This window comes from Leptodactylus fuscus, chromosome 1, assembly GCF_031893055.1.
Source record: "Leptodactylus fuscus isolate aLepFus1 chromosome 1, aLepFus1.hap2, whole genome shotgun sequence".
NCBI lineage: Eukaryota > Metazoa > Chordata > Amphibia > Anura > Leptodactylidae > Leptodactylus > Leptodactylus fuscus.
Window position 1 is genome coordinate 98,687,673 of NC_134265.1, and position 72,089 is coordinate 98,759,761.

Below are 72,089 nucleotides of genomic sequence, written 5' to 3' on the forward strand. Positions count from 1 at the left end.
TCCCTAAGTCTACATGCAGCCACCTAGTGGTTTTATTAGTACTTTATTTGCACTAATGTAAAATTGTATGCAATTTTTACTCCTGCCACTAGTAAACTCAATTCTAGTTTTAGTTTGTAGTGTTCAGTGTAGTTTAAATAGAAATTTCCAGTGGACCCAAGAGTAAGTGCTCTATTTTATAGACCCATACTATCCTAATTTTTTTCTAATCTGTTTACAAATGACCTTGAAGTAGATATTGACAGTTTTCTAGATCACATTAAATTATGCATGAGTATAAATAATTTTTGAGGGTTTAGATAATAGGTGAGCAAAAAGAGAGGACAAATTGCTGATATGGTGGAATTGCTGGGTAATTTATGACGTATTTTGCATATTTGGAATGCTATTACAAGTAATTTATTAAGATGACAATAGTAATTAGAACATATTTAAAATATGTAGATTAATGGTGTTTTAAAGAATTTTTAAAAAAGCTCATCAAAAGCTGAGAATGCAATAAAATAAAATAAAAAATAAAAAAAGATGACTGGCACCTAGCTGACATATGACCCTCAGCCACTGCTGTTCTGGTTGTCTCCACTGGTCTTTGTTTACTTCTCTGGTGCGATGGCAAACCGTACATGCATATACTTGATGTAGTCAACTACTGGCCTTAGTATGCAGGGGCAAATTAATTAATGTGCCAGAGCAGCCCTCCCCATAGCATAATCACCCACAGTAGCTCCTCCACACAGTAAAATGTCCCAGACATTACACAGAGATGAGCGATTCTTGTTATAAATTTTCCACAAATGTCAGGTTTGCCAGATGATTTATTGTTATATTCTGGGGTCTCGATAGACCCCAAAGTAATTAGAGACCCGGGCAGGTAAGTAAACATAACTAACAGCGTTACTCATTTCCCCTGGAGTGCAGCACGTCTCTGGTCTCCTAAATGACGTCTCCTGAGACCTATGACTGGGTTTCAGCAGTCACGTGAGTAAGGAGGCGTCATGATGCTTATGACTATGTGTGTTGACGCTGGCGTGATCCATTTGACCGCTGAGGCTAAATCACTAGCCTTATGGTCCCTGGTGTCATTCAGGAGTCCAGAAGAGGACCAGAGAAGATGAGAACCCATGCCGAAGCCCACAGAGGGTGGGTAACACTGTTATCTTTACAACTTTAAATAGCTCAAAAGTCCCAACCAGAGTGGTCTGATTTTCTTTTATCATCACAACAGAACAAGAAAACTGGTAGGGACTTATGAGGTGAGTATTTTAAAAAAAATATTGTTTATTTTATGAATATTTGAGTACTTTATACCAATGAAATAGATAAAGGTAGTTTGCAAGATATACACTAAATATATTAAAACGTGAACAGTCAGCAAATGTTTTTGTGCCTGAGATGAGGACACATACAGTAGATATGCACCAATTTTTTTTATTATCGCTCTAAAAGCAGAATGAACTACATGCATTATGGAACAATGGGCATGTTAAATTTCAAGGCCTGAACCTTTCGTTCTACCAGGAGATAAGTTACCACCAAAGGTTTCAGGAAACACATGGGGCAATCGGAAAAGGTAACTGTGGGTTTAACAAGCACTCAGCTGACAGATATATCTAAGATATATGAGCACTTCTACCAACTTGTGTTGTGTATCACCTGCCATTGAGATTATTGAAGCAAATACTGGTGTCCCCCAATTTATCTAATCTCCCGATGGTTAAGTATTCCACATTTTTACACATATTAATCTTAATATAATAATAATAAATTTTATTTATATAGCGCCAACATATTGAACCAGATTTGACCCGAAGATTCCAAATTGTTCAGTTTTTTTTGTTTTCTTTTAATGTAGATTGTGAGCCTCATTTAGGGATCACAATGTACTTTTTTTCCTATCAGTATGTCTTTGTAGAATGGGAGGAAATCCACGCAAACACAGGGAGAACATACAAACTCCTTGCAGATGTTGTTCCTGGCAGGATTCGAACTCTAGGACTCCAGCGCTGCAAGGCTGCAGTGCTAACCACTGAGCCACCATGTTGCCCCCCCCCCCCCCCAAATTGTTCAGTTTTGAACAAAAAAAGAACAATTTGAGATTCATCTTGAACAAACTAAAATGGCCACTGTGAGTATACTCTTTTTTATTTTTTTACACCTCTCTTGGGCTTAAACCTATTAAACTCTTGGGTTTGAAGAGACCCCCAAAGTATAATAATTCCACTTCCAGCTCTATCCAAGTTCAGGCCGAAACAAATCAGAGGATCATTTTTCACCAAAACCTGGAACAAAACAAATCTACAGTGGTTTTCCCATCTCAAATTAGCAGTAGCATATAACGTTGTGATAACTTGTCACAAAACCATGTTCTGTTTAGAAAAACTTGTGATAAACGTATATGGGTATGTCCAGTCAAGAGGCAGCTAAAGAAAAGTTAAATCAGAGACAAAAACAAGATCAGGGTCAATAACAAGAAATGTGCCCAATAATTTATGGAACTTGGTGACCTGTTTCCTAGTGACCAGAGCTGGAGTGGGAATATGTAAATACTTTTAAACTCATATCTCGTTCTTGTTAGAGAATTAGGTAATTTAAAGCAGAGGTTGGAAATGACCTTTAATGAGGACCTTTCATGGTCCGGGGCACAGGCAGTTCTATATACTGATACAAGAAGAAAGTTGGTCCGCACTCCTTTATATTATAAAACTTCTTCTTTATTTCATTCTTTAAAATAAATGATTACAAGTACAAAAAAGTGCCAGTGAACAAACTCCCCAAAAGTGACTAATAAATAATCATGGCTTATCTCGTTCTTGTTAGAGAATTAGGTAATTTAAAGCAGAGGGTGGAAATGTCCTTTAATGAGGACCTTTCATGGTCCGGGGCACAGGCAGTTCTATATACTGCTGGAAAGCTGACATTGCACTGAATTCAGAGCACTGTCGGCTTTTCCCAATCTGTTCCCTGGTTAAAGAGCTTTCGGTGCCGGTACCGTAGCTCCTTACAGTTAGAAGGGCATTCCTGACAGTCAGGTACATCCTTCTTCAAAGCAGCGCCTTTCTCGCTGTACAGTGCGGGGAGGAATGCCCCCTCCCTCTGCTCACAGTACTCGTCCATAGACGAGTATCATCAGGAGGGGAGGGGGGAGTTCCTCCCTGCTCACACTGTACAGTGCAATAGGCGCTGCTGTGGAGAAGGACGTACCTGACTGACTGTCAGGAACACCCTTCTGACTGTAGAGAGCTACAGTACAGGGACAGATAGCTCTTTACCAGATTGGGAAAGCCGACAGTACACTGAATTCAGCGCACTGTCAGCTTTATCAGCAGTATACAGAACTGCCTGTGCCCCGGACCATGAAAGGTCCTCTTTAAGTGCTATTCTTAATAGTTATCAGTCTGTAGAGTTATTAAGGAAAATTGAGCAATATATCACATCAAATGTGGATTATAAAAACAGATCATTTATACCATGAGAACTAATTATATAACTAACGATCAAGTGCCTGCTTTAGAAATTTGCACTATTACTTCTAATAGGAGAAATTGTAAGAGAAATTATGTGTTTAATGTTGAAAATGTTAATCAAGCTTAAAGAGCCCTAAGGACTTTATGTGTATACTCTTAACTGTATGTACTGTATTTCAGAGACTTCAGAGCCCATTTTTCTGGTGGAAACTGGGCGGTCTCTGCTGGTAATCACTTTTTAAGCAGGTTAATTTTCTGCTTTTCGGGTCCCCAAGCAGACCCAAAGAATGGAAAGCCAAACACTAGTGTGAATCTAGCATAAGCTGCTATTTTGACAAGTCCAGGGAGTACCTGAAAATGCAGAAGCTTCCAGGGTTTGCATGGTAACCTTAAGGCTAAAGCCCCACATTTTGGAAATGCAGCTTTTTTTGTTGCAGATTTAGTTGCAGTTTTTTGAGCCAAAGCCAGGAGTGGATTGAGCCGAAGGTAGAAGTATAAGAACTACCTTTATATTTCCTGTTCCTTTTGTAGCCATTCTTGGCTTTGGCTCATAAAAACACAACAAAATCTGCAACAAAAAAGCAGCATTTCCACAACGTGGGGCCTCGACTTAAAGGTATAGCAGCTGAATTAAGAATCCTAAAACTAGCACAAAGATTTCATTCCATTCTAGAGAAGTCGCGTGTATTTGGATATCTCTGTCAGGGCACAAGTGAGAATACTGCTGCTACTGATATTCAAAACTAATTATATTGTGGGATATATCTCTATCCTCCCACCACTGTATGTAAATATTGCAGCTTACATAAATCTGTATATGGCCTTATTCATATGTCTTTTATATGGAAGTATAATATTTGCGGGGCATTCTGATGTCAGATTGAGTAAAGACATGCTCAATTTTTGTCCATTTGGAAACCAAGGAGCGCCCATTAAAGTCTGTATATTGAACTATATCAACGTATCAGTATCTCACTTTCACCACAAGGAGCACGAAGCGGTTTCCAATCCTGAAGGTATATCCCCCAGTAATAGTTAAGTCAGAATGGCTAGGATTGTGGGACATTTGTCAAAATGACTATCCTGCTTCTCTCAGTCCAATGTTTTACCCCTTCTCAAAGTCTGTCAGTGTGGTACAAATGTCTTCGATTGCTTAGCACACACCAGTTTCACACCAACAGGTACACTACCCAAATGTAGACACTAATAACTAGAGATGAGCGAACACTAAAATGTTCGAGGTTCGAAATTCGATTCGAACAGCCGCTCAATGTTCGTGTGTTCGAATGGGTTTCGAACCCCATTATAGTCTATGGGGAACAGATACTCGTTAAGGGGGAAACCCAAATCCGTGTCTGGAGGGTCACCAAGTCCACTATGACACCCCAGGAAATGATGCCAACACCTCTGGAATGACACTGGGACAGCAGGGGAAGCATGTCTGGGGGCATCTAACACACCAAAGACCCTCTATTACCCCAACATCACAGCCTAACAACTACACACTTTACACACTCAATACCACATCTCTGACAGTAGGAAAACACCTTGAAACATGTGTATTTGGCACTTGCAGTGAGGAGAGCTTGTCACCAGCAGTGAATTTGGCCCTTGTAGTAAGTTGAGGTTGGCACCAACATTTGTTTTGAAAATCAGGGTGGATTGAGCCTCTAACCAGCAGAGTTTGGGCAAATTCATGGTGGAGGGAGCCTCTAAACACCCCAGTTTGGGCAAATTCATGGTGGAGGGAGCCTCTAAAAACCCCAGTTTGGACCAATTCATGGTGGAGGGAGCCTCTAACCAGCCCAGTGTGGGCAAATTCATGGTGGAGGGAGCCTCTAAAAAACCCAGTTTGGACCAATTCATGGTAGAGGGAGCCTCTAACCAGCCCAGTTTGGGCAAATTCATGGTGGAGGGAGCCTCTAAAAAACCCAGTTTGGACCAATTCATGGTGGAGGGAGCCTCTAACCAGCCCAGTTTGGGCAAATTCATGGTGGAGGGAGCCTCTAAAAAACCCAGTTTGGACCAATTCATGGTGGAGGGAGCCTCTAACCAGCCCAGTTTGGGCAAATTCATGGTGGAGGGAGCCTCTAAAAAACCCAGTTTGGACCAATTCATGGTGGAGGGAGCCTCTAACCAGCCCAGTTTGGGCAAATTCATGGTGGAGGGAGCCTCTAAACAGCCCAGTTTGGGCAAATTCATGGTGGAGGGAGCCTCTAACCAGCCCAGTTTGGACCAATTAATGGTGGAGGGAGCCTCTAACCAGCCCAGTTTGGACCAATTAATGGTGGAGGGAGCCTCTAACCAGCCCAGTTTGGACCAATTAATGGTGGAGGGAGCCTCTAACCAGCCCAGTTTGGACCAATTAATGGTGGAGGGAGCCTCTAACCACCCCAGTTTGGACCAATTCATGGTGGAGGGAGCCTCTAAACAGCCAAGTTTGGACCAATTCATGGTGGAGGGAGCCTCTAAAAACCCCAGTTTGGACCAATTCATGGTGGAGGGAGCCTCTAACCAGCCCAGTTTGGGCAAATTCATGGTGGAGGGAGCCTCTAAACAGCCCAGTTTGGGCAAATTCATGGTGGAGGGAGCCTCTAACCAGCCCAGTTTGGACCAATTAATGGTGGAGGGAGCCGCTAAACAGCCCAGTTTGGACCAATTCATGGTGGAGGGAGCCTCTAAAAACCCCAGTTTGGACCAATTCATGGTGGAGGGAGCCTCTAAAAAACCCAGTTTGGACCAATTCATGGTGGAGGGAGCCTCTAACCAGCCCAGTTTGGACCAATTAATGGTGGAGGGAGCCTCTAAACAGCCAAGTTTGGACCAATTCATGGTGGAGGGAGCCTCTAAAAACCCCAGTTTGGACCAATTCATGGTGGAGGGAGCCTCTAACCAGCCCAGTTTGGGCAAATTCATGGTGGAGGGAGCCTCTAAACAGCCCAGTTTGGGCAAATTCATGGTGGAGGGAGCCTCTAAACAGCCCAGTTTGGGCAAATTCATGGTGGAGGGAGCCTCTAAAAACCCCAGTTTGGACCAATTCATGGTGGAGGGAGCCTCTAAAAACCCCAGTTTGGACCAATTCATGGTGGAGGGAGCCTCTAAAAAACCCAGTTTGGACCAATTCATGGTGGAGGGAGCCTCTAAACAGCCCAGTTTGGGCAAATTCATGGTGGAGGGAGCCTCTAAAAACCCCAGTTTGGACCAATTCATGGTGGAGGGAGCCTCTAAAAACCCCAGTTTGGACCAATTCATGGTGGAGGGAGCCTCTAAAAACCCCAGTTTGGACCAATTCATGGTGGAGGGAGCCTCTAAAAAACCCAGTTTGGACCAATTCATGGTGGAGGGAGCCTCTAACCAGCCCAGTTTGGACCAATTCATGGTGGAGGGAGCCTCTAAAAACCCCAGTTTGGACCAATTCATGGTGGAGGGAGCCTCTAAACAGCCCAGTTTGGACCAATTCATGGTGGAGGGAGCCTCTAAAAACCCCAATTTGGACCAATTAATGGTGGAGGGAGCCTCTAACCAGCCCAGTTTGGACCAATTCATGGTGGAGGGAGCCTCTAACCAGCCCAGTTTGGGCAAAATCATGGTGGAGGGAGCCTCTAAAAACCCCAATTTGGACCAATTCATGGTGGAGGGAGCCTCTAAACAGCCCAGTTTTGGCAAATTCATGGTGGAGGGAGCCTCTAAAAACCCCAGTTTGGACCAATTCATGGTGGAGGGAGCCTCTAACCAGCCCAGTTTGGGCAAATTCATGGTGGAGGGAGCCTCTAACCAGCAGAGTTGTGGGAAAGCAGGGTGGAGGGAGCCTCTAACCAGCAGAGTTGGTGGAAATCAGGGTGGAGGGAGCCTCTAACCAGCAGAGTTGGGGGAAATCATGTTGGAGGGAGCCTAGTATTAGCAGAATTGTGCAACGCTTATGGTGGATGAGTATGAGGATGCGGAGGAATTGGAGAGGTTGAGTACAGACATGGAGTTTCATGTTGGGGTGCTTTACACAGGTGGGCACAAAAATGAAGGCTCTATCCAGTGGTGGTTCATTTTTATCAAAGTGAGCCGGTCGGCACTCTCAGCTGACAGACGGGTGCGCTTGTCAGTGATGATGCCACCGGCTGCACTGAACACCCTCTCAGATAGGACGCTGGCGGCAGGACAGGACAGCACCTCCAAGGCATATAGGGCAAGTTCAAGCCACAGGTCCAACTTCGACACCCAATACGTGTAGGGCGCAGAGGGGTCGGAGAGGACAGGGCTGTGGTCGGAAAGGTATTCCCGCAACATGCGCCTATACTTCTCACGCCTGGTGACACTAGGACCCTCCGTGGCGGCACTTTGGCGAGGGGGTGCCATCAAGGTGTCCCAGACCTTAGACAGTGTGCCCCTCGTTTGTGTGGACCGGTGAGAACTTGGTTGCCTACTGGAGGAACTGCCCTCCCTGCCGCCAACGTCACATGCTGGAAACATCTCCATCATATTCTGCACCAATTGCCTGTGGCAAGCATTGATGCGATTGGCCCTCCCCTCTACCGGAATAAAAGACGAGATGTTGTTTTTATACCGGGGGTCAAGGATAGCAAAGATCCAGTACTGGTTGTCCTCCATGATTTTGACAATACGCTTGTCGGTTGTAAAGCACCCCAACATGAACTCAGCCATGTCTGCCACAGTGTTAGTTGGCATGACTCCTCTGGCCCCACCGGAAAGTTCAATCTCCATTTCCTCCTCATCCTCCATGTCTACCCATCCGCGCTGCAACAATGGGACGATTCGAAGTTGCCCGGAAGCCTCCTGTATCACCATCACATCATCGGACAACTCTTCTTCCTCCTCCTCCTCCTCCTCCATTAAACGCAGTGAAGCGGACAGATGTGTGGACCTACTCTCCAGCTGTGACGGATCGGATGCTATCCCTAACTCCTCTGTGTGATCTGAGTTATCCCTGATGTCAATCAGGGATTCTCTCAGAACACACAAGAGCGGGATTGTAAGGCTCACCATCGCATCCTCAGAGCTCACCCTCCTTGTGGACTCCTCAAAGACCCGTAGGATGTCACAAAGGTCTCTCATCCATGGCCACTCATGGATGTGAAACTGAGGCAGCTGACTTTGTGGCACCCTAGGGTTTTGTAGCTGGTATTCCATCAAAGGTCTCTGCTGCTCAACCACTCTATTCAACATCTGAAACGTTGAGTTCCAGCGTGTGGGGACGTCGCACAAAAGCCGGTGTTGTGGCACATGCAGGCGTTGCTGGAGAGATTTTAAGCTAGCAGCGGCTACTGTCGACTTGCGAAAGTGGGCGCACATGCGCCGCACTTTCACCAGTAGCTCTGGAACATTGGGGTAGCTCTTTAGGAAACGTTGCACCACTAGGTTGAAGACGTGGGCCAGGCATGGAACATGTTGGAGTCCGGCAAGCTCCAGAGCTGCTACCAGGTTCCGGCCGTTATCACAAACGACCATGCCTGGGCCCAGGTGCAGCGGCTCAAACCATATTGCCGTCTCATCGAGGAGGGCATCCCTCACCTCGGAGGCAGTGTGCTGTCTGTCCCCCAAGCTGATCAGCTTCAGCACAGCCTGCTGACGTCTACCAACGCCAGTGCTGCAACGTTTCCAACTCGTAGCTGGTGTCAATCTAACAGCGGAGGAGGAGGCGGTGGCGGAGGAGGAGGCGGTGGCGGAGGAGGAGGCGGTAGAGGAGGAGGAGGAGGGGGGTGTTCTTCTCGTGTCCCTGCCAGGAATGTTAGGCGGGGAGACGAGGTACACCGGGCCAGTTTGGGAAGCAGTCCCAGCCTCAACTACATTCACCCAGTGTGCCGTCAGTGAAATGTAGCGTCCCTGTCCGCATGCACTTGTCCACGCGTCGGTGGTCAAGTGGACCTTTGTGCAAAGTGCGGAACTAAGGGCCCGCCTGATGTTGAGTGACACGTGCTGGTGCAAGGCGGGGACGGCACACCGGGAGAAGTAGTGACGGCTAGGGACGGCATAGCGAGGTGCAGCAGTTGCCATCAGGTCCAGGAAGGCGGGAGTTTCAACAAGCCGGAACGCCAACATCTCCTGGGCCAGCAGTTTAGCGATGTTGGCGTTCAAGGCTTGCGCGTGTGGGTGGTTAGCAGTGTATTTCTGCCGCCGCTCCAATGTCTGAGAGATGGTGGGTTGTTGTAAAGAAACGCCTGATGGTGCCTTTGATGGTGCAGGAGAAGGAGATAAGACAGGACCAGGGGAGGATGAGGTAGAAGTCAACAAAGTGGCGGAGGCAGATGAAGTGGTGTCCTGGCTCGTCCTCTGGAGTGCATCGCCAGCACAGTCAGCAGTGGCAGTGGCAGAGGCAGAGGCAGTGGCAGAGGCAGTGGCAGTGGCGTGAACGGCAGGCGGCCTTTGTCCTGCCGTTGCTGCCTGCCACTGATTCCAGTGCTTGGATTCCAAATGACGGCGCATTGAAGTGGTGGACAGGTTGCTCTTCTCAGAGCCCCTAATCAATTTCGAGAGGCAAATTGTGCAGACAACACTATATCTCTCCTCGGCGCATTCCTTGAAAAAACTCCACACCTTCGAGAAACGTGCCCTCGAGGTGGGAGTTTTTCGGGGCTGGGTACGAACTGGAACATCTTGGGAGATTCCGGGTGTGGCCTGGCTTCGCCTAAGCTGCTGACCTCTGCCTCTGCCTCTAGCTACCCTTTTTGGTGCTGCACCTGCCTCAACATCCACACTACTTTCCCCGCTTGACATCCCCCCTGTCCAGGTCGGGTCAGTGTCCTCATCATCCACCACTTCCTCTTCCAACTCCTGTCTCATCTCCTCCTCCCGCACAATGCGCCGGTCAACTGGATGCCCTGACGGCAACTGCGTCACATCATCGTCGATGAGGGTGGGTTGCTGGTCATCCACCACCAAATCGAACGGAGATGGAGGAGACTCTAGTGTTTGAGCATCTGGACACAGATGCTCCTCTGTTAGGTTCGTGGAATCGTGACGTGGAGAGGCAGGTTGAGGGACAATGAAAGGAGCGGAGAACAGCTCTGGGGAGCAGGGACAGTTTGGGTTATTGTTCTGTAAAGCTTCGGAATTTTGGGAGGAAGGAAGACAAGACTGTTGGGTAATAGGAGGAGAGGAGGCAGAGTCTGACTGGCTGCTGGACAATGTGCTGTAAGCGTTCTCTGACAGCCATTGCAAGACCTGTTCCTGGTTCTCGGGCCTACTAAGGTTTGTACCCTGCAGTTTAGTTAATGTGGCAAGCAACCCTGGCACTGTGGAGTGGCGCAATGCTTGCTGCCCCACAGGAGTAGGCACGGGACGCCCTGTGGCTTCACTGCTACCTTGCTCCCCAGAACCATTCCCCCGACCTCGCCCACGGCCTCGTCCACGTCCCTTTCCGGGAACCTTGTGCATTTTGAATTCCTAGTTAGAAATTGGCACTGTATACCAGTAGTAAAAATTGTGGGTGCACGTAACCCCAATATATTCTTTGAATTACCAGTCAGACACTGGCACTATATGGCAGTAGCAAGAAATGAGGGTATTTGTATTCCCAATATATTCTTTGAATTCCCAGTCAGACAATGGCGCTGTATACCAGTAGTAAAAATTGTGGGTGCACGTAACCCCAATATATTCTTTGAATTCCCAGTCAGACACTGGCACTATATGGCAGTAGCAAGAAATGAGGGTATTTGTATTCCCAATATATTCTTTGAATTCCCAGTCAGACAATGGCACTGTATACCAGTAGTAAAAATTGTGGGTGCACGTAACCCCAATATATTCTTTGAATTACCAGTCAGAAACTGGCACTATATGGCAGTAGCAAGAAATGAGGGTATTTGTATTCCCAATATATTCTTTGAATTCCCAGTCAGACAATGGCACTGTATACCAGTAGTAAAAATTGTGGGTGCACGTAACCCCAATATATTCTTTGAATTACCAGTCAGAAACTGGCACTATATGGCAGTAGCAAGAAATGAGGGTATTTGTATTCCCAATATATTCTTTGAATTCCCAGTCAGACAATGGCACTGTATACCAGTAGTAAAAATTGTGGGTGCACGTAACCCCAATATATTCTTTGAATTACCAGTCAGAAACTGGCACTATATGGCAGTAGCAAGAAATGAGGGTATTTGTATTCCCAATATATTCTTTGAATTCCCAGTCAGACAATGGCACTGTATACCAGTAGTAAAAATTGTGGGTGCACGTAACCCCAATATATTCTTTGAATTACCAGTCAGAAACTGGCACTATATGGCAGTAGCAAGAAATGAGGGTATTTGTATTCCCAATATATTCTTTGAATTCCCAGTCAGACAATGGCACTGTATACCAGTAGTAAAAATTGTGGGTGCACGTAACCCCAATATATTCTTTGAATTACCAGTCAGACACTGGCACTATATGGCAGTAGCAAGAAATGAGGGTATTTGTATTCCCAATATATTCTTTGAATTCCCAGTCAGACAATGGCACTGTATACCAGTAGTAAAAATTGTGGGTGCACGTAACCACAATATATTCTTTGAATTACCAGTCAGAAACTGGCACTATATGGCAGTAGCAAGAAATGAGGGTATTTATAACCCCAATATATTCTTTGAATTCCCAGTCAGACAATGGCACTGTATACCAGTAGTAAAAATTGTGGGTGCACGTAACCCCAATATATTCTTTGAATTCCCAGTCAGACACTGGCACTATATGGCAGTAGCAAGAAATGAGGGTATTTGTATTCCCAATATATTCTTTGAATTCCCAGTCAGACAATGGCACTGTATACCAGTAGTAAAAATTGTGGGTGCACGTAACCCCAATATATTCTTTGAATTACCAGTCAGAAACTGGCACTATATGGCAGTAGCAAGAAATGAGGGTATTTGTATTCCCAATATATTCTTTGAATTCCCAGTCAGACAATGGCACTGTATACCAGTAGTAAAAATTGTGGGTGCACGTAACCCCAATATATTCTTTGAATTCCCAGTCAGACACTGGCACTATATGGCAGTAGCAAGAAATGAGGGTATTTGTATTCCCAATATATTCTTTGAATTCCCAGTCAGACAATGGCACTGTATACCAGTAGTAAAAATTGTGGGTGCACGTAACCACAATATATTCTTTGAATTACCAGTCAGAAACTGGCACTATATGGCAGTAGCAAGAAATGAGGGTATTTATAACCCCAATATATTCTTTGAATTCCCAGTCAGACAATGGCACTGTATACCAGTAGTAAAAATTGTGGGTGCACGTAACCCCAATATATTCTTTGAATTCCCAGTCAGACACTGGCACTATATGGCAGTAGCAAGAAATGAGGGTATTTATAACCCCAATATATTCTTTGAATTCCCAGTCAGACAATGGCACTGTATACCAGTAGTAAAAATTGTGGGTGCACGTAACCCCAATATATTCTTTGAATTACCAGTCAGAAACTGGCACTATATGACAGTAGCAAGAAATGAGGGTATTTGTATTCCCAATATATTCTTTGAATTCCCAGTCAGACAATGGCACTGTATACCAGTAGTAAAAATTGTGGGTGCACGTAACCACAATATATTCTTTGAATTACCAGTCAGAAACTGGCACTATATGGCAGTAGCAAGAAATGAGGGTATTTATAACCCCAATATATTCTTTGAATTCCCAGTCAGACAATGGCACTGTATACCAGTAGTAAAAATTGTGGGTGCACGTAACCCCAATACATTCTTTGAATTCCCAGTCAGACACTGGCACTATATGGCAGTAGCAAGAAATGAGGGTATTTGTATTCCCAATATATTCTTTGAATTCCCAGTCAGACAATGGCACTGTATACCAGTAGTAAAAATTGTGGGTGCACGTAACCCCAATATATTCTTTGAATTACCAGTCAGACACTGGCACTATATGGCAGTAGCAAGAAATGAGGGTATTTATAACCCCAATATATTCTTTGAATTTCCAGTCAGACAATGGCACTGTATACCAGTAGTAAAAATTGTGGGTGCACGTAACCCCAATATATTCTTTGAATTACTAGTCAGAAACTGGCACTATATGGCAGTAGCAAGAAATGAGGGTATTTGTATTCCCAATATATTCTTTGAATTCCCAGTCAGACAATGGCACTGTATACCAGTAGTAAAAATTGTGGGTGCACGTAACCCCAATATATTCTTTGAATTCCCAGTCAGACACTGGCACTATATGGCAGTAGCAAGAAATGAGGGTATTTGTATTCCCAATATATTCTTTGAATTCCCAGTCAGACAATGGCACTGTATACCAGTAGTAAAAATTGTGGGTGCACGTAACCCCAATATATTCTTTGAATTACCAGTCAGACACTGGCACTATATGGCAGTAGCAAGAAATGAGGGTATTTATAACCCCAATATATTCTTTGAATTCCCAGTCAGACAATGGCACTGTATACCAGTAGTAAAAATTGTGGGTGCACGTAACCCCAATATATTCTTTGAATTACCAGTCAGAAACTGGCACTATATGGCAGTAGCAAGAAATGAGGGTATTTGTATTCCCAATATATTCTTTGAATTCCCAGTCAGACAATGGCACTGTATACCAGTAGTAAAAATTGTGGGTGCACGTAACCCCAATATATTCTTTGAATTCCCAGTCAGACACTGGCACTATATGGCAGTAGCAAGAAATGAGGGTATTTATAACCCCAATATATTCTTTGAATTCCCAGTCAGACAATGGCACTGTATACCAGTAGTAAAAATTGTGGGTGCACGTAACCCCAATATATTCTTTGAATTCCCAGTCAGACACTGGCACTATATGGCAGTAGCAAGAAATGAGGGTATTTGTATTCCCAATATATTCTTTGAATTCCCAGTCAGACAATGGCACTGTATACCAGTAGTAAAAATTGTGGGTGCACGTAACCACAATATATTCTTTGAATTACCAGTCAGAAACTGGCACTATATGGCAGTAGCAAGAAATGAGGGTATTTATAACCCCAATATATTCTTTGAATTCCCAGTCAGACAATGGCACTGTATACCAGTAGTAAAAATTGTGGGTGTATATAGCCCCAATTCTATTGCTAGGGGACTTGCAGGGTATTTCTGGGGTGAAGGTGGGGGGGCACACCGTTGGAACGGGTATCGGGGTATATATCGGGTATACGGGAATACACTGACAGTGTATTCCATTCAGGATCCTGGGAAAGCTGGGTTGCGGCGATTGAGCCCGTCAGTGCCACGTTACACTGTCAAGCTTCTCCCTGGAATTTAGCTCTTACAAGAGCTGTTGTGGTTGTCTTCTCCTTCCTATCCTAGCCTGTCCCTGCCTACCCAGAATCTAAGCCCTAGCTAGCTGGACGGAAACCTCCGTCCTCGGTGAATTGCAAGCTCAGAATGACGCGAACCTGGGCGGCGCTGTTCTTTTAAATTAGAGGTCACATGTTTTCGGCAGCCAATGGGTTTTGCCTACTTTTCTCAACGTCACCGGTGTCGTAGTTCCTGTCCCACCTACCCTGCGCTGTTATTGGAGCAAAAAAGGCGCCAGGGAAGGTGGGAGGGGAATCGAGTAATGGCGCACTTTACCACGCGGTGTTCGATTCGATTCGAACATGCCGAACAGCCTAATATCCGATCGAACATGAGTTCGATAGAACACTGTTCGCTCATCTCTACTAATAACCTTTTCATAGAGCAGCAGTAGAAGCACCTTTACACCTTCTTGTGGCAAGACCAAGTGTCTAATCAGTAGTTATTTACATATCTGCATATGCAGATATGTAAACTCTCTGGCTCAGATGTTTCCTACCATATGGATAACACAGATTTGTGGCCTCCTCAGTTTTGGAGACTATTTGAAGATAAGGAAAAATATGTCTTTGTACCGTATTAGCCAGTGGATATGAAATATAAAGATTGAGAGTCTTCAGTAGTTGATACATTTTAAATGGCTGACAAAAATGATAACAGATTTTGAGCTTTCGAGACTACTAGGTCTCTTCATCAGGCATGGTATGACACCATTTCTGAAGGCATGCATATTTATACACAAAACGAGGCACAGGAATCAAGTGTTCTGTTTGGTGCAAACAATTGATGGAAAGCAGGACACACACAAATAAATAGATAAATTAAAAAACAAATGATAAGTTCAAAGGATGGCCCTCTGAGTTTTTATGGTCCCTTTGATTGGTGATGTGATGTCTAGTTGTTGTAGAAGGATATAAATCCATGCGACAGATATAACCGTGTCTGGAATGTGTCAAAGGTGGTCATGAGTTTATAATTCCATTTGCATGCCTTCAGAAATTGTTGAGGGGATATCGTCACTCCATAGGGAGAGAACCACCATTTAGGTGTGTGGAGTCTTATTAAGCCATGAGCGCTCCACTGTGCAAAGGAGTCTCAGTCAAGCAAACCAATAGAGGGTGCTTTAACATCATGCCGACCTTCTCAGAGGCCTTTGTTTGCAATGATGTTGGGATTTTACCAGGTACAGTCTCTCAGCCAAGGACAGCTGTTTCAATGTGTTATACCTCATCAGCTTGGCATAGAGAGGACTGATCTGGCAGAGGTGAGAGGCTAAGACAGGGTTGAGGGGATATCGTCACTCCATAGGGAGAGAACCACCATTTAGGTGTGTGGAGTCTTATTAAGCCATGAGCGCTCCACTGCAAAGGAACATGGGAAGAATATACAAATCTGACTTCCATGATGTAATTAGGAAGCCAGTGCCTCAAGTATGCACACCAATAGAGGGCGCTCACTGAGAATGTGCAAGTCTGTCTTCCATGATGTAATTAGGAAGACAGAGTCTCAGAAATGGTGTCATACAATGCCTGATGAAGAGACCTAGTAGTCTCAAAAGCTCAAAATCTGTCATCATTTTTGTTAGCCAATAAAAAGGTATCAACTACTGAGATTCTCAATCTTTACTGTATATTTGAAGATACTGTATGTACTTGTAGCCATTTGCATTAACTCTGCATACTGTATCTTTGATGTTAAGCTCAACTTGGGTTAGGTTTGTTAGCTACAAACATTAATTTGTTTTGCTTTTATATGTTTTGTTTGGATGTAGAATTGCATAAAATTGCAGACCCTCTGGTATAGTCATCCTGTGATAAAATCAAACTTATCAAGTAAGAGTAAATTGAAATTTCCTGAGGTATACAACACATATGATAAATATAATATTCCATGCAGACCTACCATTGAAATAACAGCACAGTGCACATTTACATAAGAACTCCACCGACCAGTCACGTTTTATTATTTAGATGGCTCTTTTTTATTCACTTCTATATGTGTTTTCTGAGCTTTGCTAAACAGGAGCTGAATGTTAATGTATTCTGCATATTTATGTATGCTGCTTTGCACTTAATTCCACCTATTAGCGGATCTGGCAGCCCACTGGGGCATTAAGATTGCATTTTGAATACTCGTTTGCATCAGCAAGATCAATAAAAGGCTTTTGGACAAATATACAGTTAGAGGATATCATCCTAAATGAATCTTTCTGCAAGTTATTTTTAGATTTTGTAACCTGAAAAGACAGTATTTTCTTTTTTTATTCACTCGACGCTGAATCGAATTTTGCTTTGTCTCAATCTAGAGAGATACGGTCATTAATATGAAGCCCTGAGGCTGTTTCTAGATATTTTCACCCGTTAATGTCCTAAAACCTATTGAAATGCGAATGCTTGGTTGGTGGGAAGCTTTTTTATCCTGCTTATGATTGTCCTTGCTGTTTCCATAGTTAAGCATATGAATGATTGGAGAGCACAAAATGCCATCCTCTTCCCTACTGTACTCTCAAGCTGAATAATGATAGTACATTTAGCTCTGTGTAACTAAAGCCTATAATCCCTTTGTCTGTCTTGAATGCAGATTGGCAACACTAATGATAAGCTATTCTTAGTATGCTCACATTGCTCGTATATCTTTCAAGGTGCTGGAGCTAAATAGCAGTATCAGCTATTAGCAGCTGGAAAGTATTTTTCATATTGATCATGGACGCTACTTAAATCTCAGTAAATCTCCTGCTACTCAAGCTGCCTGTGTGATGCCAGAGTGGCACGAGGTGTATTTCACAGCATTTAAATGTAATAGGAACCTTTGTCAAATTAGGAAAAATCTGTGCACTTATTATGTATTGATGGCATAGGAACAGAGTCATTGGCATTCCTGCCCTTTGCACTAGCAACTTTAACTGTGTTCTGATCATTGTGTTTGTTCTTTGTTTGTGCCTGTGACCTAGGATGCTTTGTCCAATTTCACATCTTTGCATGCAACTTAAAATGACCTGCCCTCTGTGCAAAATCTGTAGATGGTGCTCTCCTTTAAGAAATGACTGCAGAACCTAATGGATAACCAAATCACTTTTTCATTTTTCTTTTTCCACAACAGTGGCACACCTCTTCTACTAGGCACCAAAACCTGATATTCGCAGGGACGGCTCTAGGGATAGTGCTACCACCTCTGTCTACACTATGCGCTCCATTATCACTCATTGCACCAGCCCCTGTGGAGTGCCGGAGGACAAGGGAGTCACCTACAACGGTGAGCCAACCGTGATGTCTACTGCTCCAGTCCTCACTGTCTTCCTCCACTGGTCTATTGCACTGGACCTGAGCTTATGCTGGCACCTCCTTCAGCAAGCTGGCAGTCAGGAAACTATAGCACCTGCTTTCCAGCTACCCTCACAGGGTATGATGCTGCTACCATGCACAGTAGCCTACTAGAACATTACATCATGGGCTTAAAGGGACAGAACCATAATGTTAGAACATGGCATAGACATGACTTTCACCAAGAGTAGATGAACAAATCTTTTCTTGAAGTGGTATACACTCAGCTTCTCGTAAAAGAGTAAGTATGAGGTATACCCTCTTACAATTATGCAGTAGCTCCTGTCTGACATGTCCTTTTTACAATGCAAACACCCCGCCTACCTTCTATATTATTTACTGTACCAAAAATCTTTACCTAGATCACCGGGGTGGTTATGTGAGTTTATAACCAAATTACTGCTGACAGAGTCCCTTTAATAGACACTACTGAATTGGGTGCAGTTGGAATTTTTTTCTGTAGACCCTGCTGTCTTTATGTAATCACTGCAGTTAGTTTTGGCACCTCCATATGCTGTTTAGGTTTTCTACTATCTTGTGGATGGAACAGGCAAGGGGGCGTGATTCAGAGCTCCAATCAGAGCTGGACAGTGTCAGAGCTCTGAATCACGCCCCCTTGTCTATTCCTGCCTGAGCCCATCCACAAGATGGTAGAAAGCCTAAACAGCATATAGAGAAAGGTCTATAGAGAAAATTCTAACTGCATCTAAATCACCTATTAAAGAGGACCTTTCATCAGATTGGGCACAGGCAGTTCCATATACTGCTGGAAAGCTGACAGTGCGCTGAATTCAGCGCACTATCAGATTTCCCGATCTGTGCCCTGAGTAAAGCTCTATTGGTCCCGATACCGTAGCGCTTTACAGTCAGAAGGGCGTTCCTGACACTCTGTCAGGAACGTCCTTCTGCCCAGCAGCGCCTATAGTGCTGCACAGTGTGAGCGGAGAGGAATGCCCCCTCCTTCCTGATAATACTAGTCTATAGATGAGCACTGTGAGCAGAGGGATGGGGCGTTCCTCCCCGCTCACACTCTACAGCGCGATAGGCGCTGCTGGGCAGAAGGACGTTCTTGACAGAGTGTCAGGAACACCCTTCTGACTGTAAAGCGATACGGTACCGGGACCGATAGCACTTTACCCGGGGCACAGATCGGGAAAGCTGACAGTGCGCTGAATTCAGCTCACTGTCAGCTTTCCATGAGTATATAGAACTGCCTGTGGGCAAAATGGTGAAAGGTCCTCTTTAAAGGATACAAAGAAGTGGAGTTGATGAAAGGTCCTCTTTAAGAGGTGTCCAACGTTGAGGATATTCCATTATCCAGACTGTCTAGATTATGAAAAATCTGAAGTACATTAATAATATAAATTACCCAACAGATTTTATATTGAGTTTAATTTCCAGAGAGAAGTAATAGTTTGAAGTTACACATTTATTTGAAAGTACACCATCTAAACTCATTTTCTGCATGACACTACACCACAGAGCTGAGAAGTTATCTTTATTCAACCCAATGAACAAATATGATATTAAGTGTGTCTCACAGAATCAAAACAACACCTCTCTCCTAGGCCTTCCTAATGTAATGAAATTCATGCACGGCTGAATTGTTATAAATTAAAGATTAGTATATGTTATTTCGGTTTGAATTAAAATAAAAGGTGTAGTATGATGGATTCATTTCGCAATTGTGAAAGTAAAATTATGTAAATCAAGATTCCACGTTAACTCTTCTCACTGAGCCCGTACATGTACATACTGGTGTTGTTATTTTGCATCTACATATTCTTTATTGCCTTGTGATTTCTAGGCACATGACTGAATGGCCAGTGGTGTAGCTGCAATATAACAGTACAGATATGTCCTGTCTAGCAGGTGCAGTAGTCTTGTATTATTAGATTACTCTTATACATAGAAAAAGAGGAAACTTGCTGATCGGTGGAGGACTGACCACAGGAGGCCTCATTACTTACAAGAGTAAGAATCCCTTTCTCCTGTCCGAATGGTGCAGCATGTCAAGTACGTGAACTGAAACTCTATTTATTCTCTATATGACTGCTGGAGATAGCTGAGTACAGTGCTCGCCTCTCAGCTTTCTTCAACAGTCCCATAGAAGTGAATGAAGACAACCCTTCTTGTTATTGGAGTGTCTTTGATAGGTCACACTACTTGGCAGGAAATTCCATGTGCTGTGGATAGGGGTTTAGTTGAAATAACTATAATATTCATTTAACTTGAAAATCCATTAAAAAGAATTGCTGCAAATGTTTATTTAATATATTATGTACTAAACATATCCAGATTTGTTGACATGAGATAACTAGCTTTTTAAGGGCAATATGATTTTACATTTTAGTATCGCAAAGTGATATCCTATATGTGTTTATGTGTATTTGTCTACCTGGTTGTTGTGTGAATTGCATCCTCTCAAAGGTTTTGCTAGCATGTTACAATACTGTACTGAATTGGGTTTTTTGGTCCATCGGACACAGGAAAATGGCCAACAGACATGCACAGTCAGCGCTTTTGGATGAAGATGCGACAATGAAGCGGAAGAAGAGGTGGTCCGGAGAAGAAGACAGAGGTGTTGCTGAGGAGTTTTCGAACAACACCCGGGACACCATCTGTGCTGTTCAAGTGCAGGGGACGCTGTCTGAAAACTCATTTACATATGGAAGAAAGAAGAAATTTCTCAGGAGCGGCGGCGCAGATTAGAATAATAAAGGTAAGAGAAGAACAGCCTTAAGAAAGGCTATTCTGATGTGTACTTATCTAAAAAAGGGATTCTAATGATAGAATCTCTTTAAGTTAATAAGTGTTGAGTACAGGTCGCCATGACATGACTTGATCAGCAGACATAGTCATAAATGCAGAGCAGAAGTATTGCTGGAATATATATGTACACACATATTAAATATGTATATATTTCTCTATCAATACTGTCACAAGCAAAGGGAGTGGAAAGGAGCAAATCTGTATCCATGTAGGGAAGGCAATATAAAGATATCTCAATGATATTACTTATTGCCCTCCATAATATTAGGAAAGAAAGTTGGTATTACCATCCAGCCGTCCCTTCACCTGTTCAGTGATATTGCTGTAGATTAGGGCACGTTCACCTAGTCCTACGGAAATATGATAGGAATACCCTACTTACCCTTATAGCCATTCGGTTTATCTCGCAAAAAACATATCTTATAAAATACTTTTGATACTTATTTTCTGACTGCCCCATAAGCTGTCTTCAAGAGGCCTGTATTGATTTTTGTTTGAGTGATACAATTGCAGAGAAAGCAGCTCAGCAGCTTCTCAGGATTCCTCTCTGATGCTCCAAGGAAAATTGAGTTTGATTGTCTAAAAATTAGTCCTGCTTATATAATGTTTTTTCTTTTTACAAGAAAACAGAAAAAAAAACCCCAAAAGCAACAGAAACGATTACTGATAAAGCTAGTATTACACACATGGTGATGGCTGTTTTTCTCGCAATTTCTTATGTAGATTGGGGAATTTAAGGATGAAGCCTCACTTATTCTCTCTAAATTTCATGGTTCTGTACAAATTGCTTTTCTTTTTGTTTGTCATCCTGGTCACGTATTTCATCACAGTAATCTCAGTGGTTTACTGCTTAAGAGAAATAGTCACGTCACTATTTCCTTCTAAAGAACTCTTAAGTGATCCACATTCTTTTGTCTGATGTTTGTGTTAGGGATATCTTAAATAACTTTTCTACGTCTTAATTTACTTTCAGTCAGACTCATCATAAAATGCAATATAAGAACATAATTTTGTTTGTTAGGTCAACATCTTTTATATCTGCTTCTTAAAGTTAAACATTAAAGAAATTCATTGCTTTGCCTGTGCTAAATAAAAATATCTTGGCAGATTTTACTCCATAGAACTTTATTCACTGCCAAAGGAAAAGAAATATAACAATAATAATAACATATTTACTACGGCTAAATTTGTCTGTTTTGTGACTAGTAGAATAAATTTTAGGAACCCAAAGACCCAATGAATGGTTAGAAATTCTTGCCGATGTTTGACAAAGGTGCATCTTCGTTTAATCCATTGGTTACATCACTTTTGTGTCCAATGTCCATGATACAGAAAATTTTGCATTGAAGTATCTGTTGAGGCACTTTTAGGCCTAATGCACACCACAATGAAAAACGGCTGTGTGAAAGCTGTTTTTGTAATTGCCATCATACAACAGTTTTTAGGACACATTGATTTCAGATGGCCTATCTGTTTTTTGATGGACCATTTTAAAACTCCATCAAAAAAATAGGACATGTAGTGTTTTTGTCTATTTTCAAAGATCCACGAAACTGTCTGACAGATGGATGCATCCATTTTTCACAGCCATTTTCTACAACGAATAGAGATGAGCAAACAGTGAAATGTTCGAAGTTCGACTCGAGTAGCCGCTCCGTACTCGACTGTTCAATCGAACATCGAACCCCATTATAGTCTATGGGGAATAAAAACTCGTTGAGGGGGAAACCACTATTCGACTCAGGAGGGTCACCAAGTCCACTATGACACCCCAGGAAATGATGCCAACACCCTGGAATGCAACTGAGACAGCAGGGGAAGCATGCCTGGGGGCATCTAACATGCCCAAGTCACTGTATTACATCGGGATCCCTGTCAGCTTGCGATATGTGGGAGCTGACTTTTTCCCATAGGAATGCATTGACCAGCGTTGATTGGCCGAATGCCATACAGAGTACAGCATTCGGCCAATCAACGCTGGTTCTGCCAGAGGCTCGTCTGTGAGGAGGCGGAGTCTACTATCGCACCATGGAGATTGCTGTGGACCGATTAGACTCCGCCTCCTCCAGCAGAACCAGTGTTGATTGGTCGAATGCTGTACTCTGTATGGCATTCGGCCAATCAACGCTGGTCAATGCATTCCTATGGTGAGATATAGCAGTGCTGGCCATGTGCTCAGCTTGGCTACACTGGAGATGCAGCTGAGCTGAGTGCATAACCAGCACTGCTACACTGGAAATGTGAACCCTGCTGCACACTCAGCTCTTCTGTATCAGAGATGCGCTGAACCCTGCTGCACACTCAGCTCTGCTGCATCAGAGATGCACTGAACCCTGCTGCACACTCAGCTCTGCTGCATGAGCGATGCACTGAACCCTGATGGACACTCAGCTCTGCTGCATCAGAGATGCGCTGAACCCTGCTGCACACTCAGCTCTGCTGCATCAGAAATGTAGCAGAGCTGAGTGTGCACTGAACCCTGCTGCACACTCAGCTCTTCTGCATCAGAGATGCGCTGAACCCTGCTACACACTCAGCTCTGCCGCATCTCAGCTGAGCTGAGTGTGCAGCAGGGTTCAGCACACACTCAGCTCTGCTTTATCTCTGGTGTAGCAGTGCTGAGTGCACAGTCAGTATTGCTACATCTCGGCACAGGAATGCATTGGCCAGCATTGATTGGCCGAATTCCATACAGAGTACAGCATTTGGTCAATCAACGCTGGTTCTGCCGGAGGAGGCGGAGTCTAAGATTGGTCCACAGCAGTCTCCATTCTGGTCTGATCTTAGACTCCCCCTCCTCACAGACGAGCCTCCGGCAGAACCAGCGTTGATTGGCCGAATGTGCTGTACTCTGTATAGCATTCAGCCAATCAACGCTGGTCAATGCATTCCTATGGGAAAAAGTCAGCTCACGCATATCGGAAGCTGACAGAGATCCCGAACAGATAGAGCCCCAAAGAGCTGTGTGAGTGACATTCCCACCTAAATAAAAAAAAAAATCCCTAGCTAACCCTGCCAGTACATCTATCCTTGTCTCACAGTCACATAGTTCACAGTCTCATATGAACCGGATATTAAATCCACTGTTCATATAAATTGGAGGTCACTTGAATTAGCCAGCCAATTGCTTTTTCCAATTTTTTTCGATGCCTCCGTTGTCGTAGTTCCTGTCCCACCTCCCCTGCGCAGTGATTGGTGCAAAAAAAGCGCCAGGGAAGGTGGGAGGGGAATAAAATTTTTAGTGAGTTTGCCACCTGGTGTTCGACTCAAATCGAACATTTCAAACAGCCTGATATCTGATCAAACATGTACTCGATCGAACGCTATTCGCTCATCTCTATTCTTGAGCACGTATAGTAAAGTTGGGAGGAAGACATCCATACATAGTGAAAGCTGAAATACCCTGAGGCTAAGCACGCATGTATGCAGAAAATAAGTGCTAGAGGAAAAACTCACAGCAGCAAAGCATCTTGGTTCTTCCAGCAGCGCTTTTCACAGAAAGTCTGTAGAGGTATTCCATTATAACTATAGGGAAACCTACAGCCGGGGCGCACATAGCCCTCTAGAACAGTTTAAATTTTTCATGCAGCCCCATGGGAAAATTAATTGCCCACCCCTGTCCCTAATGGTGTGAGACTGTAACATTTTTTTCACTTTTTAGAAAGTCACAAATGATAAAGTCCAGTATGTATGAGCTTCACAGTCTAACCACTTCCACTTCACCTATGTAAGTCATGTAAAAAATTTAAATTTAAATGTTGCAAATTTTTCATACAAGTACCAGTAAGCCTTAGAATTCACAAAACTTTATTTTTGACTACAGAATTCTAGATACATTCTCTCCATCGGGTCTCAGGTCAACCACAATATATTGGAATGTTCCAGAATAATATTGTAACATCTCTGCCTGTTCAGGTCATTGCGCAACCCTCTGCTTGCATGCGGCGGTGCAGGAGGTGGGTGCAGTTTGGTTCCTTGCTTAAAGTTTTGGTTGCACTGTGTGAACACGGCTCTAGTTCTGTGATTGAATTCCCACCACACCCATCTTGTTTGCTTCTGTTCATGAAGTGGTTAATTCGTTTGATTGACAGCCTATCTACCTATTAAATTCAGTGCGGGTTCTTCCTTCCTATTTAAGCTTGGCTCACATTCACACTGTGCTTGCTATTGCCTTGTGCTTGCTGGCGTTTTTCTTGCTGTTTATTTACTTATATTCTTCATCCTGACCTTGCCTTGACTTTCCCTATTGACTATTCTTTTGGACTTCGATTTGGCACTGCATTGCTCGACTGTTACCGAACCCTGGCTAGCTGACCTCTCTTTGTTGTTGTTTGTCATGTCTGCGTTTTGTGTTTCACGTATATAGGAAGGGATCATCTCCAAGTTGCCACCTATTACCTAGGATAGGACCGGCAAGTGGAAGGGACAGGGGGAGGCTTCAGCTTAGGGCTCACTGTCTCTTGTGCCCCTTTCTCCAGGGTTTCCAGCAGCTACTTGGGAATTGCTGTCCTAGCAATTCCATAACAAATATATCTGTATTTCTGTTTTTATGAATAATATACCTTGCATTGTGTGAATTATGTTATAACTACATGAGCTATTAGGTTCCCTTTTCTCACAGAAAGGGTTAACATTACTTTATCGAGATGTGGTTAATTCCCAGCAGGCAACATTGACCCTAGATTGCCATTACATTTGTCTTAAGTGCTTCTTATTGTAATCATTACCTCAATCTGCAGAGTAAATTAGGTTGACTGCTCTTTGAAAACTACAGATTGTTTCATTTTTGGTGTCTAGTCAGTAAAGCTAAGATCGATAAACCTGCATGGTATCTCTGCTATCTGGTTCTAGGGAATAACCTCGAAATAAAGTCAATGATAAAATTATATTGCCATTTGTCTGCTAGAATTGAAGACCTCATTTGGTCAACAGTAAATTAATTGACCATTTCATATCTCCTTTCTTCTATCTGAACTTCTGTTCCATTGTTATGTGTCATGCACTTATATCATACTCTAGAAGGAGTCACTGGCTGTTTAGATATCTTCTGAGAAAGTGTCCACCAAGAGGAAGATTAAATGTGATAGACTTTATCCTTGGATACCTTATAACAGATATTAATTCGTACTGTGAAAAGAACATGGTTTATATTTGTCATTTTACATGTTCATTCTAGAATATATTTCAACACCAGACATGATACTATTGTTTCTTCTGTTCGGTACCCTTCATCCTGCCAAGAAATTTATAAACATCCAAAAATGTTTGTCCTTCAGCGAAACTGTTTTTATTGTGAGATGGAAATTAACTTGGCGAAGTCAATTGAAATAAAACCTTCTTTCTTTGTTGAGTATTCCAGGATTATAAAGCTTATATTTACAAAACCCAAGCTAGACGTCAAGGCTGTGGGAAATATTTTACAATTTTAATTAATTCCTCTTTCTCTATTATTTATAGACACAGTTCATATGTATATTGTATATTTCATTAAAATCAAAGAAAGAAACTGAAATGCCAACTGGATTAATAAAACATATTTGTCTGCATATCTTCAGATAAAATAACACTATACCATGCATGCTGATATTAAACAATTGGTCACATACTGTACACAGTTTACAATGATTGAGTCAAAACTAAAAAGGTTCTTTGTGGAGCACATACAGCACCTGTCTACCATGTATGAAAAACCCCTTTTTGGCATTTGTTCAGGCTTTAAAGGGGTTGTCCCATCACAAGGATCCTATCTATACTGCTAGTTTATGTGGATTTAAGACTTTTCCTAAAAGCATTGCTTTATCAAAACTGCTTTGTTTGGCTACTATCTTAATTTATTCACTTCATTGTTTACACTCCATTTCTATGGCCCTTGGAATTATCTGCTCATTTGTCAAGTGATGTAGCTGCCTGCTCTCAGGGGGGAAGGGAGGGGCTGGGAGCAGCTCTGAACTGTTTGTGTCTGATAAGTAGCGGAGCTTCTCAGATAGAGGAGGTGAGAGCTCCGGGATTTCTGAGCTCTTATCAGTAAGTTTAATTGAATTTGGCTGATAAGGGCTGCAAAATTACGGGTGCCAAATTATGCGGCGTATACGCTCGTAACTCCCATTGAAATCAATGGGATCTTTTTGAGCGCGCAAACTACTGACAAGCGTATACATGCCAGATTGTGCTGCACTTTACTACGTGTGAATTCCCCCTTAATCTTCAGCTCCTGTGTTCCAGAGATGGTCTGTTTGTCTGAACCCTGCTATCTCACCTGCATCTGAGTCCTGGCCCATCCAGCTTCCTTGATGCCTGCTCACATTATTCCGAATTACAGCTAAGTATTGAGCTTCTTTATGCAAGCATAGTTGCTGCGGGTGCAGTGAACCCTAGTCTTTTTACCGCTTGTATGTTTGGAATTTTTGTAGGGTTTTTTGGTGTGTGATACTAAGTTCTGCTTGTCCTATCCCCTTGCATTGTTTCAGTATTTCTGTGTTTCACATTTATTTTCTCCTCTATACTTTGTGTTCCCTCATTTTCACCGTTTGTCCAGTCAGACACCTGGGGGGGGGGGGGGGCTTTTTCTGTATCTTTTCCTACTCTTAAATGTGAAACTAGTCAGGGTTTCCGATTCACTAATAGGCGAGTTATTTCTCTGGCTGTGTTCGTGCCCACTCAGGCAAGTTAGTCGGGCCCAAGGCAGGGTATAGGAGTATCACACACTAGGTATTCCAAACTGCTCATTACTCTTGTATTTTGTTTTTTTCATGTATATTTTTCTATTTAAATTGACTGAGAAGTTATCAATCAGGGGCCAGTTCATTGTCAGAGATCCCCATACCATAACAGATATCTCTTGCATTGGGGCAACAGGAAAGCTTCACCGCAATGTTGGCTTTCTAGTGTTATATAAAAGCGCAGATGCCCAAGGACATGAAAGGTCCTCTTTAAAGGAGAGATCTAATTTCATGGCGTGTCACCGTTAGGGCAGTGAGGGTGGATCACTGAAGGATTTGCTTATGTTGTGCCTCCAGAGAACTCAGAGTGTGAAGGAGAGATTTAAGTTTCATATCCACCTCATGTTTAAGTCTGGCTCTGTGTTTTATCAGGACGCCCTCAAAACACACTTCCAAGCCTCCACATTGAGTAGGTGAAGAGATATCGTCCTTGAGTGATTGTGTCCAAAGTCAGTGATAGATTGTTTAAGATCTACCAGACATTGAGCATCACGGAAGAGTGACTCATTAAGTCTGCAGCAGTTGAAGTGTTGGGTAAGAGGAAGTAGGCAGGTGACAGAGGAGGGTGTTACCTATATTGGCTGCGGTCACTTGTGGTAATAGGGTTTGCAGGAGAATATATAGTCTAGTTTGCTGTACGAATCATGCACATTTGAATAAAAGGAGTAATCTTTAACCTCCAGGCACAAGATGCACAAGAGCAGCATGGAGTTCAGAAGCTTGCGGAAATTGTTGAAGGCATTGTAGGGAACATGGAAGTTACCGACTGAGGAGTGTATGAGGGGTTGATAGTTAAGATCCCCACAAGTGGCCATGAGTGAAAAACTGAAGCATGTTAAGGGTGGAGAAGAGAAAGGGTACCTGGCCAGTGTAGGTAACGTGTAATTCTTGTATACTATGAAAAGATATCTGGTGTCAATGTCAGAGAGGGGGTCCAGTATATTAAGGGGCCATTCACACGGAGCAAAATGGTGTGGATACTGTACGTATTATGGCGCTTTCCTGCGCGGAATCCTTGCAGGATCAGCGTCAGAGTCCGTGTGGTTACCACGCAGACTCTGGCGCCGATCCCACACGGATATCGCACGGGAAAGTGCCATAATACACGCGGTATCCGTACCATTTTGCTCCATGTAAATGACACCTGAGATGGAGACTTTTGTGGAAGAAGATAGCTACCCGTTTTATCTTACCCTTGATACTGCTACTCTGGGACAATCCTGGATAGTAGCAATTTTTCATCGCCGGCATGTGCGAGACAAGGAAATGGGTGTCATGCAAACATAGTATGTGTAACCTATGCTTATGCAAGTCATATAGGATCTGCAAGCCTTTTTAAGGAGTGTTCAGCCCTCTTACATTGAAGTTTATACACACATACAGACTGGGGCATTTTAAATACAATGGTGAATTCTAAGCATATAAGAAAAACAATGCCAAAGCGGAAACACCAAATGTATAAAGAGTATATAAAAAAAGTTTTATTTGAAAATACATTAAAAAAACCATATAATCACATCAAAAGACATATAATTTAGAAAAGAAAGGAAAAAGGGGGAGCCAATGCTGCCAAATTACATAATACATGGAAGGAAGTAATGTATAAAAGGTAACAATTTCAATAACAAGAAAAAGAAAAATCCAATATTGCTCACCCTTTCCAAATGAACAAGGTGCACCATCCAATGCCTCCGGGACTGAGGACCAAGGTAATTCCTGTTCCGACTTGTAGTATATGATAGAAGGATCTGCAACACTTGTCTGGTAAATTTAAAATCCAATGATTTTATTCATGACTTTTTCTTTAAAAAATTCACAACAAACACTCCATAAAGGTAGGAAAAAACACACAAAGGATAGTAGGACAGGACAATATAAAAACCGCTGTCAGTAACGCATAACTGTAGCTGACGCGTTTCGGGACTAACTTGGTCCCTTAATCATAGCTCTTGTATGTATTTGCAAAAGAAAAAGTCATGAATAAAATCATTGGATTTTAAATTTACCGGACAAGTGTTGCAGATCCTTCTATCATATACTACAAAAATGTATAAAAGGGCCACAAACAATGAGCATCACAAAAGGCAATGTGTCAGTATGAGTAGATGAAATTAGAGATGAGCGAGTAGTACTCGATCGAGTAGGTATTCAATCGAATACAATGGTATTCGAAATACTCATACTCAATCGAGTACCACTCGCTATTCGAATGGAAAAGTTCGATGCAGAACCAGCATTGATTGGCCAAATGCTATACAGTCGGCCAATCAACGCTGGTTCTTCTCCTACCTTTAGAAGTCTTCTCCGTGCAACTTCCCCGCGGCGTCTTCTGGCTCTGAATTCACTCTGCCAGGCATCGGGCCTGGGCAGAGCCGACTGCGCATGTCCGCTTGTAGTGCGGACATGCGCAGTCGGCTCTGCCCAGGCCCGATGCCTGGCAGAGTGAATTCAGAGCCGGAAGATGCTGCGGGGACGCTGCACGAAGAAGACTGCTCGGAGGATCCAGCCCGACCCTCACTCGTGGACTTGGTAAGTATAATTTGATCGAATGTTGCCTACCGCTGAAACGAGCATTTTCCCCCCATAGACTATAATAGGGTTCGATATTCGATTCGAGTAGTCGAATATTGAGAGGCTACTCGAAACGAATATCGAATCTTGAACATTTTACTGTTCGCTCATCTCTAGATGAAATATAAACACAGAGTAGTTGTATTAACAAGACCACATAGTCATATAATAGCAAAGGGTGGTAGTGAAAAGCTGCATCATTATACTAAAAAACGTGAAGAAACAGGGGTGCACAAGATAAGCCCAAGAGAATCAAAGAAATCTCCTTACCATGAACAAACGCACCCCGATGTGCTTTTCGCCATTACGGCCCACACAGAGCACCTGGTTTACATATCGTGCCAGTCCCTTGCCTAGCTATGTCCCTGCACTATACAACCTTCACAAGGCTTTTGCGCATACGCATCAGAACAATGGCACTCATTTCTTTACCTTAAACATTTTGTGAAACAGATGTTACTCAGCTTTTCCCATTGAAACACCTTTCCTCCCTAGCAGTATAGAACTGAGAAGCAAGTAAGACTCCTTTTGATTCCAACTATCAAAGGGAAGCATTTAAAGGAAGTAATGGTTTCCAGAGCCATAGATACTCTTCAACGATTTTACTTAAACCTGCATTGCTAGTTGTAAAGCAAGTGTGTTAAAGAGATAGATTATTTTAATCTCTTTTGTTGCACTGAACCTGAAATAATTCTGTGTTCTGTGTAAGTGTTTTTAAATGGATTTCTACATTAGCCTTATCATTTTCTTGCACATTCCACTACACTGACTCACAGTGGAACTGCAAAATAATTTATAGCTGGCAGAGTGTGTTGCCTTGTAATAGGACTGTCTTGCCATAAACACAAGCACTTATATTATTTACTTTACAGTCTGGGATACTTCACCGGTTGGGATATATTCTTAATTCACCAGCTGTAAACAGGCAATACATAAAATATCAGAGATACCATGTGTATCTTTTATTAACTGTGAATTTAACTCCGTGTTCTCCTCTGATAGTTCATAAATATCAATGAGTTTGTTGTGCCAAAATGGGGAAACATTTTCTGCAAATAGAAAGCGATCGCTTTTATCTTTTGACATTTGTGGCCTGAATTGAAATTAAGAGCACTATTACCCTTTCCTAAAGACAAGATCAAGAAAAAGCAGTACGGATGTATCAAGCTCCACTGGGACGGTTCAAATATCAGTTCAGTGGTTCAGATCTAAATGCTAAAAAGACAGGTATTTTACTGTAAGTGCAGAGAAAACAGCCATTAGGAGATTCCATCAGAAGGATTCGCGATTGAATGCTTTATATGTTTTATTTTACTTCTATCTTGCTATTCAGTTTTGAAAGTGAAATATCTTTGATCACTTGGGTTAGAATATGTCAGATTTAAAGGGCTCTGTATTTCAGTGGTAATATTACAGAATACGGCAAGACAATGCAATGCATCCATGATTTGTGAAGCCCCATCATTCTACATACAAAGTGTATTTATCGTTACATTTGACACATTTCCATACATTTTAATGAGTGGAGAAAAGCAGCATTAAAATGATTACATATTAATATTAATTATTAATATTATTACATATTACAGTGACAATCTACTTTGTAAATTTGCCAAATTTGTAATAAACATCACAGTACATGTAGTAGCCCGGTTTGAGGGAAAGCAGTAAGTTGGAAGTAGTAATATTTGTGACAAGGATCTTTAGCAGACGTTCCAGTTGTCCTCAGGACTGGTGCAGTGCAGAGGGGGTATGCAGGGTGTAAGATGGTGGTTGTAGAATCCCCCTGGAGCATATATTAATGGTAGTTTTCCCTGAACCTGATAGTGGTTGGAGTGCCCTTGATGATGTGTGCAGGACTAAGAATCAGGATATGGTGATATGGGAGCACCAATTCATGGTTTTCACTTGTCAAATAACAGGTGACACTTGCAACTTTATCTGTATAATGGAGGCAAAGTTCTTGAGGAACTTCCATTTAGTCTGGGGCTGTGGTTAGATGATACATCCTGTATCAGTCAATGTCTAATTTTCAACATGTTCTCTGTTCTCTCCCTCAGTCCACAAATCATTTCAATGACCTGGCTGTGGAGTGCAGATCTAAAAAGGGTGCCCTGTATAACCAACAACCATGACTAACAAGCAAGGTCAGAGCTATGAGGTCCACCTAATAATTATCCTCACAGTCTCTTCTTCTACACTTATCTTCTAAAATTGAGCAGAATTTCTCCCCTCTCCTCTCAACATAACCAGGGACTCAGCTTTCCCTTCTACTTCTCCCTGATTGGCAGAGGGACAAACACTTTCTTCTCTAAGTAGAGAAAGAGATCACTAGAGATGAGCAAACTTTACAAGATTTGTTTCAGATTTGAATGACTTGGGTCCCAGATATAATATGATAGTCCAGGCCGCAGGATATGTCTGAGTGGTGGCAGTGGTGGTAACTATTTAGGAGCAGCAGCAGGCAGCAACGCAGCAGCATAGTAAAAGTAAATGGAAGATGATATAGAGAGACAGTGACACCACTATTCGGAGGCATCAACCAAAAGTATTTGAAAATCCTCATGGATCCATTCATTTTGGTATAAATCATTTTTTTCTATGCAGTCTGTGGACAATTTCGTCTTTTTAGGTTTTACAAGGCCACAGACAGCATTGAACACCGTCTCGGCCATAACACTTGAGGCTGGACAAGAATAAACTCCCATGGCAAACTGGGCCAAGCTATTGGCTCAGAATTCCATGGGATCAAAGTTATCTGTTGGACTATAGGTGCTTTCTAGGTAGAACTGTATCTGATGATGTAGTCATCATGGGAGCAGGGTTTTTTATCTGTACACTCCTATATAGCAGGAAACTTAGTGTAGATCTCCTAGCGTTCTAGCACAGTAAACCTCTGATGGTATGCTGGTTTTAGCAGTATCTACCAGCATTGAAACGCGTTAGAGTGCTCATACATCAGCAAGTGTGCTCTTACTCCTAGCCTTGTTAATCCCATTGGATTTACAATAGGACATTAGTTGTACTCTGCTCAGTTGAACCAAGTTAGTAGACTCCTATAATGAAGCAATAATCTATGGGTTCTGTACACATTTGGGAGTTTTTGTAGCCCAAATTGAGTTTACACTCAGTTCATTCAGCTTGTTCTGTTTGGTGAACCATGGCTTTATGTTTGTTGGGCTTAAGGGCTGAATGTGCAGTTTTATCTTGGCACTTGGTCCTGGTTTGGGAAAAATTTTCTTTTAACAAGTAGTTTTTTTGTTACTCTCAATTGTTGAGCACAAATAATATAAATCCACCTGGATCTTGGTGGTGTGGGCATTACCAATCACTATGAGGGGTTGAGGTCTGGTGGCTACACACTGATACCTCCTTTAGTATTACATAGTGACCCTTATAATATTATCTCCTTTAATAACAAAAGTATATGTTAATGCTAGGCAGCAGTTTCCTTGAAAAAACATTTTACAATTTTAGTCATATGTTTTATGTGATTATTACAAGGCTTATTCATGCATCACTATACATAATATAGATACTGCCTAGGATAAAGCTGCTTTAAATACATTATGCAAAATTCATTGAAGAATGTATTTATATAGTCACAACAGCATAACACTAAGTTCACACTTGTGCTCCCTCTCCACTGTTCTTGCTCATCAGAGGATCAGAACAACGTAGAGGAGGAATGCTAAAATAGCAGTTGTACAGTCCTATGAAAAAGTTTGGGCACCCCTATTAATCTTAATCATTTTTTGTTCTAAATATTTTGGTGTTTGCAACAGCCATTTCAGTTTGATATATCTAATAACTGATGGACACAGTAATATTTCAGGATTGAAATGAGGTTTATTGTACTAACAGAAAATGTGCAATATGCATTAAACCAAAATTTGACCGGTGCAAAAGTATGGGCACCCTTATCATTTTATTGATTTGAATTCCCCTAACTACTTTTTACTGACTTACTGAAGCACAAAATTGGTTTTGTAACCTCAGTGAGCTTTGAACTTCATAGCCAGATGTATCCAATCATATGAAAAGGTATTTAAGGTGGCCAATTGCAAGTTGATCTCCTATTTGAATCTCCTCTGAAGAGTGGCATCATGGGCTACTCAAAACAACTCTCAAATGATCTGAAAACAAAGATTGTTCAACATAGTTGTTCAGGGGAAGGATACAAAAAGTTGTCTCAGAGATTTAACCTGTCAGTTTCCACTGTGAGGAACATAGTAAGGAAATGGAAGACCACAGGGACAGTTCTTGTTAAGCCCAGAAGTGGCAGACCAAGAAAAATATCAGAAAGGCAGAGAAGAAGAATGGTGAGAACAGTCAAGGACAATCCACAGACCACCTCCAAAGAGCTGCAGCATCATCTTGCTGCAGATGGTGTCACTGTGCATCGGTCAACTATACAGCGCACTTTGCACAAATAGAAGCTGTATGGGAGAGTGATGAGAAAGAAGCCGTTTCTGCACGTACGCCACAAATAGAGTTGCCTGAGGTATGAAAAAGCACATTTGGACAAGGCAGCTTCATTTTGGAAACAAAAATTGAGTTGTTTGGTTATAAAAAAAAAGGCGTTATGCATGGCGTCCAAAAAGAAACAGCATTCCAAGAAAAACACTTGCTACCCACTGTAAAATTTGGTGGAGGTTCAATCATGCTTTGGGGCTGTGTGGCCAATGCCAGCATCGGGAATCTTGTTAAAGTTGAGGGTCGCATGGATTCCACTCAGTATCAGCAGATTCTTGAGAATAATGTTCAAGAATCAGTGACGAAGTTGAAGTTACGCCGGGGATGGATATTTCAGCAAGACAATGATCCAAAACACCGCTCCAAATCCTCAGGCATTCATGCAGAGGAACAATTACAATGTTCTGGAATGGCCATCCCAGTCCCCAGACCTGAATATCATTGAACATCTGTGGGATGATTTGAAGCGGGCTGTCCATGCTCGGCGACCATCTAACTTAACTGAACTTGAATTGTTTGTCCAAAATACCTTTATCCAGGATCCAGGAACTGATTAAAAGCTACAGGAAGCGACTAGAGGCTGTTATCTTTGCAAAAGGAGGATCTACTAAATATTAATGTCACTTTTCTGTTGAGGTGCCCATACTTTTGCACCGGTCAAATTTTGGTTTAATGCATATTGCGCATTTTCTGTTAGTACAATAAACCTCATTTCAATCCTGAAATATTACTGTGTCCATCAGTTATTAGATATATCAAACTGAAATGGCTGTTGCAAATACCAAAATATTTAGAACTAAAAATGATTAAGATTAATAGGGGTGCCCAAACTTTTTCATAGGACTGTATATGGAACCTGGCGGAGACCATTGACTGTGGCGTCAATGGAATCTGCTAAGTGTTTGTCATTTTAAAACTGAAACCGGTAGAGGAAAAAGACCTTCCTACAGGAGTTTTTCTACTGCCGATTTTTAGCAGACACTGTGACGGAGGGCCCAGTTCACATGTGAACATAGACTTTATGGTACACATCACCAAATGTGTGCAAATATGGTGGACTACAAGCTCTCCACAAATACAGAAAATTGTACCCTAACATTTAGCACAGGATATATTATACAGTCACCTTAACATTTATAGGGTAATTGTCGTGGTTTATTGTTTTTTCAAAATTAACATATACATGTCTACATGGACCTAATGATTTCTTCCTACAAAAATAGTACAATAATGTGCTAAATATCACAAGATGACATTTGCCCTTTAAAGAGCATTTTATATAAAAGGAATGTATTTTAGATAGATTCATGATCATAACTCACATATCGTGCATTACAGGTCATGTTATGGTCGAGAGCTGCAGTTACAATGAAATCTCCCAGCATTCCTCTTTGACTAAATGGCGTCAAATAGCTTAATCAGCACATTTGCATTCTGGGAAATATACTATTCTCACTACTTTACAGTTAGGGTAAGACTACATTTAATAAAAAACGGTTCCGAATGTCCCCAGGGTCACTTTGCGCTGTGTTTTTATTATTCAGCCAGAAGAGATTTCTTTAATTTCCATTCGCTATGCTGGTACATTAAACTGCTGCTGCCAATTTTGGCAAGTTTGTCACTAGCCTTAAAGTACACTTCAATTATTTGTAAGACTAACTGAAGTAATACACTTTGTGAAGTGAACTAAGCAGCTAAAGGGGTCTTCCCAGAATCATAACGTCTCTGCTGTCACCAGAATAGATGATACTTTAAGTCCCAATACTGTGCTCTACATCAGTCACTGAATGAGGGGCCTGGACCTCCATTTGGTGTCCAATGATCTTTGATCAAAACATCAGGACACTTGCACAGCTGTCAGTCCATTTAAACATCGGACAAGGGACACTTACTTTTATGGTCAAGGGAATCTCAGTCATAAATGTCTAGGAAAGCTCCTTTAAGAATCTGCTTGTGATGTACTGAAGCAACCAATGGAACAGCTGCTGGCTCATTCCTGTATTATGTATAATTTCTGTAGGTCAACAGTTCATATAGCATACCTAGCTGTAGAGGACTACCGTATAACACATCTCTTCAGTCTGGTATTTGAAAACATACGCTCGCTATACACAGGCTACAGTAATATACTGCACATGGAATTCATTGTGAGAAAAGTATATTGAAAATGTTTGTTGATGTTGTATATACAGCATTGGTCCTAGCTAAGTGCTTCCTCTCCATTGAATTCTATAGTTGTTACAGAAAGAGATCAGTGTATTAGGTCAGGAATATTGCTTAAACGAAACGTGCCACCAGAAAATAACTTTTTTTTTTTTTTTTTTTTTAATCTGTTCTTTATGTTAAACATATTGTTTAACAATTTTTTTACATTTTAAAATTTTTTTCATTTCACTATTTATATTTGAAAAATACTAAAGCCTGCAATTTTCATTCTGACCACTAAGCTTAATAAATAGACAGGCACTGATATTAACAAAATGTAATAAAACAACTCAGTCTTCTCTTTACAGTGTGTCCATCTTCTACCTTTGTTCATACTTCAACTGTACATCAAGGTACCGTTGTATACCTTTGGGCTATAGCTATAGCCTAATAAAAGTAATACTAATATTGCAAGGAATGCTCATTTAATGGGTAAACTGACTTTAATTTCCATTGATTTAGTGGTTAAGAAGGAAAGTGAATTGATGAAAGAGAATAACAAAATTGAATAAATAATAAAAAAAATAGCCCATAAACTTTTACTTTATAGCTCCTATTAGCAGATTATGCAAATGTTTGTACTGAATTTAAACACATAAGAATAGTGTCTAACCAATCCTATCAATAGATATCTGAGCCGTCTGTGGACATAGACATACTGTATTTGACTTAATGCTTAGGATTATTTATTACTCTATCAGGATGGAGGTAAATGTGCACTTTATGGACCATGGATTTGCATGAATCACTCTTTCTGGGTCACTGATATACATATTGATGTGTCTATTGTCTCTATACCCTCTCAGTCTTGTGGTCATTTTTTATTATTTTTTTTAATCGTTATTAACTTGCGTCCTCATATGCTATAAATTCTGAACTACAGAACAGTTCTGAAGTTTGTGACCAAAACAACTATAACTACTGCAAACATAATAGTTAGTACTGCACCTTCATAAATCCTGTATAAAAACCATCAGAAATAATAATACAGTAGCTTTACAACCTGATATTTTTCAGCAGATAATGACTGTAATTACTCGTCAAATATCCTTTTTATTAAATATCCATTAATTGCTTGCACTTTGCTACTATATAACATGAAGAAATAAGAAAAAGATTCCACTAAATAGAAGAGCAGGTCTGTGATGTGGCGTACATGGACCTCATGACATCTAATGGCTTAGCAGGAGAACTGCAACTTCAAAAGGAAGATACGACTAAACACGAGTCTGCAAAGTCTAAGTAAATAACAGTTTCATCTTAGACTTGTTATCAGATAAGACCTCAGCAATAAACATATATTGAGTAAACATTATGTCAACAGATACATATAGAGTTCATCCAAAAAATACATTTAGCGAGCAGGATGGAAGTTTTCTAAAAGTAAGGTTACATTCAGACAACCGTGGGGCAAAACAGCCATGAAAAATATCCATTTGTCATGTTCATCTTGCACCCGAGGTGCGTCCTTTTTCACATTTGAGTGTATGCAGGGGTCCGTGAAAACAAACGGTTAAAGGAACTGTACGTGGATTAAGGAAATAACGGTCAATAGCCACATTTGCTGACAATGAATGTTGTGTTACGTCCAGTAAAAAAACGGACTTCTGAATGTGGCTTGTTGCTTCAGTGTATACTTCTGCCTAAAAGATAGGATTCTCATTCTGCGTTTACAAACATACATCAATGTGGCACCGACTACCCCACGTGGCATTAGCACCATGGTTTTTAGAAAAGCACTGTGGGAAAAACCGCAATGTGTTTATGCCGCGTTTTTTTCCCGCAGTGTTTGTTTTGCTGTGGCCTGTTTCATGGGGCCTTAGCCTAGAGGGGTTTTTCCAAGCTATGTAAGGCCCGGTTCACATCTACAAAAACCTATACTCATTAAAAAGTAGTTAACTAAAGGAAACCCACGGACCACATTGACTATAATGGGGGCCATGTGGTTTCCACTCGGTTTCCACATGAAACATGAAACCAAGCGGAAAAGATAATTACCCCATTATAGTAACCGCTTTTTAATGTGTACAGGTTTCCGTTTGGAGGTCCCCAAGTTGACTCCCAGAACGGAAACACAGATGTGAACCAGGCCTGAGCATCTATCTATCTTCAAGAAAGGTTAGAAACTGAAGGTCAGCATGGGTCTGATACCTAAAACCCTGTTGGATCAGCTGTTTTAAGAAGCAGTGGTGATCAGGAAACTCGACTTTCGCTCCACAGGCCATATGATGTCACATTCATCAGTTATATAGCATGTCTGCAGCTCAGTCCCATTGCAGAGAAAGAACAAGTACAATCAAATGCAAATATACTGCACTGTGCTTGGTTTTCTGAGAATAAGCTACAGCGCTCATCCAAATGCTGCTGTCTTTTCAGCTGATCTGTGGGGGTCTCAGGTGTCGGACCCCAGCCAATCATCAATTAATTCCCTATTCTAAGGGTATCAGCATGTATCATAAAGCTCTGTGAAGAAGGTTAGACGTTTTTATGATACAAAGGATGCCAGACATCAAAGGAGGCCTTAGATTACAATGCTTAGAGTGGTGAGAGTGGTCTGGGCCCAGTCAGAACTGTCACCGCTGCTGCCTCTATAGATATGACACTGTGCTCCATCTCTTAGACAATCATTAGAGATGAAGTTGCTCTCACACTCACAGAGATGAGGCTGCTCTCGCGCTCACAGAGATGAGGCTGCTCTCGCGCTCACTCACAGAGATGAGGCTGCTCTCGCGCTCACTCACAGAGATGAGGCTGCTCTCGCGCTCACTCACAGAGATGAGGCTGCTCTCACGCCCACAGAGATGAGGCTGCTCTCACGCCCACAGAGATGAGGCTGCTCTCACGCCCACAGAGATGAGGCTGCTCTCACGCTCACAGAGATGAGGCTGCTCGCGCTCACTCACAGAGATGAGGCTGCTCTCACACTCACAGAGATAAGGCTGCTCTCACGCTCACAGAGATGAGGCTGCTCTCACACTCACTCACAGAGATGAGGCTGCTCTCACACTCACTCACAGAGATGAAGCTGCTCTTACATTTAGCACCCAACTGTTATCACTTGAGGAAGCTATGCGCACCCAGCGCCACACCTCCCATAAGGTGATCTGAAGCGACCGCTTCAGGCAGCGCTATGTCAGGACCCCAGGGAGGGCAGCATTTTTGATTACCTAAGCCAGTCCAGGACAAGCTGTCCTGGACTGGCTTAGCACCGAGCGGTGGTTTGGAGAGGCCACTGGAGCAGTGGTGCTCCAGCAGCCTCCCCTCACGCTCAGGCAGAGAGCAGGTCCTCTCCGTGCCTGCTCTCTGCCTGCGAACAGCACTAAGCCACGCCCCCTTCACTTCGTCACGCCCCCTCACTCTGTCACGCACCCTCCGCTCCGCCCCCTCCTCCCGGGGATGGGGGAGGGGGCGGCTTTCTGTAGTTCGTCTCGGGCGGCGAAAGGGGTAGGTTCACCCCTGTGCGCACCTATACAGTTACTTCAATAAGAAACAAAACAAAATCTTCCATTTTGTTGTATGATAAATGTTAAAAATGAATTAAATTAACTTTACGTATAACAAGTCATGGCGGTTGTTTCTTGTTAGTGCAGCCATTTTCACTCAATTTCAGTTCCAGGAAGTAACTGTAAAACAGTAACTACCTATCAACCATATTATCATTTCTTGAGATTAATTTCTCTGTCAGTCAATGACCCATGAGATCTTTCCTCAATTCCTTATATTAGCTCTCATCAGCAGTCAATTATAATGGAAAAACCCATCTCCTTTCTATCTCTTTCACTGTCCAGAGACATATAGTACTTGATTCAATTAATGTCATGCAAGAAAACATCAATTACCATATTTATATGTCTAGGGATTAAAATTAGTGACTTACAGGTGTATTCCCATCAGCATAACCATATTTAGATTTGCTAAGTAAAAGTTAAACATTTTTTCAAATATGAATAATGAAAAAAATTGCAGTTTTAAAGATTTTATATAATTATCAAAGTGTTGACAGTCTGTTGTCTTGATAGGTTGCCAAATGATATGACCATAAACACAGATACTTTCTATGGTCTGCCACTTGTGAGATAGTCAGTAACGATATTCTTATTGTGGCCGGGTTATCGTTTCATACATGTAGTGTCCCCGCATGATAACCTGTCCACAATAATGAAATCATAGAACTCTGTAGAAGTTCCTGCAGCCACGGTCATATCCATTGGCAACCATTTAAAACAACAACCACTTAACCCCTTAGATGCCACCATCAGTAATGGTCCACTGGAGATCCTCATGTCAAGCTCGCAAGTCTCAGTATACTAGTAACTCAGTAACTCTGCCAATGGCAATTATTTTATACTGCAGCTTTTCCTTTCACTTTCCAACACTGTAATACACAGCAATGCAGAAGCATTGCAATCTATTACTATTGCAGTTAATCACCTAGTGTTCAAGTACCAGTATGGGAATATGTGTAAATGTTTATTTATTTATTTTTTTAAAGTGTATACTAAAGTGTAAAATAAAAAATAAGCAATTTTCTCTATATATGTTGAAATAAATTGCGCATCTCAATAAATTAGATCATCAAGCTGGGAGCAACCGTTTATCTTTCCTTTCTCACTCTTTTCTCTGTATCTTCAAAAATCCTGTAACCAAGAATCTAGCACAATGAATTAACAACTATAAATCGAATGGAAGACCCTGTGGAGTTTTTTGTTCCTTTTGTTTCTATTGTAAAGCATGGACTCAAGACCTGGTTCAACTGGTTTCCTGTGTCTACACATGTGCCTATTACCATCCCCCCAGGACACCATGCGGCATGGAGGAGAAACCTACATGGAAGTGTGGACTTCTTCGTTCAAGGAGATGATTTTTGGCGTCTATTGCTGATGTGTGAAGATGCTACAGCTGACTGGTATTTCTTTCTATTACTGTGTACACGTGGGACTCTGCTACAGCCTGGGAACCTACCATCACCCACCTACCCCAGGAGTTATGGAAGCTTGGCAAGAGAGCAGCACCATGTATACCTGGATGGCTTCAGACTTCTTTGGGGAAGTAGAACACAGTGGTAAGGAGGAGGAGGGATTGTGATGAAGGACATTTGGGGCATTTTTTTGTGGTTAATGGACAATAGTGCTGATGCAAGATACCAAACTATCAGCTGTGAGCTGGAGATCTCACTACCTACCAAGAACTGCCACATGTTATCATGATAGCTGCATATGTCCCCCACCTCTGCAAAAATGTTTTTCTGCCTGTTATATCTACATGCTGTGACCCCCCTCCTCGTGTCCTCCAACCACATTCGGCTGTATTATTAACATCACTCCGCACAGAGAACTAAATGATCCTGCAGTGTGTCTGTGTTTCTTTCGTTTTAGTTGCTATGATTCCTAGGATTTCTCTATCTGCCATGAGCTTGTATGTGTTTCTCTCTTGTTATATACTACTGTACCATCTATGAAACTGTATCACTGAAATTTCCCCATTGTGGGACTATTAAAGGAATATCTTATCTTATCATATCAGAAAGTTATGGACTGTTGCTCAGTGGTCAAAGGTGTTTTCAGATGAAAGAAATTTCACATTTCATTTGGAAACCACGGTCCCAGAGTCTGGAGGAAGAGTGGAGAGGCCGCTGTACACAATCCAAGCTGCTTGAGGTCTAGTGTGAAGTTTCCACAATCAGTGATGGGGAGCCATGTCATCTGCTGGAGTAGGGCCACTGTGTTTTATCAAGACCAAAGTCAGCACAGCCGTCTACCAGGAAATTCTAGAGCTCTTCATGCTTCCCTCTGCCCACAAGCTTTTTAGAGATGGAATTTTCATTTTCCAACAGGACTTGACACCTGTCCACACTGCCAAAAGTGCCAATACTTGGTTATAACCACAGTACCACTGCACTTGATTGGCCAGGAAACTTGCCTGACCTTAACCCCATACAGAATCTATGGGGTATTATCAAGAGGAAGATGAGATACACCAGACCCAACAATGCAGACGAGCTGAAGGCTGCTATCATACAACCTGGGCTTCCATAACACCTGTACAGTGCCACAGGCTGATTCCTCCATGCCATATTGCCGCCGCATTGATGCAGTTATTCATGCAAAAGGAGCCCGACCAAGTATTGTGGACATTTACTGTACAGACTTTCATTTGGTCAACATTTCTGTGTTAAATCATTTCTTTTACAGTTGGTCTTATATAATATTCTAATTTTCTGAGATAATGACTTTTGGGTTTTCCTTGGCTATAAGCCATAGTCATCAATATTAACAGAAAGAAACACATGAGAAAGTTCTCTCTGTTTATAAATGACTCAATATAATATATGGGGTTCACTTTTTCAATTGAATTACTAAAAAAAAATAACTTTGATGATATTCTAATTTATTGAGATGAACTCTCTCTCTCTCTCTCTTTCTTTATATATACACACACACTTTTGTTACTGAGAAAGCATGGCCGTATGTGACACTGAGTCCATAATAACCCATACAAAAAATAGAATGTCATTTATTTCCTATTTTCTGTTGTAAAAATGTCAATATTAAAAAAATAAAGTTGTGACTTTTAGAATGTCATGGAAAAAAATAAGAATCCACATCCTTAAGCATATATAACGTCCTTAACAGGTTAAAAGAACTCCCTCCAGCAACAATTATCTGTATTTCTTCCAGCAGCCTCTTCCTTCTCTCTCCCTCATCCATAGACTTGTTAAATGGAGAAGTTAAAACATTGCATAAATAAGATATATTACAAAGTTTCTTATATTTCCATATACCATCCATTCATTTATTTATTTAGGATTAAATTGGTGATACATTTTAAATGTATACTGTGCGAATCACTCATATTTGCAAAAATGTTAACTTTCTATTGTTTACAAATCTATATGTTATGTTCATGCCACCTACCATAGCAGGAAAGAAGATGGTTGTACTGGTCTAACTTGTATATGGTGTCTGCTCTAGGCTTGCAAGTTACTGTATATGTACAGTATATGTACAATATAGCTGCAGTATGTCCATGAATAGAAAAGCAAGACCTTTCAGGATCAACATACATAAAGCTATTGACAATCTTCAGAATCCAGCTTCTAGGATAATAAACTGAAAATGAAGAACCACTGTGAACTACTCACGTATTTAGCATCAGATAAGCATATCTCAAAATTTCACTTGCTGTATATTTTTTGTAAAAAAAAAAAATGTCAAAAACTTATATATTGAACAGATATAAATACAGATTCTCAGTCATGTTTAGAGTATTCACAATACACGGCAATATTAGGTAATGTTCAATAAAATGGAAAACTGGTGCCTTGGTAACTGGCTATTCAGCTCTCAGTATATGTGCAGATCATAGACCTGGCATCTGCATGCAATGACACAGGCCAAAAATGAGCGTTCAATGACCATAATGGAAACTCAGGAGAGAACATCATCATTTTGTTAATTCATGAAACACTAATGAAGCCTTATTAAAGATATAATGAAGCATATAATGGAATATTGGGCCTTGTTTCAAACAGGGAATTATTTAGAACAAGATTGTGCAGAAGATGACTATTAAACCGATATACAGATTTTATATATATATATATATATATATATATATATATATATACAGTCCTATGAAAAAGTTTGGGCACCCCTATTAATCTTAATCATTTTTTGTTCTAAATATTTTGGTGTTTGCAACAGCCATTTCAGTTTGATATATCTAATAACTGATGGACACAGTAATATTTCAGGATTGAAATGAGGTTTATTGTACTAACAGAAAATGTGCAATATGCATTAAACCAAAATTTGACCGGTGCAAAAGTATGGGCACCCTTATCATTTTATTGATTTGAATTCCCCTAACTACTTTTTACTGACTTACTGAAGCACAAAATTTGTTTTGTAACCTCAGTGAGCTTTGAACTTCATAGCCAGGTGTATCCAATCATAAGAAAAGGTATTTAAGGTGGCCAATTGCAAGTTGATCTCCTATTTGAATCTCCTCTGAAGAGTGGCATCATGGGCTACTCAAAACAACTCTCAAATGATCTGAAAACAAAGATTGTTCAACATAGTTGTTCAGGGGAAGGATACAAAAAGTTGTCTCAGAGATTTAACCTGTCAGTTTCCACTGTGAGGAACATAGTAAGGAAATGGAAGACCACAGGGAGAGTTCTTGTTAAGTCCAGAAGTGGCAGGCCAAGAAAAATATCAGAAAGGCAGAGAAGAAGAATGGTGAGAACAGTCAAGGACAATCCACAGACCACCTCCAAAGAGCTGCAGCATCATCTTGCTGCAGATGGTGTCACTGTGCATCGGTCAACTATACAGCGCACTTTGCACAGAATAGAAGCTGTATGGGAGAGTGATGAGAAAGAAGCCGTTTCTGCACGTACGCCACAAATAGAGTTGCCTGAGGTATGAAAAAGCACATTTGGACAAGGCAGCTTCATTTTGGAAACAAAAATTGAGTTGTTTGGTTATAAAAAAAGGCGTTATGCATGGCGTCCAAAAAGAAACAGCATTCCAAGAAAAACACATGCTACCCACTGTAAAATTTGGTGGAGGTTCCATCATGCTTTGGGGCTGTGTGGCCAATGCCGGCATCAGGAATCTTGTTAAAGTTGAGAGTCGCATGGATTCCACTCAGTATCAGCAGATTCTTGAGAATAATGTTCAAGAATCAGTGACGAAGTTGAAGTTACGCCGGGGATGGATATTTCAGCAAGACAATGATCCAAAACACCGCTCCAAATCCTCAGGCATTCATGCAGAGGAACAATTACAATGTTCTGGAATGGCCATCCCAGTCCCCAGACCTGAATATCATTGAACATCTGTGGGATGATTTGAAGCGGGCTGTCCATGCTCGGCGACCATCTAACTTAACTGAACTTGAATTGTTTGTCCAAAATACCTTTATCCAGGATCCAGGAACTGATTAAAAGCTACAGGAAGCGACTAGAGGCTGTTATCTTTGCAAAAGGAGGATCTACTAAATATTAATGTCACTTTTCTGTTGAGGTGCCCATACTTTTGCACCGGTCAAATTTTGGTTTAATGCATATTGCACATTTTCTGTTAGTACAATAAACCTCATTTCAATCCTGAAATATTACTGTGTCCATCAGTTATTAGATATATCAAACTGAAATGGCTGTTATAAACACCAAAATATTTAGAACTAAAAATGATTAAGATTAATAGGGGTGCCCAAACTTTTTCATAGGACTGTATATACTGTAGATACAACAATAGTATAATGTTACATTCTTAGATAAAAAATAAGTATTTTAGAATAAACTAGGAATATATTTTTATTGAAAAAAAGCATTTCACTTTTTTGTTATAGTAAAGGGATAGGTTTGTTGAAGACTTTTGTCATATACTTTTATTAACCTATTTTCCTTTTTTTAAGCAAAAAACAAGTTCTAAAGTTCTGCTTAGCAACAATGTAACTAAGCATTGTTACAGGGGTCAATCCCCTATTCACCCTCTATAGCCAATATATATATATATATATATATATATATATATATATATATGTATGTATGTATATGTACTGTAACAAATGCCAAAGGGTGGGTATCACTTCAAATACTGTAGCTGTATAGCTGCAAATAGGTTTTTCTGTGTTGCATTTTTTTACACTGAGGAGAAAGAGGAAAGGTATAACAAAAACTTCATGTAGAACATCTCGTAGCCTAGAAATGGTTACAACAGTAGAATTCGTCACAATTAAGGGCATAAATAAAGAAATTGAGTTATGATGTGATAAAAAAAGAAATAATCTGCCCCCACGCTGGAGATTCCAAATGGTTGGTTTTTTTTGGAAAACTTGTCCTTCATGGCTGGTTTTTAAAGATTGTCAGTTTGGTAATGTTTAATCAACAACCCTCTGAGCTTTGACATCTGTAATTCTAAATAAATGAAAAAATTCAACATGACAAATCAACTTTTTGATAGATATTTGTTTTTGTTGTATCCGTCATGTTCATTCGTATTGTAAAAGGCACTGATAGGCAGCAGCAAATGGTCTAATTCTAAAGCTGAAGCCCCACATGGTGTAAATGCCGTAGTGTCTGAAGAGTGGATGGAATTCTAGCGAATCCCATTCACAAATTGTAGAAAAGGCCACACAGTGGAAATGATGCAATATCCAAAACTATCACATTTTTGGAAATTGCAGCATGTCATTTATATCTACAGAAATGCTGGAGGTTTCCATATAGGTATAATTGAAGCAGAAAGTCCGCAGAGGAAATCTTGTTTCATTGCAATTTTTCCCACAGTGCTCTATGGCTGCGGCCCCCTAATGGGGGCTTAGCCTAAATCAGTTTCCCCGTCCACTGTTTTTCATGTTATATCATAATCGGGCTATTTGTTTTCATTACTTGTCCTGTGATGGTAAGTTTACATGGTGAAAATGGGTGAGGAAATTGAAGACGGATTTCTGCCTTAAATTCCACTTCACTTTTGCCCCTCTGGTTTTCGATCACAGCTTTCAGCAGATGATTAGGATGTTCTGCAGCTGAATCAGCTGTGGAATCCATGGCAAGATCAAGAAGGACACTTATTTGTCAGCATCCTACTAGAAATGACAAACATTTGTAATGCCCTTTTCTAACCAAGGACCTCAAAGCACAGAATGGGAGTCAGTCGCAGTCAAACATGCACTTATCCCCAATACCCACAGGGTCAGTCATTTATCAGGTAGCCAATTTATCTATGAGTATATTTTTATCACGTGGGAGGAAACCAGAGTACCCATGGGAAAACAAGCAAACATATGGAGAACATGCAAATTCCATGTTAGGAGAGAGACTCATACCGCAGAATTTGGTTTTGATCCGGAATCTGCCTCAAAAGCAGCACTTGATTCTGCTATGTGAACATACTCTTACTCGGGCATTATTTTACTAAGTTGCTAAGAATGAAGCCAATTTCTTGTCAAAGAGTTTAGAATAATGCTCTTTTTGGTTAATGGATGCTATTGTGGTTCTTCACTATTTCTAAGAAACTGCAAGGTCTAAAAGGACTAAAGGCATTAGCACTGTTCCCTTGCAGCACTGATTCCAAGTAAGGGCAACATCTAAGTGGAGTTTGTATGTTCCTCCCATGTTGGTTTCTTCCAGATACTGTGGTTTCCCCTCACATGCCACAAATACATTGATTACTGAACTGGTCTGATCATAATATCTGCACAAAGTATGCATGGGAACCATGAAGGAAAGGGGCTCTTCTAAAAAGTAATAGCATTTTCTATTGTATATTGACCTCTATGATCCCCAGAGAAATTGTTCTCCTTCATTGAAGACATTGTAGGAATTCCCTTATCCCTAGCTACAATGTGCTACAGCATATATAATGATCATCCAGTTGAGCATATAATCATTCTCAATCCAATTTATCTAAAAAAAAAAAAAAAAAACCATATAGGAATACTAAATATTACAAGTATGTACAGTGGCCACCGAACAACAAAAAGATACACTAAACTGTATAAGCCATTCTGGAAGTCTAAACAATAATACAATATACTGAAGTTATCTGAGGTGAAGCAGGGTCAGCAAACATCATTGTAAAGGTCACTTAGATGTCTCAGAGGCTAATTGTCCCCTACATGCACCAGACTAATGCTGACTCATTATACTGCACTCCACTAATGGATCTGGAAATTTATAACCTAAAATATGTCCTCGCTTAGCAAGATCAGGTTAAAGAAACCTACATTCATTGCTTTATTTACTTTATACTGTCAAGTGTATCATTTATGTGTATAATAGCCCTACATTGCAAAAAATAATTCAAGGCAGAAACTGAAGCCGAGCATTTTGGGCATAGAGAGCTGACCTTTGCAATTAGCATTTCTGAACGGAAGGTTTTTTGCTTATCTCAAGAGTTTCAAGGAGTAAATCAGTGGGGGATTGGCAGAAGGAAGCTATACCAGTTTAATAGTAAGATAATCTACTCACAATGACAGTAACACATCAGAAAGAGAAAGCTCAGTGCAGGAAGATTTGCTTCTGAATAGCAATTAAGAAACATGCACATGTAGCATTCACTATCTTCAGACAGTAGCCGCACTGATAAGGCCTTGTGGACCCAGCCAGCTCTGCTGATGATTAAGTGACCTTGTCACAAAGTTTAGATATTTATTGATGCAGCTGGGATTTTTTTTCTTTTCTCAAAAGAAAGACACAATCGTCTTCAGAAATAATCTGGGTGCCAAGGGACTCAAAATATTGAGTTAAAGACAATTTCAATGAATGGCGTTTGTGACTCTTGAAATAACATCCACCTACTATGAATGGCTGGGATGTGCATACCTTGTATGAAATTCTGGCATAATGCCATATGCATTATGTGGTATATTCATGGGTGCACGTATTAAGGTGATTGGTAGCCCACCTGTTCTAATAGTATGAGACATGACCAATTGGTTGTTCTCTGATGGATTGTAGGTGTGTGAGTGGATTGTATTAGCATTTTTAACCTGTGTTTTTCTATCATATCTTACAATAGGGGCTTGGCATCCTGCACAGCAATGTACAATCTGGTATTGGGTAAGTGTGGCATGTTTCTGTGATATGTTTTTGTATATTAAGTCCTTTTTTTAAGCAATATATATTCAAGGAATGACAATGGTCCAGGAGTCTTTGCCACCTTGTGACCTCCATTATATAATTTTATCCAGTATTTTCCAGACAGCTTTTACAAACCTATTAGTTTGGGATAGAATTCTATTCTCCCTGTATAGACTTTCAATGCCCCATCTGCCAGCACCACTAACCAGAGATGTTGTTAGGGTCCTACTCCTAATACATCCAACACCACTATTCACAGCTGTATGCATAACATATGTCAATTGTATATATGTTAATACCCATGCATGTCTGCTATTATATCATCATCTCCAACTATTTATAGCTCTGGAACTTGAAAAGTTTTTTTGTTACCCTTATATAATGCCAGGGCAACATGCAGCAGCCCTACAACATAACTTGAGATCCAAGCAGTCATGGTGCTCACATGATGTATCTTTATTATATTATCCTATTAATATTATAAAGGTGAAAGTTGGTGAGTTTGGATGTTTGTGGGTTTGTGTGTTTGGATGTTTGTATGTTTGTTCCTCAATCACAGCCAAACGGCTGAATGGATTTTAGGGAAATTTCAAACACACACACACATATTGCCCAGGAAAAGGTAATAGGCTACTTTAAATGTGGGTCACTCACCCCAAATCGCCACCATGACCCTCCAAAGATTCCTCCGGCTCGGCTGTAGAAGCTGGCATTCCGCCAGCGCTGGTCTGTGCATGCACCTCCTATTGGTGCATGGAAGGCTTTGGGCAGGCTCTGGAGCCAGGGCTGCGGCACCAAAGGTTGGGGACTGAAGATGGGCGTGCCGATTCAGCAGGGACACAGTGAGAAAGATGGCAGCAGCCCACATGGTCCTGGTGCTGCTGCTATCCCAGGCCACCTACACACTTCGCGGACGGCTAAGGAGGAGGCTGCTGCACCCGATACACCACATAACAGGTCAGTGCAGCGGGTACAGGGGGTTGGGGAGGGGGTTTCCTGAGGGGGTGTCCCTTAGTCGGTGTCCCCAGGGATCAACCACATTCCCCAGCTTCATGTCCCCCCCTACATCGGCCCCAGTGTAGTTGGTCTCACCTTGCCATGCTCCCCCGCCGCTGTCTCCGCTCGCTCACTGCACATAGGTGTCAGGCGACTGGCTGCGTATGGCGGGTAAACTGCAATAGAGGCGCCGGTATTCAAATCAAATCAAATCAAATCAAAAAAGCTTTATTGGCACGTCCGAATAGGTATTTGGCATTGCCAAAGCTAGTAAAGTGGGCGGTGGTGGGGGGGGGGAGTTGGATTCGGATGGGTGAGTGGTGGGTATGGGGATATATATGGGTATGTGGGCGCCGTGTTGCGGTTGTGGCGGTTGCTGTGCGGCACCACACCCAGTAGAGTAGGGACCCACTATAAAGAGGTCGCCGTGAAGTGGCTAGTGGGCTTATACACCTTGATCAATATGTATACTAAGAACCTCATGTTCAGTATTGTAGAATTTGCTGAGAAGCACTACTAGATCAATGTATAAGATTGGGATGTGCGGGCCATGTTTTTCTCTTTTTGTATATTTCCGGTAAGTTTCTTCCTTCACCATTTTTTTTTTTTTGTTTTGCCTTGGTACCAGCACTCCCCCCATTTTGCCCAGGTGTTTTTAATTAGCAGGAGACTGCAAAAAGGGACCCACCTACTAGCTCTCAGTCCTCTGACTGGGGCAATATGGTAAGGTGAATTTTTGAGATCTGTTCACATGGTGTGGTGTTGCGTGGTGTCTGCTGCTTCTGTGGTGCGGTGCCCATGGGGCGGCGCGGCCCGGAGCCCTGGGGGCTTGGTCTGGTGGCAGGGTTGTTGCCGGACCGCTGGGTCGCTCGCCCTGTGGGCGCCGTGTTGCGGTTGTGGCGGTCGCTGTGCGGCACCACACCCAGTAGAGTAGGGACCCACTATAAAGTGGTCACTGTGAAGTGGCTAGTGGGCTTATACACCTTGATCAATATGTATACTAAAAACCTCATGTTCAGTATTGTAGAATTTGCTGAGAAGCACTACTAGATCAATGTATAAGATTGGGATGTGCGGGCCATGTTTTTCTCTTTTTGTATATTTCCGGTAAGTTTCTTCCTTCACCATTTTTTTTTTTTTGTTTTGCCTTGGTACCAGCACTCCCCCCATTTTGCCCAGGTGTTTTTAATTAGCATGAGACTGCAAAAAGGGACCCACCTACTAGCTCTCAGTCCTCTGACTGGGGCAATATGGTAAGGTGAATTTTTGAGATCTGTTCACATGGTGTGGTGTTACGTGGTGTCTGCTGCTTCTGTGGTGCGGTGCCCATGGGGCGGCGCGGCCCGGAGCCCTGGGGGCTTGGTCTGGTGGCAGGGGTGTTGCCGGACCGCTGGGTCGCTCGCCCTGTGGGCGCCGTGTTGCGGTTGTGGCGGTCGCTGTGCGGCACCACACCCAGTAGAGTAGGGACCCACTATAAAGAGGTCGCCGTGAAGTGGCTAGTGGGCTTATACACCTTGATCAATATGTATACTAAGAACCTCATGTTCAGTATTGTAGAATTTGCTGAGAAGCACTACTAGATCAATGTATAAGATTGGGATGTGCGGGCCATGTTTTTCTCTTTTTGTATATTTCCGGTAAGTTTCTTCCTTCACCATTTTTTTTTTTTTGTTTTGCCTTGGTACCAGCACTCCCCCCATTTTGCCCAGGTGTTTTTAATTAGCAGGAGACTGCAAAAAGGGACCCACCTACTAGCTCTCAGTCCTCTGACTGGGGCAATATGGTAAGGTGAATTTTTGAGATCTGTTCACATGGTGTGGTGTTGCGTGGTGTCTGCTGCTTCTGTGGTGCGGTGCCCATGGGGCGGCGTGGCCCGGAGCCCTGGGGGCTTGGTCTGGTGGCAGGGTTGTTGCCGGACCGCTGGGTCGCTCGCCCTGTGGGCGCCGTGTTGCGGTTGTGGCGGTCGCTGTGCGGCACCACACCCAGTAGAGTAGGGACCCACTATAAAGAGGTCGCCGTGAAGTGGCTAGTGGGCTTATACACCTTGATCAATATGTATACTAAGAACCTCATGTTCAGTATTGTAGAATTTGCTGAGAAGCACTACTAGATCAATGTATAAGATTGGGATGTGCGGGCCATGTTTTTCTCTTTTTGTATATTTCGGGTATGGGGATAAATATAACAGTCCATGGAGTCTCATCTTCCTCTTGTTTGGTGACAGCTGGACACGTATTGGGCAGCGATCTCCACAGTGGCCTCTTCTTCTCCCAGTAGAATGTAGAGTTTCCTCTTCTCGTCTGCAGATATGAAGTCTGGGATGTGGGCAGAGAGTCTTTGGTAGTAGACGGCCCTCACAGCTGAGTATTTGGTGCAGTGTAGCAGGAAGTGGGTCTCATCTTCTAGGGCCCCCTGGTCACAGTGCTGGCACAGTCTGTTCTCCCGTGGCTTGTACGTCTGCCTGTATCGCCCCGTCTCTATCTCTAGGTTGTGGGCGCTAAGTCTGTACCGGCTCAGGGTCTGTCTGTGCTTGGGGTGGCGTATTCTCTCCAGGTAGGTGGCCATGGTGTAGTCCCTTTGTAGGGATTGGTACACGGTGAGTTTCTTGGAGTTATTTATTTCGTTTTTCCATTCTTCAGTGTACCGCTCTCTGTTTGCCTCTGTGGTCGCCTTTATTTCGGCCTTGGTTATCATCTGTTGGTGTTTTTGGTTTGGTGGTTGGCTGCTGTTTGGTTGGGGGGTGTCTGATTTGCTCAGGTGGCTTAGCCATGCTTGGTGGTGGTAGGAGTCAGGCTTGCTCCCCTGGATGTGTGCCTGGAAAGCTAGCACCCTCTTCTGTATGGTGAGCCATAGGGGGAGTCTGCCTAGCTCTGCCCTGCAGGCCATGTTGGTGGTGTTGCGATGGACATGGAGCAGGTATTTGCAGAACTCCAGGTGGAAGTTCTCTGTTGGGCTGGAATCCCACTTTGACTGGTCTGGGTAGGTGGCTGGGCCCCAAACCTCACTGCCATAGAGAAGGATTGGGGAGATGACTGCATCAAATATCTTCAGCCAGACCCTTACCGGTGGTTTGAGGTGGTACAGCTGTCTTCTGATGGCGTAGAAGGTTCTGCAGGCTTTTGCTTTCAGGGTTTCTATTGCTGCTTTGAAGCTTCCTGATTGGCTGAGCTCCAGCCCCAGGTAGGTGTAGCTGTTGGTTTTCTCCAGTGTGGAGCCGTTCAGTGTGAATTGTGGGGTGGTGGAGGCTTTATTGTGGCCCTTCTTCTGAAATACCATGACTTTGGTCTTCTTCTGGTTGATGTGTAGGGCCCATGTGGTGCTGAATTTTTCCAGCACTGACAGGCTTTCTTGGAGGTCTTTCTCAGTGGGGGCCAGAAGTAGGAGGTCATCGGCATACAGCAGGAACTTCACCTTCTGGTCATTCAGGGCGAGGCCTGGGGTTGGTGAAGCCTCCAGGGCTGTAGCCAGTTCATTGATATAGATGTTGAAGAGCGTTGGGCTCAGGCTACAGCCTTGTCTGACCCCTCGGGCCTGTTGGAAGTATGCTGTCCTTTTCCCATTCACCTTCACACTGCACTGGTTTCCGGTGTAGGAGCTCTTGATGACGTCGTACGTTCTTCCTCCTATTCCACTCTCCAGGAGTTTTAGGAGTAGGCCTGGGTGCCATACTGAGTCGAACGCCTTCTTAAAGTCTACGAAGCAGGCAAATATCTTGCCTCTTCTGGTGTTGTGAACGTGCGTCTTAATGAGGCTGTTCAGGGTGTAGATATGGTCTGTGGTGCGGTGGTTTGGCATGAACCCTGCTTGGCTCTTGCTGAGGACCCCGTGTTGTGTGAGGAAGGTGAGGATTCTGTTATTGATGATGCTGTTGAACAGTTTCCCCAGCATGCTGCTGACGCAGATCCCTCTGTAGTTGTTGGGGTCATATTGGTCTCCATTCTTGTAGATGGGGGTTATGAGCCCTTTGTTCCAGTCTTCGGGGAAGTGTCCAGCATTGAGCACAAGGGTGAATAGCTTTGCCAGTGCCACGTGTATTGCTGGAGAGCTGTATTTGATCATCTCTGGTAGGATGCCGTCAGGGCCACTGGCCTTTTTGCCTTTCAGCAGGGCAATTCTTTCCTGTATATCTTTTATGGTGATTGGCGAGTCCAGAGGGTTCTGGAAGTCTTTGATGACTTTCTCCATGTCCCTCAGTTTGGTGATTATCTGTTGCTGTTCTGGAGTTAGTTCTTCTTCTGGGATGTTTTTGTAGAGACCTCTGAAGTAGTTGAGCCAGATATTGCCATTTTGGATGTGGAGAGAGTTTTTCTTGGGCTTTGTGCCCATGTGGCGCCAGGTCTCCCAGAATGAGCTGTCCTGGAGGGAGTCCTCTAGTTGCTCTATTTTGTGGGAGATGTACCTCTGTTTCTTCTCTCTGAGGGTGCCCTTGTATTGCTTGTATAGATTGTTGTAGGCTTCCCTCACCTCCTTGTTGTTGGGGTCCCTGTGTTTTTGGTTGGAGGCTGTTCTTAGGGTATGGCGTAGTGCTCTGCAGTCGCTGTCGAACCATTTGTGGGACTGTTTGTTGGTTTGTCTTATTGGTTTTGTTCGTTTCAGGCCTGCTAGTTCTGCTGTGGTCTGTAGGATGTACTTGAGATCCTTCACAGCTCTGGTGACTCCCTGTTGGTCTGGCTGATAGGTGTTTGTATGGAAGTTTGTGAACAGTGTCTTGATTTCGGGTCGGTTGATTGCGTTGGTATATTCTATGGCCTGGTGGTTGGCCCATTTGAAATGTTTTGGTAGGTTGTAGAGGCCGGACTGTTGGGGCTCATGTGTGGGTGTTTTGTTCATGGTTCTCATGTATAGTAGGATCTGGTTGTGGTCTGATAGATGGGAGTCAGGTGCGATTGTGAAGTCTTCAATGTCTGACAGGTCTGCGTCTGTAATGGCATAGTCCACCACGCTGTTGCCCACTTGGGAGTTTAGTGTGAAGCGTCCTCTACAGTCGCCTGTGACACGTCCGTTTATTATGTACAGTCCTAGGCTTCTGCACATGTTCAGCAGTTGTCTCCCACTCTTGTTGACAGTTCTGTCTTGGCTGTTTCTTCTTGTCTGTGTGGGTTCTGGGTGGTGGATCTCACTATCGTGCGTATGTTGGTTGTCGTCAGGAGGCAGGTAGTCTATCTCTGTGCCTGTCCTTGCATTCAGGTCTCCGCATATTAGTACTCTGCCTTTGGGTTGGAAATGGGCGGCTTCCCTTTGTAGGACCTCGTAAGTGTCGGGGTCGTGGTAGGGGAACCCTGGTGGGGGCATATATACTGCACAGAGATAGATGTCCTGCTGGCCGCTGAGGATGGAGCTGCTTATTTTTATCCATATGTGATTAGTACCACGTTTGGTAGCTTTCACATGCTCTTTGAGCTCCTCCTTGTACCATATTAGTATGCCTCCTGAGTGGCGGCCATGTTTGGTGGTTTTGTTTTTCTGGGCAGGCACGGAGAATTCCTTGTAGCCCATGGGTGTTAGGGACTCGTCATCTGCCCAGGTCCATGTCTCTAGGAGGATTTGAATGTCTATGTTTTTTAGTCTGTCTATGAAGTCTGGATCTTTTGATTTAGATCCGAAGGCTGAGGCGTTCAGCCCTTGTATGTTCCAACTACTAATAGTTAGTGATTTCATCTTCGGTGTGTAAACCTTGTAATGAGCTGTCCTGCAGAGGACGGGCTGGATTCTTGGTTGGTAGCAGTGTGGCCAGGTATTGGTTTATGTGCATTGCTGTTGTGGCCATTGTAGTGACCGCATGCTCTATTCTCTTTATTGTCTCTATGTCGGTGCATTCAGCAATGCACTGCACAATACTGGCACCTCTATTGCAGTCTACCTGCCTAGGCTGCAATAGAAGCGCAAGACTGACAGGCCAGGGAGGCAGCACAAGGCTCCCAGCTGTCATAGCAACCTGACGCCGGCCCCCGCTCTGCCTCATATATGCCACACGCAGCCAGCCGCCCGACAACTATGCGCAGTGAGTGAGCGGAGAGAGCGGCGGGGGAGTGTGGCAAGGTGAGTCCAACTACACTGGGGCTGATGTAGGGGGGGGGCATGAAGCTGGGAGCAGAGATGGGGGGGGACAAGAAACTGGGGACAGAGATGGGGAGACAAGAAACTGGGGGCAGAGATGGGGGGACAAGAAACTGGAGGCAGAGATGGGGGGACAAGAAATATAAGTGGTTCAGCGCCACCGCCAACCCGCATACGGACCCCAGTGCGTTCGGTAGTCCGTTTGGGGGTCCCCATGCGGACTCTCCAAATGGATTACCAAACGTAGATCTGAACAAGGGGTGAGCTGGCTTAGACCTTTAACTCTCAGTCAGTTTTTTTCCCCCTAGAAACTCAGTACATCTCATGTCCAAAAAACATCCATGAAACATCTTTTTCAGGCAATTGAGGCACTGTGTAGATTTCAGACTCAGCAGTACTGACCAAAAACACACTCCAATACGCCAAACAATTGACAGCATTCCTCAGATTGAGAGCTCTTCACTGTTAAACTACAGTCAGACTAACATAAGGACATGTCTGCCGACGACCCTGCCATTGTTGAATCAGCACCAAGAAGATGCATTTTAATAATAATTTTGTCTTAGAAAAAAGTACTATAAAGATTTCATAGGATATCTATTGCACCTACATAATGTTCAATGATTTTTCTCTTTTAGGTTTTCTTGTGGGTGTGCATGGCTTAGAACCTACTACCTGGTGACTTGTGGGTTACACCTGGCTATATTGTATTTAGGAAATAAAACTTTAGAATTATAATCTATAATAGGTTATTTGTATTTTATCTCCCTGCAATGAGCAACATGATCAGAAAACCTTCAGTCATTGTACTCATTCTGATCCAAATGAAGACTCCCTATTCTAGGGTCCTATGATACAAATACTGTATTTCATTGGTGCTGCTTGAAGATAAAATACCATTCTTGGTAACTCAAGGGTTTGAAAAAGATTTTCATTTAAAATGACCAGAGAAAGGCTTTTACAATGCTAGAATGATACAGAACTGTAAAATGTCAATTTCACAGCCAGCTTAAAGCTTCAGGAGAAACATGCACAAGTTCAAATTAGCAGACAGCATGGCTGTAGGCTGTAGCTGTCACTCATGTGATGGTAAGAACATCCACGCTCTCTTTTATCACAGTTACACTATTATTTCATAATAAAGGTCAGCGGACATGTTCATAGTTATTTTTTTTTAAATTACAAATAAAATGTATAACTCATGTATCTGGAATAATAATTGAATTGAACATCATGAATATCTCATAACTCACAACTCAAGTTACAATACACCATGTGGTATACAACTGAAAACCATCTTGGGTCCACTTCCCTCTTCTTAAAGGGATTCTACCATTAAAACCCTTTTTTTTTGTGGATAAGATGTCGGAATAGCCTTTAGAAAGGCTATTCATCTCTTACCTTTGGACATGGTCTCTGCTGCGCAGTTCCTTACAAATACCGTTTTTTACCGGTGTGCAAATGAGTTCCCTCGCAGCGATGGGGGCGGTCCCCAGCACTCAAAAAGGGATGGGGCGTCACCACCACTGCCAGAGAAGTGTCTCCAGATTCTGGTTAAAATGGATAATCAGGGGCCACACGGTGGCTCAGTGGTTAGCACTGCAGCCTTGCAGCGCTGGAGTCCTGGTGTTCAAATCCCACCAAGGGCAAAAAACCATCTGCAAGGAGTTTGTATGTTCTCCCCGTGTTTGCATGGATTTCCATCCCATATTCCGAAGACATACTGATAGGGAAAAATGTACATTGTGAGCTCTATGTGGGGGTCACAATCTACATTAAAAAAAAAAAAAAAAGGATAATCATTATCCAACAATCAAATATTTTGTTGTTAGCTGTCAGGTTTTGGTTAATTTTGGTAATTTTTGACCTGCAAACTATGATATGGTAACACAGACGTTACTGTAGCATCTAGCGTGTATGATCTTCTATCATACAGATAAGGATGCCAGATGTTTGATCAGTGTGACCAGCAAAGGAGAATTGGCCCAGATGGGAAATGGGATCGAGAGTTCAGCTCCTGTGACAGTGGAGAGTCAAAGAAAAAGACAGACACATTCCACAGGTCTCAAGAGTGGCAAGAACCAATGTAAATTCCTGGAATGAATAGAGTCAAGGATTATAGATAACCTTAAGAAGTTGGCCATAAGGACGAGGGCACCTGGTGTATTGAACAGCTGCTATGGAGTGAAGTACAGAAAAGTGCTGCTAGATCTAATTGCTTTTATTTCTGCTTTCACTTATATAAGTAGACTGTTAAGAAGTCTGTGATAAATCTCATCTGTTTCCAACATATTGAGAGTGTCTAAAGTACTGTCTTATTTTGAAGACCATACTATGCAAGTTGTTGCTGGTACACCGTTGAAGTGTGTTTGCTCTTCAATAAAGGAACTGCCTCAGTCTGTCGTAATCGTCCTCCATCCACATTCATTTTATCATGTCCTTTATTGAGGGTAAAATTGATGGTCTCATGATTTGGGACACTACACACACTATGACCCTTCATGTAAAACTACATTTCTGTGAATGTGACTCTTTTCTTTTACCATAATTAAGAACATGTGTACATGGAAAGATGATAATACTGTAGGATGAAGTAGAGTCCTTTTTGGTCTTCTGATAACATACACATGTAACTAATAATTCAGCAATACTACATATTTTAATGACAGATATACCTGTGCATGCTATATCCGCTCCTAATAATACTTGAGGTGGCCTAGAAGATAACACTTGAGATGGCACAGCACAATAGCTATGCTATTATTAAAAGATACTTTCTTGCCACATGCCAAGAATATGCAGGGCTCATACGTTCCAAATACAGAATTTTTTTTTACTAGCTCTCATTTTATGTTCTCAAAATGGAAACCAGCTCGGCTAACATCTTGTGCTGCTAAAGCAAAACAGCAAGACCTTTTATCTTTCTTTACATTCTGCATGGGATATGATCCAGGAGCAATGCTGGCTCCAAGACTGATCAGGATTAGAGAATTCAGACTCATGTGGCTAGCAAATCACTAGCCAAGCTTCCAGTTGAAAATGTGTTCATGGGACGACCTCTTTAATAAAGCGACAGATGACAAACAGATCTTTCATAGCAGTTCTTTGCCATCTCCGCATATGGATAGAAACATTGAGATGTCTCTTCAGTGTGTTAAAAAGAATGATGCAGCTTCTGAAGAAAAGAAATCTTCATACTAAAAAAAAACCAAACAATATTGTTCTCTCTCTCCTGCCACAACAGTACTGTAAGAATATCCAGTCACTTTCTACTGATGATTGACACATATACCATGTGACCTGAAAAAGTTTAAGCTTTCTGTCACCTGCTATAAGCTGTCAAGTGGCAACTTCAAGTTTCTCCCATCTCCTATTGAAATACAGAACAACAGAGATGGGGATAGAATGAAGTATGCAGTAGTGAAACGTACTGAAAAGTATGCAGCAGTGGAACGTACTGAAAAGTATGCAGCAGTGGCACATGTGGGAAAGCATGTGGGAGAGTATATAACTGGGTTGGTGACTGTGTAAGGGCTTGAGAGAGGTGAAGAAGTTGTCCACATTTTTTTATGCCCTATCCACTGTGCTATACAGTGCACAGAGCTGAGAACAGGTAGCTGTTACTGCACTTTTATTTGAGATAGTGCAAACACATTTGGTCACCACAGAAAATAAGAAATTTTGAATGTAAGGGACATCTAAAACAATATGTAACTGTGATTTACAAAAAGTGACACCAAGGTGCCCAAAGCCAGGGGGTAGAACTTAAGGGGGTGCAGCGGGTGTAATCGCACCCAGGCCCATCTGCCTTAGGAGGCCCATAAGAATCGGCATAATTTAAGTTGTTCATAGTGTTCGCATCTACCACTGGGTCCATAAGCCTGAGGGGGGGGGGGGGGGGCATAAGTCACCCTCACCACACAAAGACTGGTTTAAACTTCTTTGATCACCTTTCTGAATCCCCCTGATCCCTGGCAGTTTGTTCATTGGAAATTTATTCCCCTATCCTCTGGTGAACTTCAGTGAGACAATTTATGATATTTAGTCTTCTACTGTTAATAAATAGAAAATTAACCTTTCAATGCCAAATGGAGCAATTGGTCAGAGTATAGTCAAGGACAGATTCTGGAGGAGGGGAGGTTGTAGCACAAAAATTAAGAAAACTGCTGAACTTTTGCAACAGGGCCCATAAGCCACTAGTTACACCACTTCCCAAAGCCAATGAACAAGCGGTCACTTTAGGGGGTGTTTGAAGGGGGTTATGAAGTGTAGGAGCAAAAGTCAAGGGAAAGTTGAAAATCTAGCCAGAGATTCCATGTTTAGAAACAAAGTCAGATCTATTATTACCCTCCAGTGCAACTTCTTCTACAATGTCAAAGACAGAAGATTACATGAAGCCATTCTGTGATCCTCCAATATCCCTATAACACTCCATTGTGTGAATTCACTACCTATGTAGCTGACTTTAGCTAAGCAAGTCTTTGGACCAGTTGAAAGGCAGAGAAAAAGGCATTCTGAGAACACAACTAACGGTGGTCCAAAACACAACACAGCCAGCTACACTCGGAACATGTACATTTGTACTAAGATAACTAACAGAGATGAGCGAACACCGTTCGATCGAATAGGTATTCAATTGAATATCAGGCCATTCGAGGTATTCATTCCCAATTGAATACCACAGTAGAAATTTGTATCCCCTCCCACTCTCCCTGGTGCATTTTTTGCACCAATAACTGTGTAGGGGAGGTGGGACAGGAACTACGACAATGGAGACATTGAATAAAAATTGAAAAAACCCATTGGCTGCCGAAAACATGTGACCTCCCATTTATAAGAACGGCCGTCGCCATATTCGCCAGATTTGCAGTTAGAGATAGTGAGAGAAACATATCTGCTGAGGGCTAGATAGCCACAAGAGAAGCAATCGTGAGTATGACACTTAGTATAAAAGGAATATATTATACATCCAGTCTTGGTCAATAAACTTGTCATAATTTTGGGGGCGTGGCCTGACCGTGCTCTGAGATGGCAGCTTAACTCCGGAGCTCCGTCTCAGGGAATAGTTGGCCCACCTAAAGTATTAGCTTACACTCTCTGAAAATGGTGAAGGTTGGTGGGGAAAGATCCAGAAACCCTCCGGACCAGAAAGGACAGCAATCCCAACAGGCAGGACTTCAAAAATTCCTGCGGAAGCAATCTGCGGCCTCCCCCGCTAGACAGAGGAAGATGGCGCCTGAGGAGTCGAGGAGGAAGGGTGGCTCTTCCCCTGATTCAGAAGCGGAAGACTCGACACTAGATGATGATCCAGCTCCTATCTCTAAGGGTTATCTGAAACGTGTACTTACCCAGGCTCTGGCTCCGGTCTCGGCTGAATTGGCAGCACTCCGGGCGGATTTCAATAGTATCACCAAGCGAGTGGAGGTGGTAGAGGCGGGACATCAGGAGTTAACTCAGACTGCTGCGGGTGTAGTAGATCGCTTGGAAATGCATACTGCGCACCTGAACAATACGTATCTGGCGTTGGAGGACTTGGAGAATAGGAACTGCCGGCGCAACCTACGTATCAGAGGACTGCCGGAAGTGTACTTACCGGAACAGCTAATGGGTGTTGCTGGAGAAGTCTTTACTACGCTTCTTGGAGCTGACGCAGCTGCTGGGATGACAGTGGAGAGAGTTCACAGGGCTGTACGCCCGAAACCTGGCCCAGATGAGCCTCCACGGGATGTGGTGTGTGCACTGCTGTCTACAACCTATACCACGCTTCTGCTTAATGCTGCCAGAGACAGGTCAGATCTAACGTATGATGGACACGCACTGAGATTATACCAAGATTTAGCTCCCTCAACCTTGCAAAAGAGGCATGTACTCAAGCCGCTTTTAGATCAGCTCAAATCTATGGGAATACGCTATGCTTGGCTATTCCCCTTCGGCCTTTCTATCTTAAAGAACGGCAGACGCTATGCAGTGCACTCCCCACAAGACCTGGAGCTCCTGTGGGACGTCTTGGACATTCCCCCGATTGCGATACCTTCCTGGATGCCGATCCAGGAGGACCCCATCCCAACGCCTGCTCTACTTTCCTCGTCTCGGGAGTACTCCGGACCTGTACGTAGACAGGGGACTCCTAAAGCCAGGAAAGCACTACTGCGTCAATTGGGATCCACTAGCACCCGTTCTACACCTGCAAAGGACTGACTCTAGACCTTTCACAGGAAATGTAGGTCTCCATGCCTCTCGCTCCGACCTCCTCTTATCTCTTCCATCTTTCTCTCCTTCTTGATCTCCTCTTGCCCTAGATCCTTCTCCCGTCCTCTCCCATTCTCCCTTCTCTCCCCTCTTTCTTTTTTTTTCCTTACTCGGTCTTACGATCTTTCTTTTTTCACCACTCTTCTTTCGTTCTTATTGCCCCTTTACCCTCCTCCTTTTCGGGGTTACTCTTGCTCTTCTCTCCCTTTACCTTCTTCTCTTTGTAGCTCCCAGTCTCCCCGCCACCCTTTTCTGTCTTTCTTCCCCTCTTTCCTTCCTCTCTTTCCTCCTCTCTTTCTCCCCCCTCTGTCCTATTAGCCCTTCCTTGATTCTTATTATTTCTTCATTTTCCTCTTTCTTTTTTCCTTACTCTTCCCCTCTCTCTTCCCCTCTCTCCCTCTCCCCCGCTCTTCTGTGCTCTTATAGTAATTGCCTTGCCTTCCCTTCTCCCCCACTTTATTTCTCCCGTTGCTCCTTGTTGATTTCCTTATTTGCATCGGCTGATGTAATGACGTGGGCGCCGTATATATTACATGAACAGTGCAGTGTTGCCTTTGCTTGAGTGGAGTGCTCTGACTGCACCTTACTACTGTGCCTTGTCTAGCTGGTTTTAAATGTAGCGTACATGCCCTATTCTCTGCATATCCTCCCTTTACACAAATTCCCCGGTCTTTTCAGTCCCCTCCCTTCTTTCCCCTCTATCTGTGTTCTCTTCTTGGTCTGTGTGAGACGGATAGGGGGCTTACTGAATAGGTCACGGTCTCTACTTTTGTTTAGAGTTGGTTGGCCATGTAATTCTGTTTTCGGCTGCTCACCCATTGGCTTAGTTTTTGCGTTGACTTGTTGTGTCCTACCGTTGATTTATTGGGCTTTCGCTCGCTACTGGTTGTAGCCTTTTGTTGGTTCTTACTAGGTCGGTTGGAGGTTGCGTCTCCTGGTGGCTCCCCTCCTTAGCTTCTTTCTGAGCTCACTTAGACAAGCCGTACCTTCTCATTATTGCTCTTTATAGGCGGGTGACATTCCTGTCCCGATCAGGATTTTACCTACCCCCCGTGATACTGATATCGCCGTAGTAGGTGGTTGACTCTTACGGAGAGTTGCTGGTTACTATAGTTTCCTGTACTCTCTGAGCTAGGCTTACATACTTACCTTTTATACTTCTTTCTCTGCTCTCTCTGTTTTCTCACTCTCTCTTGTCCCCCTATTCTCGCTTGTACTTCTTCCCCACTTATCTTGTCGCCTTACTTTACTACCTTGTTACCTACTTGTCTTATCTTGCCCTTTCTTTGGAGCGGTCCGAGATGGCCGAGCTGCATTGTGTGTCGTACAATGTGAAAGGATTGAATTCGCCTCAAAAGAGACATCACGTCATGCTGTTCCTCTGTAGGGCCAAGGCGGGACTGGTCTTTTTACAAGAGACTCATTTCAAGGGTGCTCGCATCCCTTCATTTCCCAGGTCTCAATATACGCAATGCTTCCATAACCCGCACCCTTCGTCAGCATCTAAATGAGTGTCGACGCTGATTCATAGAGACTTACCATTCATGTGCACGGGTCACTATATGGACTCAGAGGGCAGGATACTATTCCTCAAAGGGACAATTGCTACTGAAAAATACACGTTCGCAAATTTGTATGCTCCTAATAGTGGCCAGGTTTTGCCTGGCTTCTGGCGGCACTACGAACTCTTGAGACATTTGCTGAAGGATCTATTGTATTGGGTGGTGATCTTAATGTGGCCTTCAATCACGCCTTGGACTCTTCCTCGACATCCAGGCAACGGATATCTCAGAGAGCTATACGGAGAATACTGACCTCTTTCCACGAACTTCGACTGTGTGATTTTTGGCGCTTACAACATCCGGCAGAAAGGGACTTCACGTTCTACTCATCTCCCAATGCCACATACCACAGACTGGATTATATTTTCGTGTCCGACCGTCTGTTTTCTTCTGTGTTGATGTCCTCTATTGGCTCCTTGACGGTCTCTGACCATGCGCCGATGCACGCCACATTCCTACTCCAACGCCTCCCCAAACCAGCATGGACGTGGCGCTTGAACGAGACTCTACTGGATTCGGAGGAAAATCTTAAGTTTCTCTCTGGGCAGCTGGAGGACTTTTTTGCTGTAAATATGACCCCTGACATCAGCTATCCCATCATTTGGGAAACGCATAAAGCGTATATGAGAGGTGTACTGATCGGTCTTGCCTCTAGGGTCAAGAAAAGACGCCAGAATGAATTAGATGACCTATTGTGTCGTATTTCGGCCTTAGAGCGTACTCACAAACTGTCCAACCTAATCTCCCATTTGGCCGAGCTTACCTCTTTGAGGAACAAACTGCTTGATTTGCTAAACATAAGAGCTGCGAAGCAGCATATGTAATACCGGAAGCTTTTGTATGCCCACGGTGACAAGGGCGGAAAATTGATGTCCCATCTTGTGCAGAAAGAGAGAGCGAAATCTTTCATAGCTACCATCAAGGATGGTTCAGGCAAGTGTCTTGACAAAACTGAGGACATTGCTGCGGAATTCGTTTCATATTACCGCTCTCTGTATAATCTACATTCATCTTCAGACCCTGACCCTACCAGGCGAACCCAAATACGAGACTTTCTTAATGGTCTATCCCTTCCCACACTTGCGAATGTAGAGGCGGATGCCTTATTAAGACCAATTTCTCTAGAGGAAGTGGAAGATGTTTTGCGCAGTGTACCAACTGGTAAAAGTCCCGGCCCTGATGGGCTCCCACTTCAGTACTACAAAAAGTTAGCTAAGATCTTGCTCCCTCAATTGTCACTACTTTGTAACGCTCTTTTGACCGGCTCCCCCTTACCGGTTCAGTTGCAGGAAGCGCACATAGCGCTAATCCCGAAGGAAGGCAAAGACCTTGATTTTTGCAGCAACTACAGGCCTATATCGCTCATTAACCTGGATGTTAAATTGTGCATGAGGAACAATCTGGCTTTGTATACGGGAGGGAAGGGAAACATAACACAGCTAAAATTCTCCCAGTGATACATCTGGCACGCAGGCGTAATATACCACTGGTCCTTCGTAGCGTAGATGCTGAGAAGGCCTTCGACCGCGTGGCATGGGACTTTATGGAGGAGACGCTCAGATGCTTTGCTGTGCCTGATCAATTTATCCGAGCTGTACTATCCCTCTATGCGAGGCCCTCTGCAAAACTGAAGGTAAATAACACGCTCTCTAGCAGTTTCCAGATTTCCAATGGGACTCGTCAGGGGTGCCCATTATCCCCCACCCTTTTTATCCTAGTATTGGAATCGTTGCTCCAGTCGGTTAGACAGGACTGCTCAGTTTTGGGAGTACAAGTTAACGGACAGACCCTACAATCAACAGCATATGACGTATTGTTCATAGTTTCAAATCCTGTAGCTGGTCTTCCTTCTCTCATGTCAATTATGTCGGCGTATGGTTCCCTCTCCGGATACAAGGCAAACTTCACAAAATCGGAGGTCTTGAACGTAATGTTGCCTCCTGCCACTGTCTCTACCCTACGGGAATTGACGCCCTTTCAATGGTCCAGGAAACCACTTAAGTACCTAGGGGTTTACTTGATGCCACATTTGGAGGACTTATATGCTGCCAACTTCCCTCCTCTTATTGAGCATTTGAAACGTAGCCTGACCAGTTATGAGAATTTGCCCCTCTCCTGGTTTGGAAGGAAGAATTTGGTGAAAGTTTACCTATTCCCCAAACTCCTCTACAGAATGGCGATGCTTCCCATTGCACTGCCTGCAGCGTTTTTTTCAATCTGTTAGGCGCTTGATCACGGGGTTCATCTGGAGGCATAGGACGCCCCGCATCTCATGGCAGCAGCTGTCTATGCGGAAATGTCTAGGTGGCATAGGATTGCCAGATCCCCAGAAATACCATACCTCGATACGGCTAGGTTGGTGGGATGATCTAGCCTAACCGCTTACATCTCGAATTCCTCCAATCCTGTTAAGAGATAGTCTGGACAAGTCGCTTGACCCAATGTTGTGGTTTCCCCGCCAACATCGCTTTTGTAGATCAGATGCTTGCCCACTACTACCTGATACGTCAGCGGCTTGGGCAAATTTCCTCGAGGGTTTGATGCCGTCCCCCTCTCTAGCCCTGCCTCTGCATCTGCTGCCTCAACTGCTGGGCTTGCCGACGAATGTTTGTGAAGATCTATGGATCAAGTTCCGAGACCTCTTGCTTAAAGATATCGTGACTGCAGACGGACTGTTACCGCTCGGGGACATATGTGCTTTGGTTCTGAATGAACATTTCAATTTCTTGCATAGGAGGCATCTTCAGGGGGTATTTCAGCTCTTGCAGCAACGATTCACTCTCCGTACGAAGATGAAGGAATTTGAGAAGATGCTGGTATCAAAAACTAAAATGCTGCGGAAAATTTCTCACTGCCTGTTGCACTATGTCGATCCACACCGTTTGCAGAAACCCCGATACATATCGGAATGGGAAAAGGAATTACAGATATCCCTTACTGATGACGTCGCCGAAACAGTCCTCTCACAATCGCACGGTTTTTCTCCTTGCATAAGGCTGCAGGAGAACAATTATAAACTGATCTCCCGCTGGTATAGGACACCGGTATGGTTGTTCAAGAAAGGCTTGCGGGACACCGACAGCTGTTGGCGTTGTAATTCCGATACAGGTTCGTACCTCCACATATGGTGGACATGTCCTATTATCCAAGAGTTCTGGGAGGAGGTCCAAAAGGTGATCCAAGCGGTTAGCTACCCGTAGTTCCAACTCACACCCGAAACAGTGTTTCTTTTCCTTCCCTCTGGAGATTACAAGCCTGACAGAGATAGACTGGTCACTCACCTGATCGCAGCCGCCAAGTCTCTTATCCCCTTGTTCTGGATGAACTCAGAGGCTCCCCCTCTCTCACTCTGGGTGGATAAAGTTAACCAAGTGGCGCGCTTTGACGAACTGATGTGCTGGTCAACACGCTCTCACAAACGCTATGTGAAGACATGGTCCCCTTGGATACTTCATAAGCATTGACTGCGCCCATCTTCTGCGGTTGGAATGTACTGCTTTCTCCGTACTCTGGCTTCTCTGACCTTTTGTCCTGATCTCCCCCCCCCCTTCCCTTTTCCCTGTCTTCTACTTCTCCTTTGTTTCTTTGACCCCTTTTATTGCTGGCTACTAATTCTTTTTCCTTTTCGACTTCATTTTCGTTCTATATTTCATTAAGTATGCATGCCTGGTGTATTATGCCAGTTAGGATACCTACTGTTGGTGCCTATCAGTTACCAGGAGTAAGAGTTAGTTTACTCCTTGGCCTAACGCTGCATTGTCATGTATATACTTGAGCTACATGATATTTTGTCTCATTTGTTTGCACTTTTTTGATGACGCATTCTCTGTTGTGTTCTTTTACAAACTCCTTTGAAAAACCCAATAAACGTTTGATTTGAAAACAAAAAAACTTGTCATAATTTTATTTATTACATCATACACATATATAAAAGATGGACATTGGAAGGGGAATCTACAAATACAAACTGACTGGGTAAAAGTGAAGTGCAACAGATGGTATGTGGTCCCTTTAAGTATTTACATACAATGGAATGCACATGGATTAAGCTAATGCCAGAAAGGACCTCAGCATTGGAGTCCTTTATACACTGTGTGTGGGCATTATCTACACATAGCAATAGTATCAATAGCCGCTGAGGTATATATCATGATAGGCCACTAAGTTATACACATTGCCATAACAGCTCAAAGAAAATGCTAGAAGTTTAAAGTTACCATGTGGTCCAATATATGTCTCCTATCCATTAAAGTAATAGCATTGATACACACACATTGGTGACTATATCAATGGTGAATATCAGGCCATTCGAGGGATTCGTTCCCAATTGAATACCACGTGGCATACGCAGTAGAAATTTGTATCCCCTCCCACTCTCCCTGGTGCATTTTTTGCACCAATAACTGTGTAGGGGAGGTGGGACAGGAACTACGACAATGGAGACATTGAATAAAAATTGAAAAAACCCATTGGCTGCCGAAAACATGTGACCTCCCATTTATAAGAACAGCCGTCGCCATATTCGCCAGATTTGCAGTCAGAGATAGTGAGAGAAACATATCTGCTGAGGGCTAGATAGGCATTAGCTTCAGATAGGCAGAGAAAAACTGAAGAACAACAACGGCTCTTCTCAGAGCTATACACTGCAGGGACAGGAGTCCAGCTTTCCACAGACGGTGAAAAACAGGGATACAGAACAGTTACTATTTGCTATATACGTGCAAACCAGCTTTTGTTAGGGGTGTCCCCCCACAAAATAGCAGGAATCCACAACAGCTACTTCTTGCTATATATGTTCCAAACAGATTTTCTCAGGGGTGTCCCCCCAAAAAATAGCAGGAATCCACAGCAGTTACTTCTTGCTATATACGTGAAAAACAGCTTTTATTACGGGTGTCCCCCCAAAAATAACAGGAATCTACAGCAGTTACTTCTTGCTATATACGTGAAAAACAGCTTTTATTACAGGTGTCCCCCCAAAAAAATTGCAGGAATCCACAGCAGTTTCTTCTTACTATATAAGTGAAAACAGCTTTTATTAGGGGTGTCCCCCCCAAAAAAATAGCAGGAATCCACAGCAGTTACTTCTTGCTATATACATGAAAAACCGCTTTTATTAGGGGTCCTCAACCCCCCCCCCAAAAAAAAAAATAAAAAATAGCAGGAATCCACAGCATTTACTTCTTGCTATACACGTGAAAAACAGCCTTTATTCTGGGTGTCCCCCCAAAAAATAACAGCAGGAATCCACAGCAGTTACTTCTTGCTATATACGTTCCAACCAGCGTTTGTTAGGGGTTTCTTCCCACAAAATAGCAGGAATACAGAGCAGTTAGTTCTTGCTATATGTACGTGCAAACCAGCTTTTCAGGCAGTGTGTAACCCCAAAACAGGGATACAGAGCAATTAGGTCCGGCTATGTACGCTCAATCCAGATATCCAGGGTGTGTACCCCCAAAACCTAGGTGAGAGACACCGAAATTCAGTCAGGCTATGTATGTTCAATCCAGTTTTTCATGGTGTGTACCCCCAAAACCTAGGTGGGAGAGACAGAAATTCAGTCCGGCTATGTACGCTCAATCCAGATATCCAGGGGGTCCACATACACAAAATCGCCAGGTGATGGCGGATGCTCCAAGGTTTGGGCATCAGTACACACAAAGTCATCTGGTAGCTCCTGGCATTCGGGAAGTGGTTCAACAGAGGTAGAGACAGTAAAAAGAGATCCTGGGAGGGGGCAAGGGTGGGATGACTCTGTTGGGAAGATTGGGCATGTTGGGAGGAAGGAGGGGCAGATTCTTGAGTAGGAACACGACTGCAGGTAGTGGCTGACTGGCTGCTAGAAAAGCAGCTGGAAGCATTATCTGCTAGCCATTGTAACACCTCTTCCTGGTGCTCGGGCAATGTCTGCATTGTACCCTATACCCTGCTTAACTCAGCTGTCATATCAGGAATTTTGATGAGCGCATGCTAATGTTTCTTGTTCAGTGGAAAGGATGGGGTAGGATTTCACATAAGTCTGCCACCAATGGAAACACATGATGCAGAAACTGAGGGAGCTTACTTTGATGAACCCTTGGGTTTTGGAGATGGAACTCCATCAAAGGTCTTTGCTGCTCACACACCCTGCTCAACATACGGTATCTAGGGTTTCAGCGTGTGATGACCTCGCACAACAGCTGGTGCTTCAGGCAGATGTAGGCATTGCTGGAGTGTATTGAGGCTAGCACCAGGTACTGTAGACTTGCCAAAGTGGGAGCACAAGCACCGCACTTTAACCAGTAGCTTGTGTAAATTGGAGTAAGTTGTTAGAAACCGTTGCAACAATAATTTGAAAACATGGGCCATGTGTGAACCCGTTTTTGAGTCTGGCAAGCTCCAGATCTGTTACCAGGCCATTATCACATACGCCAACCTGCACCTGAGCCCAGGTGCAGTGGGGCAAAAAACATTGCTATCTCATCCAGGATGGGTCCTCAGTGCAATCCACTGCATCAATCCAACACAATGAGAGTGATGGTTCTGGAACCACCGTTTTAGGGGCTAAGAAATTTAAAGGGGCTAACATTCTGCTGGCGCAAGGCTCAACTCACCCAAAGGGCAAAAAACTCTGCTGGTGCAAGGCTGAATTAAGTTAAAGGGCCTAAAACTCTGCTGGTAAGAGGCTGAAGTCACCTAAAGAGCCTCAATCTCTGCTGGTAGCTCAGCTTAAGGGCCTGTAACTTAATTTTGAAGGGCTTACATTAAGGGCCAGAAAAGTGAATTTTGGAAGGTCTTACCACATCTCACAAACACACACACACACACACACACACACACACACACACACACACACACACACACACACACACACACACACACAATGACAGTTAAGGGTTGCTACTGTTGGATTTAACATTGCCTATTCCATCTGTGGTTGTCATGGGCAATGTGATTTAAATGGGTGCTTGTTAATGTTACTTTAGCTTAAATGTGGGATTCTGTCCATCCATTTGGGGAAGAAAGAAGGTTTCCAGGTATCTTTCCACTTTGATAGAGGTTTTTTTGAGTGTGGAAAATGTATAGTTGATAGGCTGTGATGGTGGGGGTAAAACTGTGACTTGGGCTTGTTAGAGGCCCCCAGACATGCTTCCCCTGCTGTCCTAGTTGCATTCCAGAGGTGTTGTCATCATTTGCTGAGGTGTCATAGTGGACTTGGTGACCCTCCTGAGTCAAATGGTGGGATCCCCTGAAACAAAGCCTTTTTCCCCATAGACTATAATAGGGTTCGATATTCGATCAAATCGTCGAATATTAAGTGGCTATTCGAAACGAATATCGGATATTTTACTGTTCGCTCATCGCTAATAACTAAGCATTATTTTACATAGTTTATCAACATGACCTTATATTTCTTATTAATAAAACAGTTTATAGTAAAGGGTTTTAGTTAAATGTGAAAAGTTTTAGCACCAAGATGCAATCATTAAACAAAAAATGAAGTTTGTTCTGAGTTTTTATTTGCGTATGTTGAAGATGTTAAATATACAGAACTCCAAGCTGTTCACATTGTTTGTTCTCTGCTATAAATAATAGCACGCCCTTGAAAGCACAAGCTTTGAATGATTTGACTGATTGCTCTACATGACGTGTTATTTTATCTAAAAATAATAGATCATTTTTAAAGAAATGCGTGCTAGAATGGCACCAATCTTAACAATTGCGGATCTATTTTAATAGATTTCCACTGTTTCATATATGTTTCCATGTGGAACATAAAGAAACACGAGTTATCTACTTTTATGCAGTCGTGTAGATCAGTCACCTCGTGTCAAAAGG